The following is a 72,089-nucleotide window of genomic DNA, read 5'->3' as shown; positions in this document are numbered from 1 at the left end:
ACGACTGCTGTCTCTTGGCTGTGACAGCTGTCAGTGATGTAACTGAGTGACCCCTCCCCCTTATGATTTCATGTGATGTCACATGATGGCAGGGGGCAGGGTCACCTGTTTACATCATCAGGTGGCCCCACCGTTGCCTATATAACAGCTGTCAAACTAAAGACAGCCCATTCGGTGAGTCGCCTCTGAAAGAGGCAGATGCGTTTTCAATTACTTTTTCTTTTTTGGGCCGTCGGTTCCTTGATTGACGATAGATGTACATCACGGGACACTTTTGTTTTTCTTTTTTTTTTTAATAAAGGAATTATCAAAAACTGTCTTCTGTCATTTTTACTTTGACTCTTTTTTGGTGAATGGGTGGGGGGGGCATGGATCTGGGGGCCCCTTGTTAAAGGGGGCTTCCAGATTCCGGAAAGCCCCCTGTTCGCAGATCCCCACAACCACCGGGCAAGGGTTGTGGGGATGAGGCCCTTGTCCCCACCTTGACCTGAAGAGCCTGGTATGGATTTTGAGGGGGGGAAACCCCCATGCCAAGTTTTTTTTTAAATTTTGGCGAGTTCGCCTTAATATCCATACCAGACCCAAAGGGCCTGGTATGGACTGGGGGGGGGACCCACACTGTTTTTTTTCACTGATTTTTTTATGTATATTGCCAGGATCCAGCAATACATTACAGGCGAGAGCAATTTTAAATGACATTTTTTCTGTGGTACTGTTATAAACATGGGAAAGATGCGCTACTTTACAGGCAGACTAAGAGGACCCCCCCAGCACAATATTTAAAGGAATATATTCTATTTTATGGTTTCACTTTCAGCTATAATAAAATTACTGCTCCTGAAAAAAAATTGTTTATCTCCCCTGGGGAGTGTTCGGCTCATCCCTACTGGCAGTAAAGTATTTCTATTTAACAGCATCGACTCTGTATGGTTGGCACAATCTGATGATGGCCTTACTCTTGATCACCCCAGCATAGCAATGGTGACCTTGCATACCCTGGCTGCCTACAAGGTGGTGTTTCACTTATCTATGAGGGGGAGCCTACTATTTAACTCTAATGCCCCGTACACACGATCGCACATTCCGACAACAAAATCCATGGTTTTTTTTCCGATGGATGTTGGCTCAAATTTGTCTTGCATACACACGGTCACACAAAGTTAGTCGGAAATTCAGAACGTCAAGAATGCGGTGACGTACAACGAGCCGAGAAAAATGAATTTCAATAGCCAGTGCTGCTCTTATGCTTGATTCTGAGCATACGTGGCACTTTGTGCGTTGGAATTGTGTACACACCATCGGAATTTACGCGAAAGGATTTTGTTGTCGGAAAATTTGAGATCCAGATCTTAAATTTTGTGTCGGAAATTCCGATGGAAAAAGTCTGTTGGAGCCTACACACGGTTGGAATTTTCGACAACAAGCTCTGATCGCACATTTTTTCCGTCAGAAAGTCCGGCCATGTGTACGGGGCATTAGAGCAGTATTCCTGTCTGTGCTTCAACATGGATAACTGTCTGGAGTCAAGCAATTTCTGGTTGCCATTAGGGATGAGCCGAATACCCCCCGGTTCGGTTTGCACCAAAACCTGCGCACGGACCGAAAATTTGCATGAACGTTAGAACCCCATTGACGTCTATGGGACTCGAACGTTCGAAATCAAAAGTGCTCATTTTAAAGGCTAATTTGCATGGTATTGTCCTAAAAAGGGTTTGGGGACCCGGGTCCTACCCCAGGGGACATGTATCAATGCAAAAAAAACTTTTAAAAATGGCCGTTTTTTCGGGAGCATTGATTTTAATGATGCTTAAAGTAAAGAAAAAAAAGTGAAATATTCCTTTAAATATCGTACCTGGGGGGTGTCTATAGTATGCCTGTAAAGTGGTGCGTGTTTCCCGTGTTTAGAACAGTCCCTGCACCAAATGGCATTTTTAAAGGAAAAAATCTCATTTAAAACTGCTTGCGGGTTTAATGTAATGTCGGGTCCTAGCAATATGGATGAAAATCAGCGAGACAAACGGCATGGGTACCCCTAGTCCATTACCAGGCCCTTTGGGTCTTGTATGGATATTAAGGGGAACCCTGCACCCAAATTAAAATAAGGAAAGGTGTGGGGCCACCAGGCCCTATATACTCTGAACAGCAGTATACAGGCGGTGCAAACAAGACAGGGACTGTAGGTTTGTTGTTAAGTAGAATCTGTTTGTAATTTTGAACGGGTACATTTTTAACATGTTTAGCTCCAGCCAAAAAATCTTTTTTAAGCTTTTTGGAAAACATAGGGAAGGGTTATCACCCCTGTGACATTTGTTTTGCTGTCTTTCCTCCTCTTCAGAAGATTTCACCTCACTTTTGTCCCAATGACAAATGTTTTTTGAAAATTTGGAGTTTTTAGTGGAACAAGTATTGGAAAGCATCAGTGGAAAGGAGAAATGTTTTTCCCATATTAACTCTTACAGGAGAGAATTTCCCTTCCTAGGGGTAGATTTCATTTCACTTCCTGTTGTCTCCTTCCGTTTGCAAGTAGGAGTCGTTTGTAAGTTAGATGTTTGAAAGTAGGGGCCTGCCCTATATACTCAGCAGAAATTTGGGCCTTAGGTGTTGTGGCCACAACACTGTAAGCCCTCACAGGGCCCTGCTGTGAAATATTAGATCAAGAATTGTAATTACATGGCCCTGTTGAACAGGGGCAGAAAAACTGGGCCTTTGGTGGTGGTGGTGGTGCTGGTGCCACAACACTGTAAGTCCTCACTCGCTCTTGGTGGGTGCAGAAATGGGCCCTGCTGTGAAATATTAGATCAAGAATTGTAATTACATGCCCCTGTTGAACAGGAGCTGAAAAATTAGGCCTTAGGCACTGGTGCTGGTGCCACAACACTGCAACCCCTCACAGACACTCTAGTTGGAACGCAGGAACGAGCCCTGCTGCAAAGTATTGCATCACAAATTGTAATTACACGCCCCTGTTAAACAGGGGCAGAAAAATTGGGCCTTAAGCACTGGTGCTGGTGCCACAACACTGCAACCCCTCACAGACACTCTAGTTGGAACGCAGGAACGAGCCCTGCTGCAAAGTATTGCATCAAAAATTGTAATTACACGCCCCTGTTAAACAGGGGCTGAAAAATTGTGCCTTAGGCACTGGTGGTGGTGCCCAGAACCAAAAATGTTCTTACAAGCTATCAGTGTGATCATTGAGGAGGAAGAGGATAATTACTCAGGGATAGTCACTCAGCATCAGCATAGGCAGTGGTCGGTGGACAGACGCACCCTGTGATCGGTTACCACGCCTCCAGCAGCACTGAATGTGCGTTCCGAAAGAACGCTGGATGCAGGACAGGCCAGTAGCTCAATTGCATACTGTGCAAGCTCTGGCCAGTGATCCATCCTCAAGACCCAGTAACCCAGAGGATTTTCGGTGGGAAGGTGTCCAAATCTGATCTTGCCCCTAGGTATTCCTGCACCATGTAAAACAGACGCTGGCGATGGTTGCTGGAACCGATCATACCTTGGGGCTGCGGACCAAAAAATTGTCTGAACGCATCGGTCAGACGGCCTCCTTCTCCACCGCTCGTTCTTTGACTGACCGAAGCCTCAGCAACAGAAACAGGAGTTTGTAACCTCCCAGTCTCTGGGAACGCGTTGCACAGACCTTTCTGCAAGGCCTCCCGAAGATGTTTCATCCTCTGCTCCCTCTGCGATGGCAAGATAAGGTCCGCAACCTTACCCTTGTAACGTGGATCAAGGGGGGTTGCCAGTCAGTATTGGTCCTTCTCCTTGATACCACGAATACGAGGATCCTTCCGCAGGCTTTGCAGGATCAGGGAGGCCATGCAGCGTAGGTTTGCTGAGGCATTCGGTCCGGAGTCCTCTGGGTCACTAAGGACGACATGGTCCGCAGCCACCTCCTCCCAGCCATGTACAAGTCCATGTGTTTCTTGGGACTGATCCCTTAAAGACTGCTGCTGATGCTGAGTGCCAGGCTCCACCTCCATACTGACACAATCTTCCTCCTCCTCCTCCTCGTCCTGTGTGATCGGCGGGCATGCAGGAACACTGTCTGGATAAAGGGGGCCTTGAGAGCTAAGGAAGTCCTCTTCCTGCCTCTGTTCTGCCTCAAGTGCTCTGTCCATTATTCCACGCAGCGTGTGCTCCAACAGGTGGACAAGGGGGACAGTGTCACTGATGCATGCACTGTCACTGCTCACCATCCTCGTGGCCTCCTCAAATGGTGACAGGACAGTGCATGCATCCCTGATCATGGCCCACTGGCGTGGAAAAAAAAAAAAAACAAGCTCCCCTGACCCTGTCCTGGTGCCATAGTTGCACAGGTACTCATTGATGGCCCTCTGCTGCGTATGCAGCCACTGCAGCATGGCCAACGTTGAGTTCCACCTGGTGGGCATGTCACAGATTAGGCGGTTCTTGGGCAGGTTAAACTCCTTTTGGAGGTCCGTCAGCCGAGCACTGGCATTATATGACCGGCGGAAATGCACACAGACTTTCCTGGCCTGCCTCAGGACATCCTGTAAGCCCGGGTACCTGCCCAAGAACCGCTGCACCACCAAGTTAAGGACGTGAGCCAAACAGGGCACATGGGTCATTTGTCCCTGTCGGAGGGCAGAGAGGAGGTTGGTGCCATTGTCGCAAACCACCATTCCTGCCTTAAGTTGGCGTGGCATCAACAACCTCTGAACCTGCCCCTGCAGAGCTGACAGAACCTCTGCCCCAGTGTGGCTCCTGTCCCCCAAGCACACCAGCTCAAGCACTGCATGGCATCTTTTGGCCTGCGTACCGCTGGTTCCGAGGACAAAGCACAGGAAGAGGCCATGGAGGAAGAAGAAGAGGAGGGGGTGGAGGAGAGAGGTGTGTCACAATCATTAGCATTTTGGAGGCGTGGTGGCGGAACAACCTCCAACACTACTGCACCTTGTCCTGCATCCTTCCCAGCTGCCAGCAGAGTCACCCAATGCACTGTGAAATTTAGGTAACGTCCCTGTCCATGCCTGCTGGACCATGAGTCAGCGGTAATATGCACCTTACCGCCCTGTCCAGCGAGGCATGGACATTGCCTTCCACATGCCGGTAGAGAGCCGGAATCGTCTTCCGTGAGAAAAAGTGGCGTTTGGGTACCTGCCACTGAGGAACTGCACATTCCACAAACTCACGGCAGGGGGCAGAGTCTACCAACTGAAAAGGCAGCAGTTAAAGTGCTAGCAGTTTTGCCAAGCTAGCATTCAACCGCTGGGCATGTGGATGGCTGGGAGCAAACTTCTTTCGGCGGTGCAGTAGCTGGGGCAGGGAAATTTGCCTGGTACAATCTGACGTCGGTGTACCAAAAGCAGATTGCCCACAAGTACTTGGCTGTGACACACCTAATTCTACACCTTCATTCCTCTGTGGTACCCAAGCGGGAGATGTTTTGGCCACGCGAGATACGCTTAAGACATATGTTGCAAATAGCAGCGGTGCGATCTGATGCACTCATCTCAAAAAAGACCCACACCAAAGAACTTTTTGAATAACGCGCAGAGACTGCAGCGCCCTGCACATGTGGAGCTTTGGGGTGTGATGCAGTCAATGTGCTGCCCTTAGGCTGGCCCCTGGAGGGCATCCTGCCTCGTTGGTGATGTGCCGCCTCCTCCTCCTCCTCTCTCCTATCAGGCACCCATGTTGAGTCAGTGACCTCATCATCCCCTCCCTCATCACTGGAGCAAACCTGGCAGTATGCTGCAGCAGGGAGAACATGACTGCCAGATTGCTGTCCTTCTTGGGCACCCCCTCTGTCCGTACTCATGTTACTGCCTTCATCGAGCTCAGTATCATCATCAGAGCCTTCCAAACGCTGGGCATCCTCCTGGAGCATGTACCCAACACTGTGGTCAAACAGTTCAAGGGACTCCTCAGGAGGACATGGTGGGGCTAGGGAAGGAGTCACTGATGACATTGAGCCGAGGGAAGAGGCCGCTGCTTTGCCAGACAAAGTACCCTGGGCATGGATGAGAGAGGATGAGGACGGCTTGGTCATCCACTCGACCAAGTCTTCCGCATGTTGCAGCTGAACACGGCCAGCTGCTGAAAAAAAGGCCAAGCGTGTCCCACGGCCACGTGCTGATGAGGATGCACCATCTCCACGACCAGCACTAGACACAGAGCCTGCTTGCCCTCTCTTATTGGCTTGTGACTGTCTGCCTCTCCTTCTTGGCCTTCCAGACATACTAATGGCCTGTAGCTGCACTAAGCTGGGATATATATATATATATATGTACTGATACTGCAGCTAGCAAAATCAACTGCCTGCCTGTAGTATGAGAACACCACCAACCTTCTACAGGTAGCTTTAGCTGAACACTGTGAGGTGGACGCACCCCACTAACTTGTAGGTTTAGCTGAACACTGTGAGCAGGACGCACCCCACTAACTTGTAGGTTTAGCTGAACACTGTGAGCAGGATGCACTCCACTAACTTGTAGGTTTAGCTGAACACTGTGAGCAGGACGCACCCCACTAACTTGTAGGTTTAGCAGAACACTGTGAGCAGGACGCACTGCACTAACTGTAAATAGTCTAGCTGCCTGACTGTGGTACTAATAGGATCAAAAGAACACCAGTAATTTTCTTCAGGTAGCTGTATATACTGTAACAAGACAAGCCTGCCTGTCAGTAAGAAGATAACAGGAACGGATCTAGCTGAACACTGTGAGCAGGACGCACTCCACTAACTTGTAGGTTTAGCTGAACACTGTGAGGTGGACGCACCCCACTAACTTGTAGGTTTAGCTGAACACTGTGAGCACTGTGAGCAGGACGCACCCCACTAACTTGTAGGTTTAGCAGAACACTGTGAGCAGGACGCACTGCACTAACTGTAAATAGTCTAGCTGCCTGACTGTGGTACTAATAGGATCAAAAGAACACCAGTAATTTTCTTCAGGTAGCTGTATATACTGTAACAAGACAAGCCTGCCTGTCAATAAGAAGATAACAGGAACAGATCTAGCTGAACACTGTGAGCAGGACGCACTCCACTAACTTGTAGGTTTAGCTGAACACTGTGAGGTGGACGCACCCCACTAACTTGTAGGTTTAGCTGAACACTGTGAGCAGGACGCACCCCACTAACTTGTAGGTTTAGCTGAACACTGTGAGCAGGACGCACTCCACTAACTTGTAGGTTTAGCTGAACACTGTGAGCAGGACGCACCCCACTAGCTTGTAGGTTTAGCTGAACACTGTGAGCAGGACGCACCCCACTAACTTGTTGTTTTAGCTGAAAACTGTGAGCAGGACGCACTGCACTAACTGTAAATAGTCTAGCTGCCTGACTGTGGTACTAATAGGATCAAAAGAACACCAGTAATTTTCTTCAGGTAGCTGTATATACTGTAACAAGACAAGCCTGCCTGTCAGTAAGAAGATAACAGGAACGGATCTAGCTGAACACTGTGAGCAGGACGCACTGCACTAACTGTAAATAGTCTAGCTGCCTGACTGTGGTACTAATAGGATCAAAAGAACACCAGTAATTTTCTTCAGGTAGCTGTAAATACTGTAACAAGACAAGCCTGCCTGTCAGTAGGAAGATAACAGGAACGTATCTAGCTAAACTGAATACAGTGTATATATATATATATATATATATATATATATATATATATATGCAACACCTGGGATGCATATATATACACAATACACTGTAAGTGCAGCTAACTGACTGACTGTTCTGCCTAATCTTTCTAACTCAAATCAAATGTCACTGTCTGTCTCTCTCTCTCTCTCAATGAACACTGGAACACACACTACACAGGGCCGCCGTGCAGGCGGCCTTATATAGTGTGGGGCGTGTACTAAATCCCCTGAGCCATAATTGGCCAAAGCCTCCTTGGCTTTGGCCAATTACGGCTCTCTGTTCATGTGGTGCTGTGATTGGCCAAGCATGCGGGTCATAGTGCATGCTTGGCCAATCATCAGCCAGCAATGCACTGCGATGCCGCAGTGAATTATGGGCCGTGACGCGCCACTCGAACGGCCCATATCGTTCGCAATTCGGCGAATGACTGAACAGCCGATGGGTTCGACTCGAACACGAAGCTCATCCCTAGTTGCCAACTTCCATGAATCTGTCTGTTTAGTCTGTTCAGTTGAAGCTAGGTCTATCAATTTCCCACCTATGACAGTGTCACGAATGTCATGTCTACCTTAATGCAGGTGGTCAGACATTATAGCTAGCTACTGTGTGCTTCATCTATAGCAGCTCCCTTTCCCTTAAGACAAGCAGGCCTACCGGTACTTTCCCCCCAGGACTTATACACAATGCTATAGTGCCTGGCCACCACACTAGGGCAGGACGCGAACAGAGCAAACAGACTACTTGCAGTTTAGCAGACAAATAGCGTGGTTCTGAGACGGTCCAGGTAATAAGGTAGGCTGAATTCAGGAAATAGTCCAATATCCGATCCGGGTCACAGGGAACTCCAACAGCAAAGCAAGGCAGACAAACGGGAGGCTTTGAACAGGAACAATGCAGGTAACTGTGTCACTATCACAAGCATGGGATAGAGTGTTTGGTTTGCTTATATCAGGTGACTGATCAGATCAATCATCTTGCAGGTGAACACAGACAGGGGAAAAGCAACAGCCAACACCCGGGTGCTGGAAAGAGTAACAGGGGCAATAAGTGATCATGACATTACCCCCCCCTCTGAGGAGGGGCCCCCAGACCCTCAAAGACCAGTTGGACATCCAGCAAAGGACCATCAGACTGGGCAGAGGTCCATGAATCCACAAGGTCAGGCTGGTTAGCAGGGGACATGTCACATGGGTCAAGCCGGACAGCTGAAACACGAGCGGAATACAGAGAGCCCTGAAATAAGGATTAAAAGCCCCACCTGGTCGAATTTGGCAGTTTATCCAAAAGGTGGATTGAATCTCAGACTGGTTAGAGAAGTAGGGTGAGGCCAGGTTACAGAGAGCCCTGAATAAGAAAAAGCAGGAGGCACAATGGGCATGGGCTGGACCGGCACAATCAATGTAGTGGCCGACCAACCTGCATCGCCAAGTGCAGCCACTGTCTGAATCACATCACTAGAAGTTCCTGAGAAATAAAAAACAGGAAGTTCAATGAGCATGAGCTGAACTGGCGTAACTGATGCAGTGAGTGACTGGGCCGCATCACCAGGCGTAGCGACTGTCCGAGTCACATCACCAGAGAGTCCAGAATAAGAAAAAGCAGAAAGTTCAATGGGCATGGGTTGGACTGGCATGATTGATGCAGTGTCTGACTGGGCCACATCACCAGGTGTAACAACTGTGGAACTTGCGGACAAGTTAGCCTGGCTGTGCGACAGGCAAAATTAGGGGTAATCAAGGGGGCTTGACTTCTGAGGATTTAGAGGAAGTTTCCAAACAGGGCTCAAGGCTACGAGGCAACGGATAAGCTCAGTTTCTAGGAGGAGAGGGTTCAGGCTGTGGCCATTGTCTGGAGAGGTGGACTGTAGAGAATTGAATAGACTTGTCAGCGTCTTTTGTTATTATTGTCATATAAAAGGTACATGGTTATGTAAACTGTAGTCACATTTGGAAACATTGTCATGATCAGGATCTGAATAGGACTGTAATAAAGGCTGGTACTGGCCATACAATAGTTATACATGAGCAACTGGTCAGCGGTTTTAATGCAATTCTGGATGCAGATCTGTAACCAGGACCCAATCTCCTCTGCAGCCCAGTCTATGTGTGGATTGTGAAGTTTAAGCCAGGGATACCCTAGGATAAGTGGGTAAGCAGGAAATTAGTTCAAGTAAAAGCTGATTGTCTCCTTATGAAATTTCCCAGTCGTCAAGGCAATTGGTACAGTGCACAAGGCCCACCAGGCCCAAGGGAGAATTATCAACGGCTAAGACTGAGAAGGGTCTGTGCACCTTAGTCACCGGAATCTGTAGACGTTGTGCTAGGTCCCTATCAATGAAATTGCTAGCAGCGCCAGAATCAATGATAGCTGAGAGGTGGTGAAAAAGCTTGGCAGAACTAAGTTGTGCAGGAACAAATAAGCCATCTCTAAGGGAAACAGACACAGTATAATCTATAGAAGCATACCCCACCCGCACTAGACTCTTGGCGTTTCTCGGCTTATTAGGACAGCTAGTGACAAAGTGGCCATAGTTGCCACAATATAAGCAGAGACCGTGAGATCTCCTTCTAGCCTTTTCCCCAGAGGATAAATGGGTAGCTCCAATTTGCATGGGCTCATCCTCCTGGAGGGCCTGAGAGGGCTCAGGAAATGAAGAAAAGGTGGGCAGTGTACTAGGGGGCAAAAAAACAAACCGCTTTGTATGCCTTTCCCATAAACACCTGTCAATACGGATAGTTACTTGCACGGCTTCATTCAATGACTTCAGTTCAGGGTAGTGAACTAAGGAGTCTTTGATGGAGTCTAATAAGCCTAACCTGAACTGGCTTCTTCACTGTAAAAAATAGTGTGCTGGATCTACTCAAAAAAATTGAGGCAACTATTTGCATCAGCTTTTTAAGTACTGAACTTATTTTTTCTGACTCATTAGACTTTTCATGTTTTCAACTGATGCCGCGTACACACGACCGGACTTTCCGGCAAACTAGGTCCGACGGTCTTCCCGATGGACTTTTGGCAGAGGTCCGACGGACTTTCAGAACGAACGGACTTGGCAACACACAAACAGACTAAGTCCGGTCGAAAGTCCGTTCGTTTTGTAAGTGATGACGTAAACGGGACATTTGATGCTGCTTTAATAATATTACATTTGTAACACTTTATAAATAATAAATGTTAATTTGTTTTGAAAGTTTCATGAGACTATTCCTTTTTTTAAATACCATATTATTGTATTATTTTTATATAAAAACCTTCAAACATATATCAAATACAATTGGAAAATAAGTTTTACCAACTTAAAAAAACTGAGTAAGTTACAAGTTATTCTCACTTAAAACTAAGTAACTAAGTAACAGGGTAGCACAGTGGTGTAGTGGTTAGCACTTTCATCTAGCAGTAAAATGGTTGCTGGTTCAAATCCTGACCACAACCTGCCATTTGAATGTTCTGCCCTGTGCCTGCATAGGTTTCCTCCCACACTCCAAAGACATGCTGGCTGGGTAATTGGCTCTTGTGTAAATTAAACCTAGTATGTGTATGTATGAATGTGAGTTTAGGGATCTTAGATTGAAAGCTCCTTGAGGGCAGGGGCTGTTGTGAATGTGTACTTGAAATAAAGAAGTTGATGTATTTGTTCCTAACTTAAACTTTTCTAGAAACTGGAAACATTGAGTTGGCTTTACTTAATAATATAGTTCCAGACAAGTTAAGGTATGTATTCCTAACTTAAAACACCATGGTCTATAAATTGAAAAAATTTGAGTTGGCTTTACTTAAAACAACTAATGCCATGTTCACATGACCGGACTTTCCGGCAAACTAGGTCCGAAGGGATTAGTCCGTCGGACAATCCGATTGTGTGTGGGCTAGTCTGATCGTTTTTTGGGGGAAAAATCATACGGACCTAGAAATAGAACATGTTTCAAATCTGTCCGACGGACTAAAAATTGGGAAAACCGTTCGTCTGTGTGCTGGTCCGATGGACCAAATAGGACGCAAGGGAAGCTACTGGCTATTGAACTTACTTTTTTTGTCCCGTTTACGTAATTAAGGTCGAATCTGTCATTGAAGGCTTATGGTGTCTGTCGAATGTTCAAAGAAGATTTGACGGAGCAGCTAAACTGTACGACGCCGCAATCGTACATTTCCAGCCAAATTTTCTGCCTACAAGCTAGCTGTAGTAGAATTCTAATGTTGTATGACTAGTAATAATCAGAGCTTTTTTTCAGGGGGAACTTGGTGGAACTCAGTTCCACCACCTCTGGCTCAGACCCTTTGGTGCCTGCTCACCACAATCACTTGTAAACACAGAAGTCTGGTTTCTGTGTTTACAAGTGACAGCTCTGCACTCTGTATGTAATGCAATCCTGATATTTAATGCCCCTTTAAGACCTTCCTACTGTTTGTGAAATTTGAATGACCACACTCAAATTTGATGTGATTTGGAGTGTGTGTGTAGGGGGAGGGGTTTGTGGGGTCGTGGTTAAGTTCCAGCACCTATTGTTTGAGAAAAAAAGGCCTGGTAATAATTGTATTTATTAATTATTTTACTAGTCAACCAACATTAGAATTTTTATATAGCCTATGGGCGGATGCATTTAACCGGAAATGCACGATTGCAGCGTCGTACAGTTTAGCTGCTCCGTCTAATCTTCTTAGAACTTTTGACAGATACCATAAGCCAAAGATTCAACGTTTTTATGTTTTTCGTTGCTCTGTTGAATCTTTGTCGTTCATGTTGAATGGTCTACTCTACCCCAACAGTCAGCCAACTTTCACATTCCTTTCTCAATCTCCAAGTGCAATGGCAGTCGCGGCATCCAACGTTGTGTCAGATATTGATATGGCATTATAATATAGAATCTATAATAATAAATCCCCCCCAGCAGCCTCTGAGGCTATCACAACACTAGCAACACTAGTATCACTATCAAGTTCACAACACTAAAACAATAGCAGCAGATTATTATGAAAAAGTTAAGTTGAACTGTAGCTTCACTATTGTTCTGCTGCTGTGCTTATGCTTAATTGCTAAATAATTCAGGTTCTCTGACAAACGGACCAGCTAAGATTGACTGTCTTCTGAAATGATTCAGTGTGTGTGTCTCTCTCTGCTAGCAAATCGTAAGTGAAAGTAAGTTGGCTGTATGTGTGTACTTAGTTCTAGCTATTTTACTGCCCCTCCTCTTTGGTTACAATCGGCCAATAACATTCATCATCATTATTATTTTTATTTTACTTCCCCCACCCATTCCAGCAGCAATCTTTTCTCTCTATGTCGAATAATCTTGGACTAATAGAGTTAAGGTTAGGCACATTCGACCACAGGTTCAATAGACACAGATTGTTATTGTCAGCGCCATGTCGAATCTCCTATCTATATCGAACTGTTGTCGCAACGAAAACGAAAATAAAGCATTTGTTTATGTCGGATCTTTTGGTTTTTGTACTCTGCGTTTTCCTTATCGTTTGTTAAAACGATAACGAAAATACCCGAAATTCGGACGAAAATGCATTTGGACGAAAATAAATGCACATGTCTAGGTAATAAGGCAGGCTCAGTTAAGGGAATAGTCCAATATCAGATCCAATGACAGGACAGGTAATAAGGCAGGTTGAGTTCAGGGAATAGTCCAATATCCGATCCGGGTCATTCACAGGGAAATTCAACAGCAAAGCAAGGCAGACAAACGGGAGGCTTTGAACAGGAACAATGCAGGTAACTGTGTCTCTATCACAAGTAAGGGATAGAGTGTTTGTTTTGCTTATATCAGGTGACTTATCAGATCAATCATCTTGCAGGTGAACACAGACAGGAAAAGCAACAGCCAACACCCTGGTGCTGGAATGAGGAACAGCTATCATGACAGACAGGCATGGGTGCATATAAACCTGAATGTCTTTGCCCCTACATGTCAGCTTTTATTTTTAACAATTCATGGAACTTCAAATTGCAGTTGCTTCTATTTGTTTCTTGCAGGATTTCTCTGGCCTTGTTGAACATTTTTTTTTCAACTTTCCATCCACATTACCCCAGCCAGGGTCATTCTATTCAGCCCCCTTATCCTGTGGCATATCTCTGCTGCTATGTCATGCAGTCCTAGTACATTCTGCAGAATGGATTCTTTCGCTGTCTGTTTTCAGCTAACGAAGTGAGGGCCCTGAGGTCCCCTAATGTCACTGCTTCTAAGCAGTTAACTACCTTGTCAAGGGAGTCCTGATTTTGATCTGTAGGGGTAGGATAAACTTTCTTCTTTCCTTCTCTGGGTGTTAATGGCCAGTTCTGCCTAGTGAGTGAGGTGGATCACATATGACTAGATCAGGCCAAGCAGTCTCTTGACCACATCATCCAAGTCCTGATCATCCAGAATGTTTTACAATACCATGATATGTGATTTTAAATTGTGTACAAATAAAAAGACCTTTTATAGAGAATTATATTTGTATTATTAATTTTGACATACTGTACAACAATGATGATATTTAGAATTTTACATGGTCTATAGAAGAACATAAGGCAGAATTTAGGAGAATTCCTCTAAACAGACAAACAAGATATTTGGGGGGCACACCCTAAAAGATGCATTAAAGATGGTGCAGCCATAAGACCATACAGCAGAACAAAAAATATTACAGCGCACACATGCAAAAAAGACATTTACCTCCAGCAAGGCTAGTTTAAAACACCTAGACATTTTCAAAAAATGTGGGGATTTGGTCACACCATATTGCTATATGGTGCTTAAGCCCACTTACTGAGACAAAGTACCCCATGATTAGTGGGTAACACAATATCCATAGATTGGGAGATCCTGCTTCTCTGAACCATGAGAGCAATTCACTCTTCTATATGGCAGAACTTTGAGGTCTCCACCCATGACACAAGTGGACACTAATGAGAGGTACTTAATGAGGGAGTGGGGTGCTCCTCACCCAAAATGATTTGGTCAGAATCCATACAATAGACAAACAAGATATTTGGGGGGGACATCCTAAAAGATGCATTAAAGATGGTGCAGCCATTTTGTTCTGCTGTATGGTCTTATGGCTGCACCATCTTTAATGCATTTTTTAGGGTGTGCCCCCAAAATATCTTGTTTGTCTATTGTATGGATTCTGACCAAATCCTTTTGGGTGAGGAGCACCCCACTCCCTCATTAAGTACCTCTCATTAGTGTCCCCCTGTGTCATGGGTGGAGACCTCAAAGTTCTCCCATATAGAAGAGTGAATTGCTCTCATGGTTCAGAGAAGCAGGATCTCCCAATCTATGGATAGTGTAGGACCCACTAATCATGGGGTACTTTGTCGCAGTAAGTGGGCTTAATCATCATATAGCAATATGGTGTGACTGAATCCCAATATTTTTTGAAAATGTTTAGGTGTTTTAAACTAGCCTTGCTGGAGGTAAATGTCTTTTTTGCATGTGTGCGCTGTAATATTTTTTGTTCCTCTAAACAGAGACACAGGCAGAATATAATAGGTAAATATTAAGCCTGTGCTCACCTTCCCTACGTTGGAAGCAGGATTATGGCTATAATCTGATTGACTCTGATTTGTTTACTGTTCTTTAGTATAAGTCAAACAGATGTGACTAAATAAGAGGCATGTTTCAGTATGTCTTCATCGCACTATACTGGTATACTAGCAGGGCTTTTTTCAGCTGGAACTAGTGGAACTCAGTTCCACCACCTCTGGCTCAGGCCCTCTGCTCCCTGCTCACCACTATCATTTGTAAACACAGAAATCCGGCTTCTGTGTTTACAAGTGACAGCTTGTCTCCCAACGGCTCCCACAGATCTGATCTCCTGAGAGGCTCTCAATGAGTGCAGGATTGGTACAAGGGAGTTGCAGGTGCCCAGGGTGCAGTGCGGATGCCAACACCCACACTGGATGATCTTCCTGAAAGTGAGAGAGGTGGAGCCACCTACAGTGTGCAAGGAGGTACTGGAGCCAGATGGGTGCTTCAGCTTAACACAGCAACAAAAATAAGATATGTGGAATATGGTGGAGCTTTTAAGGAGGGGGGATGCAGAGGTTAGAGCTGAAGAGGGGTGAGATGTGAATGGGGGATGCAGAGGTAAATAGCTGTGGAAGAAGGCTAAACTCTGCACTATGTACATAGCGTACGCCTAAATTTCTCTATGCAACCCCCCAAACTCTGCACGCCATACCTAATTTACTCCTGTTATTTAATGCCCCTTTAAGACCCTCCCAGTGAAATTTGATGACACCCACTATTTCAAACGGTCTTAAGGGGTGTGTGTGTGTGTGTGGGGGGGGGGTTTAGGGGGTCGTGGTTGAGTTCCTGCACCTATTTTCTGAGAAAAAAGCCCTGTATACTAGAATTTGGTGTATAATATTGTATAGAAGATGGATTGCTGAGCTCTATTTTTTTGCTTTTCACTGTGTACAACTTGTATGCATCCTCTGCTTGTTTCAATAAAACAAGTTTAAAAAAACAGAGACATAGGCAGCATAAAAGTTTGAAAAGAATTGTAAGCCTTTTCCACAACATCCATAACAATAACAACGTTGTGGTTGGAGTGGGGTCTCCAGCATGAAGGTAATTCTAGTCTTTCTTATGAGAAAGTCCAGCATCCTTTGTAAACTGTCATGAATGCATTGTGTTAAAGTGACCCTATTATAGGTATGGTAGCTGCCATTATTGCTGCTCTTTAACCACTTGCTTACAGGGCACTTAAACCCCCCTCCTATCCAGACCAATTTTCATCTTTCAGCGCTGTCGCACTTTGAATGACAATTGCGCGGTCATACAACACTGTACCCAAATGAAATTTTTATCATTTTTTCCCCACAAATAGAGCTTTCTTTTGGTGGTATTTGATCACCTTTGCAGTTTTTATTTTTTGTTAAAAAAATGTAAAAAGACCGAATTTAAAAAAAAAAAAAAAAAAAATTTTAGTATTTTGATATAAAATTTTAAAAAGGGTAATTTTTCTCCTTCATTGATGTAGGCTGATGAGGCGTCACTGATGGGCACCAATAGGTGGCAGTGATGGGCACTGATGGGTGGCAGTGATGGGCACTGATGGGTAGCAATAATGGGCACTGATGGGTTACAGTGATAGGCAGCACTGCTAGGTGGCACTGATTGGCACCACTGGTGGGCACTGATAGGTGGCACTTGTGGGCATTGATAGGTGGCACTTGTAGGCATTGATAGGTGGCACTCATGGGCATTGATAGGTGGCACTGGTGGGCACTGTCAGGTGGCAATGGCAGGTGGCACTGGCAGGGGGTACTGGTGGCACATATGAGGCAGAATTGCCCTTTCCCTCTTCGGGACCGATGTCCCTTACTGATAAGCCGGTGATCGGCTTTTTTTTTCTCCTCGTGCTGCCAGCATGAGGAGAAAAAAAAAATGATCACAGAGCTTTTGTTTTGATCATGTGATCAGCTGTCATTGGCTGACAGCTGATCACATGGTAAGGGGCCGGGACAGGCCCCTTATTCGGATCAGTGATCACCCGAGTCTCAGTGACTCAGTGACCACAGCGCGCTCTGCGCGTGCCCTGCAGGGCGCGTGCACCAGGAAATTCAGGTCAGCGCTGTAGCCGTCATTTGGCTATAGCGCGGATGTCAAGTGGTTAAAATGCTAGTTGCTTGTGTGTGTCTTTCTTCAATAGGTTTTTAAGTTAAAGATCCAAGACAAGTGTAGCGCACCCACTTAAGGGCCGCAGATAAACTGTGATCCCCCACCCTGCACAGCCAGGCACACTGACTTTTCACAGGCACTCGAGAGTCAGAGAACAATTCATGACTTTGTTTTTTGTTGTTTTATTGAGAGATAATAACTTGGATAGGGATTGGAGCTTGTGGGTTGCCCACTTGACTTCAAAGCAACTTCAGGGACACCTCTTCCTATATACAGTCTATATATACACTCCACTCTTCCTCCAGCACACACTTGCTTGCAGAACCCAGTTGGGACACTGTGAAGATCTGACAAAGCACACAGTCAGATTTAAAAGCAATAACCCTTTGTAGGCAGGAACCCAAGACCCCTTAGTTGTTTAACAAAATTTCAGTGTCCAGCTTTTATCACTCCTGTGGCTACTGATACCAGCACCACCTCTTCAGGCACTGCCAACCCCTCTGATTGCAGCTGCCCATTTCTCTAGTCCTCCAGGCTAATCTTTCCCCACAGTCCTCCAGACTGACACTCATCAGCCCACCCAGTGGGCTCACAGGAGATCTCCCGGATGTGTTGGTCTGCTCCCGCTGTCCTCTTCCCTTACTCCCGTGCCTCCAGGAAGAGATTCCTCTGTGTGTTTTGGGGGGTCCTTTCAGCACAAGAGCCCCAGGCCTGAGGTCACCCCCCCATACTAAAGGGCACAATCAAGGGCCACCGACAGCCTCTTCAGCACTCTATTGCCATCTTTCACCCGACTGCTACTGCTGGCATTGCTCATGTCTATTTATCAGGTAAGCTCTGCCCCCCCTCCCACCCCCGAGGCCTCATAAATATACATGGCAGACCCTCCTTACTCCCACACCCTCCAGTTCTGGTTTCTACCAACTTCCAGACCAGGGGCAAGTGCCAGAGAAAAATGGGCAGATAATAGACATGTGCACAGCCAAAAAATTTGTTCATTTTCGTTTCATGAGTTTATTATTTTTTTGTTTTTCGGGTCATTCGTTATGATCGAGATTCGTAAATTCGTTCATTCGTAAATTCGTAAATGCGTTCATTCGTACTTTCGTAAATTCAAACATTCGTTCATTCGTACATTCGTTCATTCGTACATTTTTACATTTGTACATTCGTAAATTCATACATTCGTAAAATCGTACATTTGTAAATGAGAAAATTCGGAAATTTGTAAATTCGAAGTTTGAAAATCCAAAAACCCGAAAATTCAAAAATCTGAAATAGTAACTAACTAATAAATTATAGGTATTGTAATTTCCTTTCAAATTTGACTGTCAGTGAACGTAACAAATACGAATTTATCCGAAGTTACGAATTATCCAAAATGAATGCTGCATCTAAACAAATGGAACGGAACAAATTAATAATAAATAATAATAATAAAACGTTGTTATTATTATTATTGTTATTTATTAGTATTAATTCATTACATTCCATTCCGTTTTTTCGGATCATTCATAACTTTGGATAAATTTGTATGTGTTACGTTCACTAACAGCCAAATTTGAAAGGAAATTACAATACCTATAATTTAAAAGTTACTAGTAATTACCGTATTTATCGGCGTATAACACACGCCGGCGTATAACACGCACCCCAAGTTTAGGAGAGCATTTTAAGGAAAAAAACTTTTAGGAGGGAAGTTTAAGGAAAAAAAACTTACATTTAAATGCCCATCAATGCAGCCTCATCAGTGTTCATCTGTAGCCTTGTCCATCATTGCAGAGTGATCAGTGTCCATTTTCAGCCTTGCCCATTGTCATAAGCAGCCTTGCCCTTAGTCATATGCAGTCTTGCCCAGTGCAGCCTTGCCCAGTGCAGCCTTGCCCAGTGCAGTCTTGCCATGTGCAGCCTTGCCCAGTGCAGCCTTGCCCAATGCAGCCTTGCCCAGTGTAGTCTTGCCCAGTGCAGCCTTGCCCAATGCAGCCATGCCCAGTGCAGCCTTGCGCTGTTCGCGCCATTTAAATCTGCCGCCGATTGACAGAGCCTGTGTACTCGGCTCGTCATGCTGCCCCGCCTCCCTGCTGAGGATGAGAAGCGAGCGCTTCCGAAAAAGACCGAGCCGAGTATACTGTGTACTCGGCTCGGCTCCGATCGCAGTCCCGCCCAGTCCTGCCATTGGACGGAGTGTTATGTCCATCAAAGGACCTGGGCGGGACTGCGAGCCCAGCCGAGTACACAGTATACTCGGCTCGGTCTTTTTCGGAAGCGATCGCTTCTCATCCTCAGCAGGGAGGTGGGGCGGCGTGACTGCGAGTGGAGCCGAGCACTCAGCTCGGTCTTTTTCGGCAGCGCTCGTTTTTTTCCGTCGGCGCTCGTTTTTTTCGCGGCGCTCGTGGCTTTTATGGCACACAGAGAGTGGGGATCGGCGTATAACACGCACCCACGATCTTCCCCTGATTTTAAGGGGAAAAAAGTGCGTGTTATACGCCGATAAATACGGTACTAATAGTTAAGTTATTATTAGTTAACTATTATTTCAGATTTCCGAATTTTCGAATTTACAAATTTACAAATTTACGAATTCACTAATGTACGAATGCACGAATGTAAATTGCGAATGTATGAATGTACGAATGCCCGAATTTACGAATGTCCAATTTTATCGAATTTACGAATATTCGGAAAAAATTCGTTAAACGGGTTTTCGTTAATTCGGATATTCCCGAATTAACGAATTTGTCGAAATTTGTTAAAGAACGAATTCAGAACGAAACGAATTGCACATGCCTAGCTGATAAGTCATCCAGCCCCTGAGTTACTGAACCCTGAACAGATTCAGCAGCTCTGGCTTGGCCTTGAGCCAGAAATAAAGTTTCATACTCTAATGCCGTGTACACACGACCAAACTTTTTGACAGCAAAGGATCGATGGAAAGAATCCGCCAGACAATTCGATCGTGTGTGGGCTTCATCAGGCCTTTGCCGTCAAAAAATCAAACGGACTTTAGAAATGGAACATGTTTCAAATCTTTCCGACGGACTCGAGTCCTATCGAAAAATCTGTTCGTCTGTATGCTAGTCCGACGGACGAAAAAGGACGCTAGGGCAGCTATTGGCTACTGGCTATGAACTTCCTTATTCTAGTCCGGTCATACGACATCACGTTAGAAATGATCGGACTTTGGTGTGATCGTGTGTAGGCAAGTCCGTTTCCTTGGAAGTCCGTCGAAAAGTCCTTCAGGGTTGAGTCAGACGAAAAGTCCGGTCGTGTGTACACGGCATTACAACAACAGCCTATTTACGTCTAGCACACTAGAGGGTGCTGCACAAGCATTCTGTAAATAAGTGTCAGACTTCCCTATTTCCATACTTGATGCAGGTCAGACTCAGAAAGCATTGAACCAAGAGAATCAGAATGAGGAAAATACCATTCTTAAATCCCAGCCCCCATGCTCTTCTCATGACAAAATCACTTTATTGGAAATCTATTGTCACAGCATACATTTTCTTATTATTACATCAGCATTGTAATAACAACACAAACAATAGTTATTTTTGACAATCCAATCTTACTAGAAAAATCACCTTACTTCTCTTGAGTGTTGCCTTTCTGCTGACAATCTTTTTCTAGGACTTCCTGGATTCCCTGCATGCTTTCAAGCTTCTCCTCTGCTGCTTACTTTCTAGGGACTACATATCCCATGGTACCTTGCTGCCTTTTACTGGTGATTCCTGTACTGACTCCGCCTCCTGAAACTCCTCCTCTCAGCACCTCTGTAGTTCAGAAGGCAGAATCTGTGAAATGTGTGGCACAGCAGCGCCTACTCACAAGGCACGAGTGTGCACAATTTCAAAGCATGACATGTTATGTATCGATTTACTCTGCTTAACCTCATCTTTCACATTATACAAAATAATTGGGCTAACTTTACTGTTTAGTTTTTTTTTTTTAAATTCGTGAAAGTGTCTTTTTTCCCCAAAAAATGTGTTTGAAAGACCGCTGCGCAAATTCTGTGTGACATAAAATATTGCAACGATCACCATTTTATTCCCTAGGGTCTCTGCTAAATATATATATATATATATATATATATATAATGTTTGGGGGTTTTAAGTAGTTTTCTACCAAAAAATATGGATTTTAACTTGTAAGCAACAAATGTCAGAAATGGGCTTAGGTGTGAAAGGGTTAACCTCTTACGGATTGTATACTGTATATATACGCAAAGTGGCTCCTCTGCACAGGATCATATACGTGATCCTGCAGTTCCGGGTCTGGGATGCGCACGTACTCCGCCGGCAACCCACTACCGCTGTGATTGGACACTGCGGGAGAAAATCAGCATGTCTGGTGGACGCGATGTCCGCCGGGACCTGCCGATCATTACCGAGAGAAGCAGAATGGTGGTCTGCCTATGTAAACAAGGCAGATCGCTGTTCTGTCAGTAGAGAAGGTAGTGATCCTGTGCTAAGCAGGAACACGGATCTCTGCCTTCCCACAGTACAAGCATGCCTCACACAGTTAGCAAGCACTCACTAGGAACACATTTAACCCTTTGATTGCCCCTTATGTCAGCCTCTTCCCTGCCAGTGTCATTAGTACAGTGACAGTGCATATTTTTAGCACTGATCACTGTATTAGTGTCACTGGTCCCCAAAAAGTGTGCAATTTGTCTGCCACAATGTTGCAGCCCTGCTATAAGTCGCTGTTCGCTGCCATTACTAGTAAAAAAAACAAAACAAAAACAAATCTATCCCATAGTTTGTAGACACTATAATTTTTGCCCAAACCAGTCAATATACGCTTATTGGGCATAGGTGTGTGCAGCCTATTGCATTAGGGTGTGCACCCCAAAGTTCAAGCACACATGCACAGTAGAGTAGTGTTGGATGGTGTTAGGGATGCGCTTGGTGTGAGTAGTTTTTTGTTTTTAATATTTTATTTTGTCATTTTTTACAATTTAAAAAAAAAAATGTTTTCATAAAAAAATATTATGAACAAAATTATTTAAAAAAAAATATAACAAAATAAAATAATAAAATAAAAAAATATATATATTTTTTACAATGTGTTAGGAGCCCAATTGAAGGGCATTGGTGAAATAGCAGAGAAAGGGACAGAGGACAGAGATTTCCCAGTCCCTTTCTCTGTAGCCTCAGCTGCCATGGGGGTTAAGCAGGGGGAATCTGCATTGCACTGGGGGATTAGGGTGTGCCCAGGCACACCTGGCACACCCTGTGCGCACGCCTATGCTATTGGGATTTTTTTACTAAAAACATGTAGCAGAATACATATTGGCCTAAAATGATGAAGAAATTCGATTTTTTACTATTTTTTTATTGGATGTGTTTTATAGCAGAAAGTCAAAAATATTGTTTTTTGTTCAACATTGTCGCTCTTTTTTTGTTTATAGTGTAAAAAAAATAAAAACCGTAGAGGTGATCAAATACCACCAAAAGAAAGTTCTATTTGTGGGAAAAAAGGACATCAATTGTATTCAGGTACAGTGTCGCACGACCGACCACGCAATTATTAAAGTAACGCAGTGCAATATAGCAAAAAATGGCCTGGTCATTAAGGTGGGTAAACCTTCTGGAGGGCAAGTGGTTAAAACTTACAGCAGAGAGTACATTATTTTATGTTTTAGTATTAGTAGTAGTTTTAATGCCATGATTCTCAGGTTATATTTTTGTGCAGCCATAAGACCCCTTTCACACTGTGCCACCACCGGCGTCAGCAGTAAAGCGGCGCTATTTTTTACCGTCGTTTTAGTGGCGCTGTTCGGCCGATAGCGGGACGGTTTTAACTCCCCGCTAGCGGCAGAAAAAGGGTTAAATCTGCCCGCAAAACGCAGCCGGAGTGGCGTTTGGCCGGCGGTATCGCAGCGCTGCCCCATTGATTTCAATGGGGAGCAGCGGTGGAGGAGTGGTGAGTTCACCGCTCTTTCACCGCTCTAAAGAAGCTGCTGGCAGGACTTTTTCTGACGCCCTGCCAGCGCAACGCTCCAGTGTGAAAGCTCTCGGGCTCTCACACTGGAGTCAATGGAGCCACTTTTTTCAGGCGCTATGCAGGTGCTATTTTTAGCACTGTAGCGCCTGAAAAACGCCCGCAGTGTTAAAGGGTTCTAATAGTGCTCTACAGTGGGAGCTGGTGCTCCATATTTTTTTTTTTTTGGGAGGGCGGCAAACAAACCAATTCGCTATTTTCACACAACTGGGTGGGCTCAGGGTGCCCCATGCCCACCCTTTTTTGAAGCCAATTAGAGCTCTAATCATGTGCTTAAAAAAAAACCCCTTGAAATCCATGTGCCCTGCATGTAGATTAGGGGCCGGGCGCGTGGATTAGGGGTGCAGTGCCCCTGCGCCCCTAATGGAGTGGCTGCCACTAGACCGGCTGCCTTGTTTTCATATACCTATTTTTATCTTATTTTTAATAATTCAACGTATTGCTTTCATATATAAACAGTACAAATGCAGATAAAGGAAAAGGGTAACTTTTTAAAACAAGGTTATTACATCTATTCATCACTACACTTCACTTTATCTTTAAAACCCTCACTGGTAATTAATCTAGGGAGATCAGTTGCAGATTTATGGTCATTTACTTCAACTATTATCAATTAAAAGGCATGAACTTCACCATTCTTATTGCTGCCATTGGCAGTATTGAGAAAGTCAATCTGTTCTGTAAAGAGAAATAGAAGCTTTACCTAGTAACAGTGAGGAGTAATCTATTTTATTTGTGATTGGCTGGTGAAAAGTGTTTTTAGTTTCTACCCTCCCCTATGGTCATCAGAAAGAGAAAAATAGCGAGAGAAGTACGTCTCACTAACTGGATCGCTTTGGATGAGGAACGTTTGCTCTGTGACCATGATTGTCCTGTGTTTGTCCAGTTTGCTGTTGGTGATAAGAGTCTGTCAGTCTGTTAAAGGTATTGTACAATTTTATCTATATATATATATATATTTTTTTTTACAGCATTTAGCCAGATCTGGTACATATACTTTCATTTTAATATTTTTCAGGATGTAAACATTGTGTTTTTTTTTTTTGTTGTGTATAAAGTGATGAGAGGTTCAAACCCTTGTCAGATTTTTATTATGTCAGTGCCGTGCCGCAAATATTTACTATCTTATGGCCCGTACAAACGATCCGAATATCGTACGAAAACGGTCGCCCGAGGAAGGATCGTACGATTTTCGGATCGAGTGTACACTACTTTCGACAGCCGATCATCCGATCTTATTCGATCGGGCGTGCACGAAAATTTTCCTCGTACGATTCCAGATCGTACGATTTTCAGTTAGTCAATATAGTTGTCGTCCAAAAATTCAATACAAATACATTACAACACATGACATCACTTCCGATTTTTTTTTTTTCCTGTCGTACGAGAATTTCGTGACTTTATTTAGCTATTCAATTTCTACTTGCGACTATTAAGCGAAATCGGTCGTACCATCAGCCGTACGATATTTGGATCGTGTGTACGGGCCATAAGTTTGTCCTGGTGACCACTTCCATTGAAGGTGAAAGTGACAGAAATCAAAAATGATGTGTTGTGTGTTGCAATATAGCAACACACAATAGCAAACCACCCCGCTAGCGGCCGAATAGCGCCGCTAAAACGACGATAAAGCGGCGCTAAATATAGCGCCGCTTTACCGCCAGCCTGTCTCAGTGTGAAAGTAGCCTAAAACACAAAATAATGTACTCCCTGCTGTAAGTTTTAATCACTTGCCCTCCGGAAGGTTTACCCACCTTAACGACCAGGCCATTTTTGCTATATTGCAACCAGAACAGGAATAAAGGGGAAGTCTTCTATTTAGAACATTGTGGGGTGGATTTACTAAAACTGGAGCACTCAGAAACCGGTGCAACTGTGCATGGAAGCCAATCAACTTTTAACTGCAGGTTGTTTAATTGAGCTTTGACAATAAAACCTGGAGGCGGATTGTTTATTATGCAGAGTTGCACCAGATCCTGCACTCTTCAGTTTTAGTAAATAACCCCCTTAGTATCGTGACAACTGTTTAGAGATGATTTTCATAACTTCATGTAATTTTTTTGCAGGGTAGAATCATGGCTCCTCAACTCCTATATGACCACCCCACGCATACACTATATTACCAAAAGTATTGGGACGCCTGCTTTTACACGCCCATGAACTTTAATGGCATCCTAGTCTTAGTACGTAGGGTTCAATATTGAGTTGGCCCACCCTTTGCAGTTATAACAGCTTTAACTCTTCTGGGAAGGCCGTCCACAAGGAGGTTTAGGAGTGTGTCTATGGGAAGGTTTGACCATTTTTCCAGAAGCGCATTTGTGAGGTCAGGTACTGATGTTGGATGAGAAGGCCTGGTTTACAGTCTCCGCTCTAATTCATCTCAAAGGTGTTCTATCGGGTTGAGGTCAGGACTCTGTGCAGGCCAGTCAACTTCCTCCACCCCAAACTCGCTCATCCATGTCTTTATGGACTTTGCTTTGTGCACTGGTGCTCAGTCATGTTGGAACAGGAAGGGACCGTCCTCAAACTGTTCCCACAAAGTTGGGAGCATGAAATTGTCCAAAATGTCTTGGTATTAGCCCATCTATATAAAACTATACCAGCCCCTCTATTAGAGGCTTGCATAGCACACTATGTCAGTAGTTTTAAAAAACGAGCATTCTAAATACCTGATTTCAGCTGTCTTCAGGCCGGTCACATGACTTGTGGCAGCTTTACAGCTCCGATGTTTTGCTTCTGCGGGAGGGGCCGTGATCTCCCTCTGACATCAGACATGGCCGCTCGTCTCCTCCACAGAAGCGCTGTATCGGAGCTGTAAAGTGGCCGCAAGTCATGTGACCGGCCTGAAGACAGCTCAAATTAGGTATTTAGAACACTCATTTTTTAAAACTACTGACATAGTGTGCTATTCCAGCCTCTAATAGAGAGACTGGCAGTGATAATTTAAAGTTTTTATTTTACAAGAATAGCGGTGTGTGTGTGGGGGGGGGGGGGGGGGGGCGGAGACAGACACAGAGGGAGATGACAGGCAGGAAGGAGGGGGTGAGGGGGGGAGAGGATAGCAGAGGGGACAGATACGTATGATGGAGGGACGTACTTTGACCACGGTGATCAGGGAGGAGCAGCCCTGATTTTCGTGGTCTGTTTAGAGAGGGCATACAGGAAGTGCCAGGTTCAGGGGGGGGGTTTACAGTTTAGAGGGGGGCAGATTACACAGCACAAGCACTGTGCTGTGTAATCTGCTTTAAGGGACCAGGATATGTATATATTTTTTGGGGGATTACAAACACTTTAAGAGTTCCCTTCACTGGAACTAAGGGGCCAAGACCAACCCCACACCATAATCCCCCCTCCACCAAATGATTTGGACCAGTGCACAGAGCAAGGTCCATAAAGACATTACTGAAGAAAGTCCTGACATCAACCCAATAGAACACCTTTGGCATGAATTAGAGTAGAGACTGCGAGCCAGGCCTGGCCTCACAAATGCTCTTCTGGAAGAATGGTCAAACATTCCCATAGACACACTCCTAAACCTTGTGGACGGCCTTCCCAGAAGAGTTGAAGCTGTTATAGCTGCAAAGGATGGGCCAACTCAATATTGAACCCTACGGACTAATGCCCCGTACACACGATCGCACATTCCGACAACAAAATCCATGATTTTTTTCCGATGAATGTTGGCTCAAACTTGTCTTGCATACACACGGTCACACAAATGTTGTCGGAAATTCCGAACGTCAAGAATGCGGTGCCATACAACACGTACGACGAGCCGAGAAAAATGAAGTTCTATAGCCAGCTGCGGCTCTTCTGCTTGATTCCGAGCATGCGTGGGATTTTGTTGTTGGATTTTGTTGTCGGAAAATTTGAGATCCAGCTCTCAAATTTTGTTTGACGGAAATTCCAACGGAAAATGTCCGATGGAGCCTACACACGGTTGGAATTTCCGACAACAAGCTCACATCGAACATTTGTTGTCGGAAATTCCGACTGTGTGTGCGGCATAAGACTGGGATGACATTGAAGTTCAAGTTAAAGTGTGCGTGTAAAGACAGGCGTCCCAATACTTTTGGTAATATAGTGTATATGCAGCATCAAGGAAGTGGGCTTTCTTCCTGGGTGCTGCTTACATGCATAACTGATTGCACACTCTCAGCACTGATACCGAGCTGTCACTAATGATTGGGAGCCAGGAGAATCAGATCCTGACCATGTTCATGATTATGATCAAGTTCTCAATCATGTTTGTCTAGGAGGAGAACAACTGGAGGAGGGTCATTGGTGGAAAATAATTTGTTTTTTTTTTGGGAGATCATGGACCTTTTTCTTTTTTTTTTCTAAATTCCAGCTGTACCAATATATCATTAACTAGTTAACGACTGCTCACCGCACATATACTGCGTATCTAGTACGTGATCTGACACTTCTGGGTCTGGGGCACACGTGTCCGCCATCGGCAGCCCGTGATTATACACAGCGGCAGGTATCGCGGACTCGATGTCCGCCGGCACCCGCCAAGTGTACAGGGCACAGGCAGAACGACAATCTGCCCATGTTAACAAGGCATATTGTTGTTCTGTCAGAAGGGAAGGCACAGCACCTCCCCCACAGTGAATAAGCACAACCTAGGCATACATTTAACCCTTTGATCGCCCCTGATGTTAACCCCTTCTCAGACCGTGTCATTAGTACAGTGACAGTGCTTATTACCCCAACCAGGTTGGGGGCGGCTTCCCCACTGCTCCTCCTCGACAGCTTTTCAGGTGACTTCGGCTGCTTCCCAGCTGCTTCTCCTACCAGCCAATCTGGTCGCTTCTCCTCCCGGCTTTCTAGTTGGCCAGGAGACAATAAATATTCGCTAATGTCACACAAATGGGTGCGCTTGGGGCGCAGTGATCTGCTACGCAGTAGAAACTAGCCTAGTATCCCAATTTCAATAGTCTACTATGTAAAAGCAATATGTATTAAAAATTCCACTGGTAGACTTGCATAACAGTCTCTGGGAAGCACTACAGAGGTGAAATAGTGAAGCTGTGAACAGCATACACAAACCAGGGACCGCTGAGCTGGATGGTGGAATGCCACACCACTGAGGATCAGGAAGCTATCAGCATGCGCACAGAGCCCTCTGCCTGGCTTGGTGTGATCGATGCTAAAACTAGGGGGGCTGGTAGTGTGCTCCACTTGGAAATATTCTTTATCGGCCACCAGGGGCGTCACTAGGGGGTGGCTTTTGGGGCTATAGCCCTGAATCTGGGGCCAATAGCCCCGAGTCTCTGCAGGGGTCCCCAAGGGGAGGGGAGGCTATCAGGGGACCCTTATGTAAATAGGGGGCTCTCTGGGGACCCTGATGCAAGGGAGAGGCTCTCTGGGGACCCTGATTTTAAGGCAGAGGCTCTCTAGGGACCCAGATTTAAGGGGGAGGCTCTCTGGGAACCCTGATGTAAGTGGGGGGCCCTCTGGGTACCCTGATAAAAGGGGGAGGCTCTCTGAGGACTCTGATGTTAGGAGGAGGCTCTCTGGGGACCCTGATGTAAGGGGTTTTCTCTGGGGACCCTGATGTAAGGGGGCTCTCTGGGGACCCTGATGTAAGGGGGGTTCTCTGGGGACCCTGATGTAAGGGGGGTTCTCTGGGGAACCTGATGTAAGTGGGGGGCTCTCTGGGGATATATATACACATGCACGTATATTACTGTATATACATGTGTATGCCCGCCCAAGCGTATAACTTTCTTTACTACGCTGCTATGGGCTCTAGCCCCAGATCTTTTGTAGACCTAGCAATGCCCCTGTCGGCCACTAGATGGAGTGTCTGTAAGGAATAGTTTAGTATTGAGAAATGTCAAAGCAGTAACCATAAGAATAAGGCATAATAAATATCCAAGAGGGTCAGTGTGTAGGTCAGGCAGAGTGTGTGTGTGGGGGGGGGGATGCTATTAGAAAGTAGAATTCACAGAGTGAATTTACAGAGTTTGTGGCAGTGATATCAGTTTTTTTTTTTAACATACATAAAGTTTACCAACTTGAAGACCAGGCCTATTACACGTCTCACATATATGTAAAAATCTGCTTTCTTTGTTGCTAGAAAATTACTTAGAACCCTCAAATATTATATATTTTTTAAGCCGAGGCCCCAGAGAATAAAATGGTGGGTGTTGCAATTTTCTGTGTTACGCAGTATTTGGGCAACGGTTTTCCAAACACAAATTCTTTTGGAACAAAATACACTTTAACCTTTTCACTGCCAGGGCCGTTTTTGCGTTTTTTGCACACGTTTAAAAAAAAACATTTTAGGCTTGATTACACAAAACCCCCAAACATTATATATTTTCTGAAAATATACCACATCATAGTGGTATACCAAAAAATAGTGGTAGTTCTCATAGTTTAAGTCACACAATATTGCCGCAAAGGTAAAATTTCCATAAAAAATACGCTAAACTGAATTTTAGGTCAATCAAACGCAATAAACTACCCAGATGTTTGGTAAAATATAAAAGATGAGGTTACACCGAGTAAATAGATACCCAACATGTCAAATCTTAAATCTGTGCGCTTCACTGAAATGACAAAAAACTTCAGTACCATATATTTCCTATAGGCGGCGCTTCAAAAACCCCCATAGGTATCAGTTTAGTGTTACGGAAGAGGTCTTGTGTTAGAATTATTGTACTCACTCCGGGGTGTGCGGCAATATGTAACGTGTGTTGCAATCAACGTTTTCACGTGTAGGCGGCCCCCGACGCATGTGTTTTCGTTCGTACGTGTGTATATGTGGGGACAAAAAGCCCCCTATGTGATGATTTTTAGGTGACAGGTTCTCTTTAATGAGACGTTCAGGGTCTAAAAGACTCTGCATGTCCCCTTTGGGCTCCACTGAATGTTTTGCAATGCAGATCCTTTCCTGGCTAAGCTAGTCGAGGACACGGAGAGGCTGACCCGGAAGTGACATCATAGACGTCGCTTTCCTGGTCACAACAAGAAGGGGATCCTTCCCCCCCCAGCTGCTGGAACCCACCCTGTAGCTCCTGGGCCCGCAGATGAGCGAGCGGAGCCTGGAAAGCAGGGCGGGGCGCAGCGGTGCAAGGGGGGCGCCGGTACTGGGGGTGTATGGAGGCAATGGGGAGGAAAAATGTAAAATTTATGATAGATTTTCCTACACGGATTTAGTTTGTGCATTTAAGGAGGACAACCTTGACAATTTCAAAAACTACTTACACATGTCAGGTGAATGTTTTTATCTTTGATGGATTAACTTTGCCGAGTGATTCAGCTAGGCATGATGATTTTTATAGGTCTGGTACTCCTGAGGGGTGTAAACATGGGAGTATAGCTTGTTGGTGAATGTCTTACTTTTCGTGTCTCATTTATTTCTGTTGTTTCTCTTTCAGTGGATTACTTTGATTTTGGTGCATCCATGGTCCAGACTCAGAAGCCAACAGGGGAATTTCTATTTGATTACAATGGCAATGAGATGTTCCATGTGGATCTGGATAGTAAGCAGGTAGTATGGACTCTCCCTGGCTTAGGGGAAAAGACATCCTATGATGTACAGGGTGCTCTGCAAAATATGAATATAGGAAAACACAACTTAGGTGTATTGATGAAGCGGGCAAACAACACCCCAGCAACCATAGGTAAGGACCCAAATTCACAATATGCAGCACATTTCTGCTATACTCTTCTTCTGTATGTTGTTTCCCTGTAACTTGTGCATAATACTGTGTATGTCATTGTTTGCTTTGCGTGTATGTTTCACTTAGAAATTGTTACCAAATATTAGGCAAAAATAAATTGAATTGGGTTAGGGTTTTAATATCTTTACGGGTATGACTGTACAAGCTACATAAATAATGCGATCACCCCCCACAGGTAAGTAAATGTCTCAGAGCTAAATTGCAGTCCTAAGTGTGTTTTATGAAACATGACTATTTTTGTGCCCAAACAGAGGCTGGCCATACATGGTTCTTTTTTTTTTTTTTTTTTTTTTAATTTAACCAGAAGGTTGAAAAAAAAATAGCTGATTCTCCCATCCACAAACTCAATGTGGATGGGGAAATCACTCCCGCTGTGGTATTTTGTTTGACAGCAGGTAGCCTTCCCTGCCATCAGAATACAATGCTATTGCCTGCAACAATGATTGTTTGGAAAAACCTGACAGCCTGGTTGATGGATCGACTTGTATACAACCAGCCTGCCTATACATGAATCGGAATTTGGCTGGTCCTTGCTGAACCGGTCCTTGCTGAACTGGATGAATTTTTATCCATGCATGTCCAGCAGAAATGATCAGTAAGTTCTGTATATACAAACCCTACAGTTTATTTTATACAATCAGTATCATGAACAACCAATGTCTCTATGCAAATGCATTTAGAGCCCTTGCACACTGGGGCGGTTTGCAGGCGCTATTGCGCTAATAATAGCGCCTGCAAACCGCCCCGAAAGTGCCGCTGCATGTATTCCTGTGTGAAAGCCCCGAGGGCTTTCACACTGGAGCGATGCGCTGGCAGGACGGTAAAGTCCTGCTAGCAGCATCTTCGGAGCGGTGAAGGAGCGGTGTGTATACCGCTCCTTTACCGCTCCTGCCCATTGAAATCAATGGGACGGCGCGGCTATACCGCCGGCAATGCGCCTCTGCAGAGGCGCTTTGCGGTGGTTTTTAACCCTTTCTCGGCCGCTAGCGGGGGGTAAAACCGCCCCGCTAGCGGCCGCATACCGACGGTAAAACGCCGCTATTAATAGCGGCGTTTTACCGCCGACGCCGCCCCCGCCCCAGTGTGCAAGGGCTCTTATGGAAAGTTTTTACACATTTAAAAAATAATTTTATAATGTAATTATTTCTATACCATCCTAATTTTACAAATAAACATTTATTAGGATGTATTTGTTATGCCCATTTCTCAAAGCATAATGGGCTTTTTGGTAAAGAAGGTCAACACTGCCTGCATGTCTGTTGGCAACCTTTATACAGCCAGATCTCCTTTAGTAGAGAGGTTGGGGGCGTGTCCTATCTCTGTCTTTAAGCCTTTAGCCAATCGTACATTGTATGAAATGTTACTTCCGATCATCTTATAGTGCGTACGGGCCTTAAGTCTGCAATTAGTGTAATCTGATATCTCTTCCAATTCTGATCTGTTTCACAGCAAGGCTGTAACATGGATCTACAGAGTTTTTACCACATACTGGCTGGCACGTGCTAAACAGGGAATATCAATATACCTTTTATCTTATTAAAAATAAAATACACATTTCCTTTAAACTGTAATTTTAGAGGACAATCAGTAAAGCTACAAAGATACAAATAGATCCTTGGGTAATGGATATTTAACCACTTGGGCATGTAAACCCCCTTCCTGCCCAGGCCAATTTTCAGCTTTCAGTGCTGTCACTCTTTGAATGACAATTGCGTGGTCATGTAACACTGCACCCAAATGACATTTTTATCATTTTTTTTCACACAAATAGAGCTTTCTTTTGGTGGTATTTAATCACTAATGGGTTTTTTATTTTTTTTTTACATTTTGAAAAAAAAAAAAAAAAACAGTTTTATAGTTATAACATTTTGCAAACAGGTAATTTTTCTCCTTCATTGATATGCGCTGATGAGGCTGCACTGATAGGCTGCACTGATAGGTGGCACTGATGGGTGGCACTGAAGGGAATTGATAGGTGGCACTGATTGGCACTGCTAGGTGACAGTGATAGGCAGCACTGATAGGTGGCACTGATGAGGCACTGATGGGCATTGATAGGTAGCACAGGTGGGTGCTGGAAGGTGGCTCTGGTGAGCACTGGTTGGCGGCATTACTATGCACTGGCAGGCAGCGCTGGTGGGCACAGATGAGGTGGCTCTCCCTGTTCGGGACCTTTGACAGAAGCCGGTGATCGGCTTTTTTTTCTCCTCATGTTGTTAGCGTGAGGAGAAAAAAAGCCATTTACCGATTTTCTGTTTACATCACGTGATCAGCTGTCATTGGCTGACAGCTGATCACATAGTAAGGGGTAGGGCTGTTGAAATTAATCGCCGAATCGATGCATCGGCAATCGGCCGTCCACGATTCGGCATCGATGCTGTAGCCTTAAGGCATCGATTATGGAGGATGACGTCATCCTCGCGCCGTGCCCCAGCCTCCGAAAGCAGCCGAAGCTTTCGCGCCGTTTCCTCCCTCCTCCCGCTGACGTCATCCCCCTGTGTCGCGCGGCTCAGAGAGAGGAGACTGACTGCCGCAACAGCACAGCAAGTGTCCGTCTGACCTCCTCCGCGTCCCGGTCCCCCCAGAGCATTCCTCTCCTACCAGTGGGCTCCTAATTGTGTGCAGCTGAGCAGCACTCAGGCAGGCTCCAGGCTGTAGTGTAAGTGTTATGGTGGGGGGGAACGGACAATGGGGGGGGGACGGACGGTGGGGTGGGAGACCAGCCTCGTTCACCTCGGCGCTCAGGGGACACAGGAGGAGTAGGAGGACTGAGAGAGAGAGACCCGAGCTAGCCACCAGGCCGCACTGATTTTGTTTAACCTACTGACTGATTGTGTCCACTGTCCTGTCCTTACAGTCCAGGCACAGGCAGCAGCAGAAGAAGAGACCAGCACAGCAGTGAGAGTGCCAGTCGATGCCAGACAGACACACAGTACCAGAAGACTACCAGTCCAGTAGTACCACACTGCTCAGCAGCTCAGCCCAGTAGTACAGTAGTACCACCATCATCATAATTAATCAGGTAGGTAACTAACTGACTGTGTCAGTGGTGTCACTACTATCACACACACACAGTATGAAATTAAAGAAGAAGTACACTCACTAATTTGTTGTTATTCTGTCCAGTGTCCACTCCTCAGACTCCAGTCCTCCGCACTCACAGGCAGCGCAGCAGTAGGAAAGGAGAAGAGAGAGACCCGCTCCAGGACCAGCAGTGAGGGCCACTGCGCTCAGCTCATCATCATCATCACAGCACAGGTCAGGTAGGTAACCCACTGTATCTCTGAAGCATTGCATTGTGTGGAGTGTAAAATGTAAATAATAAATGTTAATAATGATGGTGCACTGCTTGCCAATGCCTGTATTCCTAAACGTTAACCCCTTTGCGCCGAGCGCCCCGCAGCAAAGAAAATGCATATATGATTGATTATGAAGTTGGCTCGGCAAGTTGAACCCGGCCCGCATAATACCGGTGCTCGAATCCCATGTGAGAGGTATCGCTGGGATTGTCAGAGCGAGAGCAATAATTATAATTCTAGCACCAGACCTCCTCTGTAACTCTAACCTGTGTGTTAAGTTAACCATTATTTTTTTAAAAAGTGTCGCCTTTGGATATTTTTAGATACCGTAGTTGTCGCCATTCTACGTGTGCGCAATTTTAAAACACGACAAGTTTGTTATTTATTTACTCGGCATAACATCATATTTCAAATTATACCAAAAAATTTAGGCTAAATTAAGCTTTGCTGTTTTGTTTTTTTAAAATTCATGAAATTATCTCCCCCCCCCCCCCAAAAAAAGTTTCATTTAAAAGACCGCTGCATATTGCATAATACATTAAATACAGTGTGACATAAAGTGCAACAATCGCCATTTTATTCTCTAGATTGATTCTCTGCTAAAAAATATATATAATGTTTGGGGGTTTTCTAAGTAATGTTCTATCAAAAAATATGGATTTTGACCTTTTAAAAAACACCAAATGTCAGACAAATAGGCTTAGTCATGAAAGGGTTAAAGAAAGTGAGTTTAAGTGACCATGACCAATGCATTTAATTAATTATGCTTTATGACTGTAGGTCTATCTCTAATCTATTGAATGTCCATTGTCCAATGTCTTGTCTTAGCGATTGCGATGCGAGTAGCTACTAGCTAGCTAGTGATGGCGTGTGGGGGCTGGGGGTAGAATAGAATAAGGATTTTGTGGCAGCTATTTGTTTAACATTATCAAATACAATTACATACACTTGTTACTTTTCTGATGATCTCGTGGCAGGCTTTAGGTTTAATCACTTAATTTTTTATTCCTCTTCTTTTAATACTGACAGAGTTTGCAGTAGACAACATTCTCGTCATCACCCCTGTCACAACAATTACATGGCATGCTATGCTACTGCTGCTAGACTAGTAAAAAAAATGGCAGAAGGAGACAAAAAAGACAGAGAGATAAAAAATGCACCTAGCTTTTTAAAAGCAAACATCTGGGCACATTTTGGCTTTTATGAACATGAACAAACAAGTGGGAAGCTTGAATTGGACAAGTCATACGCCGTGTGTAAAGCCTGTCACACAAAAATTAAATATCTAGGGAATACTACTAATATGAGAAACCACGCTAGCCGTTTTCACTCAGAGATGCTAACACCTGCCACCACCACCACCAATGCCGCCAAGTCAATAGACCGAGCTCAGCCAAGAATTGATGCAATACTCTCAACTTTGCCGCCCAACTCTGAAAAGGGGAAGAGAATAACAAAAGCTGTGGCAGCTTTCATAGCTAAGGACCTTCGCCCTTACTCTGTTGTGGAGAACACTGGGTTTCGCTACCTGTTGAAGACGATAGAGCCGCGTTACAAGATCCCATCACGAAGTCACTTTACAGAAAATGTTATACCTGCACTCTACCATGAAACTAAAGCTCAGATAATTGCGTCAATGAGCCAAGCAAGTCGAGTCGCAATAACGTGTGATTCATGGACTTCAGTCACGACAGAGTCTTATGTTACAATAACAGCACATTACGTTAAGGAGTGGAAGATCTTGTTGCATGTGCTGCAAACGAGAGCCATTTATGAGTCTCACACAGGTGCTCATCTGGCAGAGCTACTGTCTCGTGTTGTGGAAGAATGGCAACTGTCCGATAAATCTGTAGTGCTTGTGACCGACAACGCGTCAAACATGATTGTTGCAGCTCAAGTTGGCAAATTCCCCCATGTGAAATGCTTCGCCCATACACTAAACCTTGCATCCCAGCGAGCGCTGAAAGTGGCCACACTCTCCAGGCTTCTTGGCAGAGTGCGACGGATATCCACATTCTTTCACCGCAGCACTAGAGCAAGCCACTGTCTAAAAGAGAAACAGAAATGTCTTGGCCTGAAGAATCATAAGCTGATAACTGATGTGCCAACAAGATGGAACAGCGCATATGACATGGTCGAGAGGTTCTTAGAACAACAACCTGCAGTCTGTGCCACCTTGCTGTCTCCAGAAGTCAGAAGAGGAGAGTCCGATCTCTGCACTCTCAATGAAACAGATGTGTCAAATGCAGAGGATGCTGTGCGTGCATTAAAGCCAATGAAGGATGCAACCATGCTGATGTCAGAAGAGCGCAATCCAACAGTTTCTCTCATTGCCCCTCTAAATGCACAACTCCTCCAGAGCATGACAGACACCATGGGAGACACACCCATGATCCATGAGATCAAGAATGCCATCAGAACAGATCTTCAGAAGAGGTACAGCAGTGAGGCAGAGAAGATCCTACATACAGCCTCTGTACTGGATCCTCGCTTTAAGGGACTGCCTTTTATCCTCACAGAGGAGGAGAGATTGGAGATATACAAAGGAGTGACTGAGGAGGCTGCATCCTTGGAGGTAATTCAATTGATTTGAATTTCATCATGTTTCTTGAAACGAACTGTAACTAGTAGCTAGCTACAGCTTGCTACATAGTGTAAGCCACGCTTCTGAGTCTGATGCGGTGCAGGAACTGCACCGTCCGTTTCCTGTGCTCAAGTGCCACTGCCAAGAAGAAAAGAAACTCTGGAAGAAGAAGAAAGTTCACCCGTCGAGGACAACCATTCTCCATCTCCTCCCAAAAGAAAGGCCAGATCGCTGCTCATGAGTTTGCTGGGACAGTCTTTCACTGACACTGAAGGTACAATAGAACCCAAGACCCCTTATGCCAAGGCTGAAGAGGAAATGGAAAAATATTGTAAAGCCCCACCTCTGCCTCTCACTGAGGACCCCTTGAACTGGTGGTGTGAGCATGAGGTCATATTTCCCCTCCTTTCCCAGCTGTCAAAGCAATACTTGTGTATCCCAGGCACAAGCGTGTCTGCAGAGCGGGTTTTCTCCACTGCAGGAGATGTGGTAACTGCAAAAAAGAAGCGCACTAAAACCAGAGCATGTGGATCAACTAGTGTTCTTACAGAAAAATCTACACATTCCTAAATCCTGAGCAGCATTGCTTGCGCTTTGCAGTGACCCATTTTTTTTTATCCAGGAAGTGCTGATGTACTGTTGTGTCTGCCAGTGCCACTGCCACTGCCCCTGCCCTTGCCTAGCCCACTGTTAGTCTGCCACACCACTGAGTGACCACACACCACCAGTGTTGTTGTTAACTTTATATATTTTGTTTATAGCACAGCACTGTCACTGTCAGTGTCTGCCACTGAGATTTTGATTTTTGAAGATTGTCAAAAAAAGATTTAAAATTTTTTTTTTTTAAAAAAGTAGGGGTTACTTTAACCCTCAGCCAAATACTAAAAGTTCCAAACAACTGATGCCAATTGCCAACCAAGCCTCAGCCCAGTCTCTGTCTCCCCTGTCCCCTCCCAGTCTCGCCCTCTCCCCTAGTCCCTCTACTCCCCTTCCCTCTCCCCCTACCCTTTCCCTTTAAGGCCCTCTTCCCCTTTCCCTCTTCCCCTTTCCCTCTTCCCTCTTCCCCTTTCCCTCTTCCCCTTTCCCTCTTCCCCTTTCCCTCTTTCCTTCCTTCTTTCTCTCTCCCTCTTTCCTTCCTTCTTTCTCTCTCCCTCTTTCTTTCCTTCTTTCTCTCTCCCTCTTTCTTTCCTTCTTTCTCTCTCCCTCTTTCTTTCCTTCTTTCTCTCTCCCTCTTTCTTTCCTTCTTTCTCTCTCCCTCTTTCTTTCCTTCTTTCTCTCTCCCTCTTTCTTTCCTTCTCAGAGAGAAGGAAAGATGGAGAGAGAGAATGAAAGGAGGAGAACTTCTCTCCTCTCTCTCTTTCTCTCTCCTTCTTTCTTTCTTTCTTTCTTTCTTTCTTTCTTTCTTTCTTTCTTTCTTTCTTTCTTTCTTTCTTTCTTTCTTTCTTTCTTTCTCTCTGTCTCTGTCTCTTTCTCTCTCTCTTTCTCTCTGTCTCTGTCTCTTTCTCTCTTTCTTTCTCTCTGTCTCTTTCTTTCTCTCTGTCTCTTTCTGTCTCTGTCTCTTTCTTTCTCTCTCTTTCTTTCTCTCTGTCTCTGTCTCTTTCTGTCTCTGTCTCTTTCTTTCTCTCTGTCTCTTTCTGTCTCTTTCTTTCTCTCTGTCTCTTTCTGTCTCTGTCTCTCTCTGTCTTTCTTTCTCTCTGTCTCTTTCTTTCTCTCTGTCCCTTTTTTTCTCTCTGTCTCTTTCTTTCTCTCTGTCTCTTTCTTTCTCTCTGTCTCTTTCTGTCTCTCTTTCTCTCTGTCTCTTTCTTTCTCACTGTCTCTTTCTTTCTCACTGTCTCTTTCTTTCTCTCTGTCTCTTTCTTTCTCTCTGTCTCTTTCTGTCTCTTTCTTTCTCTCTGTCTCTTTCTGTCTCTGTCTCTTTCTTTCTCTCTCTTTCTTTCTCTCTGTCTCTGTCTCTTTCTGTCTCTGTCTCTTTCTTTCTCTCTGTCTCTTTCTGTCTCTGTCTCTCTCTGTCTTTCTTTCTCTCTGTCTCTTTCTTTCTCTCTGTCTCTTTCTGTCTCTTTCTTTCTCTCTGTCCCTTTTTTTCTCTCTGTCTCTTTCTTTCTCTCTGTCTCTTTCTTTCTCTCTGTCTCTTTCTGTCTCTCTTTCTCTCTGTCTCTTTCTTTCTCACTGTCTCTTTCTTTCTCACTGTCTCTTTCTTTCTCTCTGTCTCTTTCTTTCTCTCTGTTTCTTTCTTTCTTTCTTTCTTTCTTTCTTTCTTTCTTTCTTTCTTTTCCCCCTTTTCCCTTCCCCTTTTCCCTTCCCCTTTCCCCTTCCCCTTTCCCCTTCCCCTTTTCCCTCCGTCCCCTTTTCCCCCGTCCCCTTTTCCCCCCGTCCCCTTTTCCCCCCGTCCCCTTTCCCCCCCCTACCAAATACCAATGCCATACCCCTCTCTCCCCCCCACCCCCAACCATCCCCCTCTCCCCAGTCCCCACCATTCCCCTTCATCTACATCTCTTTTTCTTTTTTTTCCCACCAGAGTCCCTCCTATCTATTCATTCCCTATGTCATTGTCAACAAGACCTTATAACGCCAGTTATGCCACTCTAGTCTAGTCTAGCGTCAACTCAACGCAGTCACAGTCACACTGTTTTTGACTGACTTGGTGGCAGCAGGCCTGCAGGTGGCCGTGGCACTGGCAATTGCAAACAATCAATGATCATCACAGTGAACTGAACATGGAGTACTCAGTATGTATGTCATATAATATTATATTTGTTATGGCTTTTCTAGCACTGGAGGAGGAGATGGAGAATGGTTTTCTATTGTGTGTCCAACTGTCCATTTTGAATTTTTATACTAGTGTCGTCATGTCGTGTGACTGTGGCGTGTTGTTCAATGTCACAGTGTGTCTGTCATGCTCTGTTACTGCCTGTCTGTTTCTAGGGGTTTAACGTTCAACCAAATCAATTCTGTATTTAATTCCAGACAACTGACGCCCGCCAAGCCACCAGAGGAAGGCAAATCCTTGAAAGAATAAATTGAATCTTAAAACTTGGAGTAAATCTTTATTGGATCACACAAATATACACACACAAAAGAAAAATCACACACCGACCTGATGAGTAAGTGGCTGACTGACTGTGCCACTTGCCTGCGTTGTTCACACAGTGGCCTGCCCTTTCTCGTGATTCACAACTGACGTGACGTCACGTGTGTGTTTTTTGTTGGTATTGTGTGTGCATATTTCTGATCCCATAACAGTTTAACTCAAGGTTTTAAGCTTCAATTGATAATTTATTCTGTCATGGATTTTTGGGCTTCCTCTAATGGTGACTTGGCTTGGCTTCAGTTACGGGTGTATCGTGGTAGAGTGCAGGTAATGTTTTCTGTAAAGTGACTGAGTGACGACTTGAGTGACAACAAGCTTTGCTAGCACTGGGGGGAGATGGAGATAAATGGTTTATTTTTGAAGATTGTGTCGGACACAATCTTCAAAAATGAATGTGTCCATCGAATTTTCACACTTGATGTTATATTGTCAAATGTCAATGTTTGGGGGGGGGTCAACTCAACCCTCAGCCAAATAAAATTCTAAAATTGTATTTAAATCCAGACAACTGACGCCCGCCAAGCCACCAGAGGAAGGCAAATCTTTGAAAGAATAAATTAAATCTTAAAACCTGGAGTAAATCTTTATTGGATCACACAAATACACACACAAACAAAAACACACACCTACCTGACCTCATGTCTGACTGTGCCTGTGCCATTGCCGGCGCCTGACCTATGGCCTGCCCTTTACCATTATGATTCAGTGATGTGTGTGTTTTTTGGTATTGTGGTGTGTAACTGTATATTTGTGATCCCATAAAGATTTGTCCAAAGTTTTTAGATTTAGTTGACAATTTATTCTGTCAAGGATTTTCAGACTTCCTCTAATGGTGGCTTGGCTTGGCTTCAGTTACAGGTGTATTGTGGTAGAGTGCAGGTAACGTTTTCTGTAAAGTGACTGGGTGACACAACTCCGAGAGCTTATAACGCCGATCTAGCCATCTGTGTTGACTCACTGGCGCTGGTGGTGGTGGTGGTGGTGGTATTGGCAAACAATTATCACTGTGAACCAGGAAGTTCTGCAACACAGTGTGTGACTGTGTTACAGCTTACAGGTTCACTGTGATGTTTGCCAGTCAATAACTGGAAGTGCTCTGTGTTATATAGATGTAGGTGTTACTGTTTACAAGTTATAGTTTACTTTTTCATAAAAGAAAATATTAAAATGTAAACTACTGCTCCAGGCCAGCACTGTATGTATGTATTATACACAACAGTTTGATGTCACAGTACTCTTTTAAATAAATACTGTTGTTGTCTGCTGCATTGTTCATGTTTAGACTTGCTATATGCAGGGAACTTGGTGTAATTTGTTTAAATAGCAGATACAAATAAATATATTTAATATTTCTTCAATTTCTGACTGCTTGAATTAATTTTTTGAGGAAAAGTTGAAAACCATGGGCACTTGGGTATTAATCGTGATGCATCGTGATGCATCGCGGAATCGCATCGAATCGAATCGTGGATGGGATAATCGTAATCGAATCGAATCGTGAGGTGAGTGAAGATGCGCAGCTCTAGTAAGGGGCCGGGATCGGTCTCATTGACTTGGTGATCACAGAGCGTGCCATGTGTGCCCCGCAGGGGACTCAGGCAGCTCATGCATGGGAGAACGTCTATTGATGGCCTCCCGGGAATTAAGGGACATGCTATAGCCGTTATTCAGCTATAGTGCAAACGCAAAGCGGTTAAACTGTTTTGATGGTAATCTAAACCATCTTTCCAGTGTACCGAGCTCTGGAGCAATGCTAGCATTCACTGTATATACAATTCTATAATAAAATAGACTATTAAAATTGCATATTACCTTTTCTGTTTATTTAAGTGGTTGTAAACCTCAGACATGAAATATGAACAAAGCATTTCCCTCTATAGTGTGTACTTGTCTAAATCCAGAGCACCAAGTGTCATTTCTGCCTCATTCCTCTGCTAAAAGCATGAGTCACTTCTGACAAGTAGAGTTGGGCGAACGGTTCAGCACGAGCAGGAATTTGGGCCAAACATTGGCTGTTCATCCGAATGACCACAATGCACTGCACCGCTGCACATTGCATTAGAAGCCCTGATTGGCTGAAGCAATGAAAGCTTTGCCCAATCAGGGCACCGAGCACTATAAGAGCCATGATTGGACATTGTTATGATGACTATCCAATCACGGCTCATTGCTCTTAGTTCCACCCCACACTATAAGGCTGGGTTCACACTAGTGTAAATTGGATGCTGGTTCCCCGCATCCAATTCGCAGTAGCAGGAGATTGTGACCGGTTCTCTATGGAGCTAGTTCACATATCTCCGCAGCGGCTCCAGTGCGATATGCACAGGAACACTGTGCGTCTTTTGGTCCATTTCAGGTCTGAATTCAGCCAAAAATTTGGGCTGAAATCGGACCTGAAACGGTGAACGAGGACACACCAGACCCCTGCTGTGAACCACATGCGACTTAGATATGAACCCAGCCTTAAACTATTCTTTCAATAGCGGCTATTTGCAGTGTGATATCAGCAATTAGATGTTGAAGCTGACAGCCCTGGGCGCTGAGGACTAAATTTTTTTTAAATGCATCACTTAGACGCCCCCCTTCTCCACCACTCCTCTCTTGACCAACAGAAGTCTCACAACGACCTTTTCCATGAGACTGCAACCTACCAGAGTCAGGAAAGGCATTACATGAACTCCTCTTTAGGCTTCATGCACACTGGAACTGATAAACTGCAGTTTATTGGAGTTTGGGCGTTTTTTTCTAAAAGCCCATAAACTCCACTCTATGTTATCCTATGTGTCCATGCACACATGGACGTTTTTTAGCTTTAATGAGCAGTGGAGTTTATGGGCTTTTTTCTGAACACCAGCAATTCGCGTTCAAAGTAGCGTTTTTCACCGCCAAAAAATGCCAAACGCTGATAAACGCTCATAAACGCACGTTAATTAGCGTTCGGCGTTCTATTTTTTCAATGCATTGTGGGAGATTGGAATGCATTGTGGGATTTTTGGAGTGTCCTCTGTGTATTTTTATTAAAAACGCCCATAAACACTAACGCTCATAAACGCTATCACAAAACACTGTTTTCTCTTAGTCATCTTCCAGGACGGCACACCTGAGATGAGAGGCTCCTCCCTACAGGAAACACAATCAATCGACAGCTGTTTTAAGTCCCCACCCTTCCCCTTGATCCTCAGTTTTTGATTGTGTTTCTCCCTACACAGCGAAACCGTTTGTTTTTTTCCAAATGACCCGAAGCCTGGGGCTGGTGGTCCCCCCCTGGGAGCCGGACCAAATGCCTGGGAAGGCCTACGGCCACATCACCCTGAAAATGAAAGAGGGCGCTGCCTGCCCGATCTCGTATGATCTCGGAGGCTAAGCAGGGTCGGGCCTGGTTAGTACCTGATGGGCCTCTGGGTCTGGCCGGATATATTTATCCTTCCTGGGGGGTTCCCCTATCCTTTCCTCAGGGGGGGCAGCAGAAACTGGAAGAGCCCCCCTGGGAGCTGAAGACCCCTGGGTACAGTGGTGTCCCCAGAACTTCAGGGGCCTTTTTCCTGTCTCCCCCCCTTACCTGTCCGGGCGTCCAGTCAGACAGGGGTGCTGGCTGTCAGTTCTTTCCAGGGCCCCCGACTCCTGGGCCCCTGGTAGCTCACGTGGGCTGCTGGGGAGGGCGCCGCCTGAACGACCCGCGTTCTTACCCAGGAGGGAAGGCTGAGAGTCAGCAGGAGCAGGCGCCCACATCCTCCTTTCGAGGAGGCACCAGTTCACTACGGTGGATGTCTGCCTAAACCACCTCCAGAATGGAATGAGGAACGTACGGCATTGCCCCCCCAGGTGTATATACTGACTGGCAGGACACAGCCTAACCTTGCAGCTCCCTACGGGAACAGCAGTTGGGGGGGCACTTTGGCGGCTATCCTCCTTGCGTGTGGACCATAAGGATGGAAAAGCAAGCCCGGTGGCTGTGGAAAAAGGGGAAGACGACAACGGTGAGTACTTTCCTTTTACCTTGGGAATTTAGCTGCAAAATCCCCAATCCCAGCCAGATGGTTTCTGGGCATTTGAGATAATCTCCCCTGGGGTCTAGATTCAAATAGCCCAGAAGCTACTGCTAAAACCACCAGCCACAGCTCCCTCTTACAGCAGAGACACTGTGTTATCACAACAGTAGGTTGCCAGCCTCTCCCTACATGTCCGGTTGTGGGACATTAGTAGGGATGAATAGAGCGAAGGGGGGCCTGGTAGATACAAAGAGTTCCTTACAGGCCAAGTATACCACTGAACAATTTATGGATTGTGCAATGGTTGAAGGATTCAGGAGTAAGCTCCCCTGGTCAGCAGGTGCACTAGGTTATATGGCCCTATTAGCCCAGCTGCTAGGAATCTGAAGTCATAAGCTCCAACCTCCCACTCCACCTTTACATTGTGGTTATATTAAAGTGCAGGAGGTAAGAAAAACCTTTTTGTTGGTTTGGGCTACAGTCAACTCAGTGACAGATCTAAAGGCGATTTACCAAAAATCGCTTCCTATATCCTTTAATTAAGGATTTTCTGTGCAAACATATGCAAGAGCTAGATAGATACATGATTGCTTGTTTAACCACTTGACAACTGGGCACTTAAACCCCCCTCGTGACCCAGACCAATTTTCAGCTTTCGGTGCTCTCACACTTTGAATGACAATTACTCAGTCATGTAACACTGCACCCAAATGAATTTTTTGTCCTTTTTTTCATACAAATAGAGCTTTATTTTGGTGGTATTTGATCACCTCTGGGTTTTTTATTTTTTTGCGCTATAAATGAAAAAAGACCGAAAATTTGGAAAAAAAAACGCATTTTTCTTTGTTTCTGTGATAAAATTTTGCAAATTAGTAATTTTTCTTCATAAATTTTGGCCACAATTTATACTGCTACATATCTTTGGTAAAAATAACCCAAATTAGTGGATATTATTTGGTCTTTGTGAAAGTTAGAGAGTCTGCAAGTTATGGTGCAAATCATAAAAAAATGATCACATCTGAAGTACTGACTGATCTCATTTCTTGCCACCCGAACAAGTGAGGAAAGTACAAATACCCCCCAAATTACCCCTTTTTTGAAATTAGACATTCCAAGGTATTTAGTAAGATGCATGGTGAGGTTTTTGATGTTGTCATTTTTTCCCACAATTCTTTGCAAAATGAAGATTTTTTTTTTTTTTTTTTTCCCCCACAAAATTGTCATTGTAATAGGTTATTTCTCTTGCATGGCATGTGTATACCACAAATGACACCCCAAAATACATTCTGCTACTCCTCCTGAGTATTACGATACCACATGTGTGGGACTTTTTCACAGCCTGGCCACATAGAGAGGCCCAACAGGTGTTCTAGGAGCATAAATTACACATCTGACTTGTTGACTACCTATTACACTTTTGAAGGCCCTGGAGAACCAGGACAATGACATGTGACACTGATACGTGGCACTGATGTGGCACTGATGACAGATGGCACTGATACATGGCACTGACACTGATGTGGCACTGATGACAGATGGCACTAATACGTGACACTGATGACAGATGGCACTAATACGTGGCACTGACAGATGGCACTAATACGTGGCACTGATGACACGTGACACTGATGACAGATGGCACTAATATGTGGCACTGATGACATGTGGCGCTGATGACAAATGGCACTGATGACAGATGGCACTAATATGTGGCACTGATGACACGTGGCACTGATGAAAGATGGCACTAATACATGGCACTGATGACAGATGGCACTAATACGTGGCACTGATGACAGATGGCACTAATACGTGGCACTGATGACACTGATGACAGATGGCACTGATACGTGGCACTGATGACAGATAGCACTGATACGTGGCACTGATGACACGTGACACTGATGACAGATGGCACGTGACACTGACAGGTGGCACTGATGACAAATGGCACTATGTGGCACTGATGACAGATGGCACTTATACATGGCACTGGGGAGAGATGGCAGGGACAGATGGCACTGGGGACAGATGGCACTGGGGACAGTTGGCAGGGGCAGATGGTAGGACAGTTGGCAGGGGCAGATGGTAGGACAGTTGGCAGGGGCAGATGGCAGGGCAGATAACAGTGGGGACACTTTTTTATTTATTTTTTTATTTTTTTATTTTTTTACACTTACCGCCAAAGCGGTTCGCTCCCCCTCCTCACACGCTGTCTCTGTGTGAGGAGGGAGAGCCGGCGATGAGAGATGATCTCATATGTTTATATATGAGATCCTCTCTCATTGGTAGAGCGATCGCACTGTAAACGGCCGCTGTCATTGGCCGTTTACAGCGATCTGTGACTGGCTGTGTCCGAGGGACACGGCCAGCACAAAACTTCCGCGATGCGCGCCCGCGGGAGCGCGCAATGCGGAAGTAAACAGGAGGACGTCCAGGGACACCCTCCCGGCAATTGGAGTCCGCGCTGTAGCCGTCTTTCGGCTATAGCGCGGGCGCCTAGTGGTTACGGCCTGCAGGTGGCTATTTACCTCCAGGCTAAATTGGTGACCACCTTTTCTAGAGGCTGTCCTAAATTGGTCTCTAGGGCTGGGCTCATTGAGACTTTAGTTTCTGATCAACCCCACCTGTATGTGAGCTGGCCAGCGTTTGCTCAGTCTATGGAGGTAAGGTAGGACAACAGCTACTATAGTAAGGTGTCCAACCATTTTAGGATTTGTTCCTTCACTGGGGGTGAAGTGTTAGTATCTACAGCCCAGGCTATGCATAGGGATCAAATTGCTTTGTTTGGTTATTTCATAAAGGGATACACCATGACTCCTCCTTGGTTGCACACCAGTAGACCTCAGTAGTAAGGATGAGCTCCGGCGTGTTCGCATGCTGCACGTGCCGATCCCGCCAGGAAGTCGGCACGGCGCAGCGCTAATCACAGGCAGTGAGACATTACCCAATGTGCGGCTGCAGAGCTCTGGAAATGTCTCACTGCCTGTGATTAGCGCTGCGCCGTGCCGACTTCCTGGCGGGATCGGCACGTGCAGCATGCGAACACGCCGGAGCTCATCCTTACTCAGTAGTGAAGGTTTGTCCTTGCTGGGATGTTTTGTGGCACAACAGAAATACACATTGAGATTTGTGACATTTCTGCTCATAAGGGGTATATTGCTGTACATCAGAAATGCACTGCACTGAAGCTTGGTGGTTGTCTGTTATATGCTAAAGGTACTGCCTTATTTGGCTACAGATCAGAAAAATACAACAGGGAAGGTGGTCTGTACTTTCTGGTCTTGTGACGCATGGTGGAAATGCACATCATTGAGTCTTATGACATCTCTGCTCATATTTGTTATATTGCTGCACATCAGACATACACAAGGTTGAGTTCTGTCGGGGGTTTTTGTGTCCTGTATTACTGCCTTATTGGTTACTTATTAGAAAGGCAGTAGTGAAGATTGATGGTCCTGAATTGTTGAGAAATACAAATTGAACCTGTGCCAGGGGTAGTACTGGTACTGCCTTTGGTATTCGGTGCAGCCCTGCAAAGTGGCATCAGGCTGACAGTGCTATTAACGGCAAAGGTTGCTGATTTTAGGCATGCGATTTGACATGTTGAGTCGCATGCCAAATCCCTTCAATATGGATGTGCTATCTCTATTCAGATTGTTATATTGTTGATCAGATATATACAAGATTGAAGGTTGTCTGTCCTTTTATGTCTTACATTTACTGCCTTATTGGCTGCATATCAGAAGGGACACAGCAGTGGGGTTGCTTGTCCTTTTCTGATTTGTTTTTACTGCCTCAGCAGGGAGACACATTGAGGATGGTGGCGTCTCTGCTCAGTATTGGTATAGTACTACGCATCAGACATACACAAAGATTGAAGATTGTTTGTGTCCTGTATGTTCTATATTTACTGCCTTATTGGCTGCATATCAGAAAGGCACAGCAGTGAGGGGTGTCTTTTCTGTTTCTCATTGTTCTACCTTGCTGCTTCTTAAGGATACACAGCAGGGGGTTGTTGGCTGCACGCCTCCAGGGAGATACAGCATTAGGGACCCCTCGCTTGTTCAACCTGAAAATTGCAAGTTACCTGCGACCTGGGTAATCTTGAGGTCTGTGGATCCAGGAAGCAAGGTCTGCTTGGTGGCGCTGAGACCTGGAGTTGCACAGACACGAATGGTTCCCATTGGAAGCCATAGTGTATGACTTTTCTCTTGCGTTTTTGCGGTTGCAGGTTGGGTCGCACAGGTGTGGGAGCCCTAAATTTTATCTGTCCCTTCTGGTTGAGGTCTTGCTACACAACAAGAATAGACATCATGGAGTTATTGCCTTACTTTGCAATACACCAGAAATATCGCAGCTAGGAAGGTTGTCTGTTTTTATGTTGCTGCACAGCCGAAATACTCAACATTGAAGCTTGTTGGTGCTTTCTGTTTCAGATTCCCTTACCTTACTGCACTTCAGAAAAACACAATGCTGCAGGTTGCTTGGGTCCTTTCTGTGTTGGTTCTATGTGACTGCACTACAGAACTGCATAACAGAAAAGATATTGTCTTGTGTGCCATATTGATCTTATAACTGTATTTGGTGGTTCGTCAGAAATACGCAACATAGAAGTTTGGGTCTTTCTGTCTTATATTTATGGCCCTGTTTTGCTGTACATCAGTAAAACTCCACCGTAAACAGGACTCCCGTCCTTTATGTATTTATATCAGTTATGACCTAGCTAGCTGCACTTCAGAAACACGCAGCATTTAGGGTCGGTTCACACTGAGGCAGCACGACTTACAGTGCGACTGCCTCAGGCGACCCAGGACACGACTCAGCGGCGACTTGCGAAACGACTTCTGTATAGAAGTCAATGCAAGTCGCCCGCAAAGTCGTACAGGAACCTTTTTCTAAGTCGGAGCGATTTGCATCGCACCGATTAGAACGGTTCCATTGCACAGAACAGGACGCTACTTGTCAGGTGACTAGGTTGCCTGACAAGTCGTCCCAGTGTGAACCAAGGCTGAGGGTTTGCGTGTGTCTTAATGTTTTTACATATTGGCTGCACATCAGAAAACCAGACTGTGGGGACTGTTTGTCTACATTGAAGTTCAGATTTGGGGCTCTCCCATATTTGATATGTTGGTTTTGCTAGCCACACTCGGATACACATTATTGTCTATGCTTGTGTCCTTTCTGTCCAAATCTATTGTGCTGGGTCCACAATCTATGATCTTTTTTAATTTGTGATATTAATAATGCATGTATCACCTTTTTGTATTTCAGCCCTCTTTTCCGTGGAGGGGCCAGGAGTTCTGGCTGCAGACGTCACATGTCAGAAAGCCTCAGCCCCTTACATTCAGGAATGCTGGAACCATTTCCTAGGGTTGAAGCCCAGTAGGGTTATAGGACACTGGAGGAAGGCAATAAAGAATCGCCCTGCTTAGTAAGAACTTGAGAAGTTCTGTTCAGAGGAGTATTATGACCTGAAGATGAAGTATAAAGATGTATACCCGACCGAATAGGTTACGGCTCGGTGCATGGCCTTCATCTCACTGTTCTAGCAGAACTAGATGTAGTGGTATAAGTGTTATACTCCTGCTATGAACTTTATTCTCCTGAAGTAGGCACTCAGGCGTAAGTAAAGCCACAGAGTGGGCATGCCTTAAACCCAGGGATCAAGCCTCGGTTAATCTATTACCCTTAAGTAGGCTTCACTTTAGTCTTTGCTGATGTAAAGATAAAAATGAACAAAAAAGGTTGTCTGTTAGGGGCCCACCTTTTTTTGCAGTTTTAATTCCCTGAACAGGGTAGTGTTAAGACAGACCCTCTTAGTGATCAATGTAGTGTCCTTGTCTTACAACATAGGTCTCTGATTAATCTTTAGGGGTTCTAAGTAGCACCTACAGGCACAATAGGCCATGGTTGTTAGATGTGTGAGACAGGCAACATTGCTAAACTACAAGTTTAACATGTTTTCTGATTCCATCTTTAAGAGCCCACTCCACCTAGATCCTGCATCCGAAGTGGAGAAGGCAGGGACATCGGTGGAGTAGACCTGCAGACTAGCTGCATGATCCAGCTATAATACCTTCATCAAGCATATGGAGTGGAGGTAAAACTCACTGCAGAACCAAGGTCCGCCAAGAGGGTCTTGCAGTGGTCCCACCCTAAGGTAGGCCTGAGGTACTTGATTATCCTCTCAGGTGTGCCCTCCTGGAAGATGACTAAGAGAAAATTGACTGTTACTTACCGGTAACTGTTTTTCTGGGATATCTTCCAGGACGGCAGGCCTACTTCCCGCCCGTTGGAGGAGGGAAAATGGTAGAACACTAGAAGGTGAGTACCTATAAGGAATGATTTCCCTTCTGAACCAGGTTCAGGAGTTACTTCTCTACAAACTGAGGACCAAGGTGAAGGGTGGGGACTTAAAACAGCTGTCGATTGATTGTGTTTCCTGTAGGGAGGAGCCTCTCATCCCAGAAAAACAGTTACCGGTAAGTAACTGTCAATTTTTCAACCAGAGTTTTCTGCCAGCAATCTGGCGTCCAGAAAAAGCTTTTTTGAGCTTCAGTGTGCATGGAGCCTTAAGGTGTCCTCAAGAGATTTCATCTTCTGCTCCCTCTGTGGGGGTGGGAAGAGATCTGAGACTTACCCCTTGTAACGGTGGTCAAGGAAGGTTGCCAACCAATAGAGATCCTTCTCCTTGCTGCTATATATTCTTGAGTCCTTTCGCAGGCTTTGAAGCATGAGGGAGCCCATGCACCGCATGTTTGTGGAGGCATAAGAAGCATACTCCTCGGGGGGCACTGAGGATTACAGTATCTGGGACTGCCTCCTCCTAGCCACGTACTACTCGCAAGGGTTCTGGGGATGGAAAACCATCTGTTTAGGGTTGATGTATGTCTTGCTCTGCTTTAATGCCTCCCTATCCCTATGCCTCCCTATGTCTTACAGAAATCCTATATGGAACAGTCTCACCAGGCAGTTCAGATGTTGTTTCAAATGAAAAAGAATCAGGTTAATAATTGTGTCAGGGTCACTGATTAGAAGTAGCACCACGCTTACTAACCCGTTTCTGAGACAATGGTTTCCTCTGAGGAGGTAGTCATTGCAGGGGATATATTGAAAAATAGACTGCAGCCAGAATTTATTCAAGAAAAATAAAACTCAACTTTTGAAATTGCATCAGAATTTGAAAGCTTTTATGAGATTTTAGTGATGGGGTTTAGATTTATCTTACATATTGTTACTTAACCGCTTGCCACCAACTTACAAAAAATGTGCAGGCTCGGCTAACATAAAAATATGCCGCCTGACATCTTCCAGGTTTGGGGCGAGCATGCGCGTGACCTCTGCTGGCCCAAACTGTAATTGGACAGGGCGATTTTGTCAGCAGGTTTTAGCCAATGATTTATGGCTGAAACCAGCTGATCAGCTGTGTCCAATCACAGTACAGAGTCCTGTGTTTACAAACTCAGAGGACTCTGTACACAGAACAGAAATCTGGCTGTTTCTTCTCCATGAAAAACAAGGAGAAATAGCAGCCAGATCAGAAAGTAAAAGCAGCACACATTATACTTGTTAGACATACAGTTAACGCCTTAATTGCCCCTTAATGTTAACCCCTTCCCAGCCAGTGTCATTAGTACAGTGACAGTGTACAGTATTATCACTGTATTAGTGTCACTATTAATGTCAGTGTCAGGTAGTGTACCTCCCAGTGAAGGTCTGTTAGCGTCAGATTGCCCGCCACACTATCACAATCATACTATAAGATGCTGATCACCTCCATTACCAGTATAGAGTCATAGCTGTGTAAATTCCAGTATATATACCATAGCTTGTAGACGCTATAACTTTCACACAAACCATTTAATATACAATTTTTGGGATTTTTTTTTTTTTTTTTTACCAAAGACATGTAGCAGAATACATTTTGGCCTAGATTTATGAACAAAATTAGATATTTTTTTTTTATTGGGTATATTTTATAACAGACAGTAGAAAATATTGGGGGTTTTTTCGAAAATTTCGGCCTTTATTATTTATATACCATATTTGCCGGCATATAAGGCGGCTGGGCATATAAGGCGACGCCCTAATTTACGATTCAAAACCTTGGTTTTGTGCTGTACTCACTGTATAAGACGACCCCCTTGTGCGGTAATACTGTATGTTCAGAAACTACGTTGGTACCGGGTAACATGCTGTCTCACAGTATAAATACAGTATACCGCCCTGAGCCAATCACAGCGAGCTATGCATTCTATTATTGAATACAATGCCTGCTCGGATTGGAAGAGGCTGTAACAGAATCAGCCCGTGCCTCTGACTCTCACAGCCAATCTGAGCAGGCTACTGTATGTAGCCTGCTCGGATTGGCAGAGGTTGTTACTCCAATCTGAGCAGGCTCTGTATTCATTAATAGAATACATCGCTCGCCGGGATTGGCTCAGTGGTGTATACTGTATGTATACAGTATTACTGCACTCTCAGCGAGCATCCGGAGGGCTTAACATCCAGCAGGCGGCTGGCATATGACAACCCCAGCTTTATATCCAGCGTATAAGACGACCCCCGCTTTTTGCCCGTTTCTTTTTTTTTTTTTTACTGTAAAAGGTCGTCTTATAAGCCGGAAAATACGGTAATAAAAAATAAATACTAAATGAAAGCTCTATTTGTGTGAAAAAATGATATAACTTTAGTTTGGGTATAGCGTTGCATGACCGTACAATTACTAGTTAAAGTAGCACAGTCTTGAGTAGCAAAAAGTGCTCTGGTCATGAAGGGGGTAAAAGCTTCTGGAGATGAAGTAGTTAATTCATATTATTACAACCATTTTTGTACACTATTGTCATTAGCAAGCTCAATTAATCCAATATTGACATTGTTACTTTACACACAGCACAGTATTATTATTCCTCAGTCTCATCTATCTCCAGCCTGGTAACACTATTGCCTGCCCGTGGAAGACTTTTGTAGCACAAAGCACCTTATGCTCCCTCATTCTCCTCTGCAAAATAGATATGTAAATGTCAGACTTCATTTGCAGAAATTCTTAGCTATGTGCTGATCAGGCTGCCTACAGCTGAACATTGCTTCTTCCCAAAAGCTTGTAACCCTGGGGCAGTACCTGGCTCCAAAGTATAATGGCTTGCCAAGTTTCTTGAGTGAGGTCTCATTCACATGGGGCGTACTATAACGTACACCCTTGCAGGACTGTATTTACCTTCACAGGGATGCACAGGTGTTCTTTTCATCCCTGTGCAGGTAGTCCTATTGATGTCAATTGATGCACAGCAGCTGTACAGACACAGCTCCTGCTCCCAGTATGACATCCATGTGGGTGTAGGTGCTTGAGGGTATGTGTCCCCAAACTCACACTGTATTTGGGAACATGCATCCACACCTATATGGATGTCATATAGGTAGCAATGGCTGTGTCCATGCAGCCACTGAATCCCCGTTGCTATCAATGGGACTGCCTGCACAGGAATGCATGCAACACATGTACATCTCCATGTGGGTAAACACAGCCCTGCATGGGCATATACTGTAGTAAGCCCTATGTGAATGAGGCCTGACAGTAGTCACATTTGTTTACTTATCATGCATGTCGCAGATGTGTTTCTTAAAAAACATAACATACCTGTGTTTTCTACTGATGACCACAGAGTGACCAGGCCACAGATAACAATCCTCCTGTAATGATGGAAAACATGTAGGTAGGCCAGTGTGTAGCCAGTCGGCATCTGATGTATGCCCTACATGATGACTTTGTCTTATTCTTCTCAGTTATACCCAGAGTGAGAGTGTACCCAGAACATCCTGTAGTGCTCGGAGAGCCAAACATCTTGATCTGCTCCGTGACAAACATCTTTCCTCCGGTAATGAACATGACTTGGCTGAAGAATGGAGAGAAGATAGACCGGGGGGTTACTGAAACCCTCTTTCTACCATGGAAGGATCACTCTTTCTTCAAGTTTATCTATCTGGCCTTCATTTCAACTAAGAATGAAATTTACACATGTGAAGTGGAGCACTGGGGCCTGGATGAACCAAAAAGGATCTTCTGGGGTAAGTCTATGGACATAGATGCAAATATTGCGGATTTATTACGTGATTTCTATAAGAATTAGTCAAATTATATTATCAATCCACAAAATAATTAGAAAGTGTTTATATTAATACATTTGTATTTTTCCACTTTACCCAAAAATACTTTAAATACACCGTGGTCTTCAAGAAAGCACTGTTACAGCTGACAGTCTCTCCCCTTGTCTGTCCCTGCACTGTGCTGATCTTCTCACTGTCTTTGCATGCTCTCTCTGCTGCCTCTCCAGCATGAATCCATTCAACTGCCTCCTGTGGTGGGATCCTTCCAGGCCAGCTTTCCTGAGCTGCAGCCTGAGGTAAAACCCCTCCCTGGCAGGGGTCCCTTAAGGGCCACCAACAGCCTCTCCTCAGCACTGCTTCTCCATCTTCCTGTCAACTCCCTTGCTGGCATAGCCCGTGCCCTTTTATGGGTTTTTCAGTTCCCTGCCAGACCCACTCCTGGGGGTTGGCTGAGGGCTCACAAATGTTCCAGGCAGCCCCTCCTAGCCAGTGCCGATCCTGACCTCCCTGGGGCCCTAAGCAAAATTCTGCTAAGGGGCCCTCTACCTGACCCGTGATGCCGTGAGCAATGTAAAAGATTTGTACACCATTTGCCATTGTCACACCTGAAATTAACAAATATGCCACAAAGTTTACAAGAGAAGGTATAATCTCGTGAATAGGTACCATCATCCTGAATATGAATAGAGCCAAAAATGAGGTTGAAAGAGAAGCAAAAAGCAGGGACTTCTCCAACAGAGTCCTGCCTCTTTCAGGAAAAAAAAAAGGACTGTTGCGGTACCATAAGGAAAAGACTTGTTTTTATTAAAAAATATAAATTTATTCCATAATAATAATAAAAAGTCCTACAAGGGACATATATTGTACAAAATCAACATTTTTTACATTCACAAACAATAATGGTTATTTACAGCATTGTTGACACTCTATTGGTATAGCTAATGCCCACACAGATGCATAAGCGAGAGTTGACTAATGTAATACTTGCAGACGTGACCTCTACAGTTTCGCGGTCACAGCCGCTTCTTCAGGAGGCGTCTGATAGTATATAGTCTATGAAAGGGAGAAAACAGTACAGTATCAACATGACAGGTAACAATATATAAATAATTGTCAAAGAGAGTATACAGATTTAATATTGGAGAGCATACTTAGATTTAAAGATTGCACTCACCAAGCTGTAACCACAAAGGTTCTCTGGAGCAATACTGTGAGACGCCCTCAAGAGGCGTTCCCCCGGGGGCGGGCCAGGGAGGCAGATTAGGAAAATACTATTGTGGAAAATTTAATAGGATAAAATATTTTTAGCAAATTGATATAATGTATTTTCTTATGAAAGGGGACCACCCAGGAAGTGCCATGATTGAAGGAAAGAATTAGAACCAAAGGGAGAGAAAGGGGAAAGCAGGTAAAGGGGGAGGGGGGAAAAGAAGAAGAAGGAAGGGGGGGAAAGAGAGGGGAAAAACAGGGGTGGGGTAAGAGGGGAAAGGAAAAGGAGGAAGGGAAAGAAGGGAGAGGGCAAGGGAGAGAAGGGGAGGGAGAGGGAAAGGAGGAAGGGGGGGAAAGGGGGGAGAGAGAAGGGGGGGAGAGAGAGGGGAAGAAAAAGACAGAAGAGACGGGGAAGGAAGGATGGGGGGAAAAGGGGGGAGGGAAAAATATGGGGGGAAAAAAGGAGAGGGGAGGAGGACGAGGGTGGTGGATAAGGAGGGGATCAAGGGGAGGAAAGGAGGGGGGGGGGAAGGGGGGGGGGAGAATGGGGGAGGAAAGGGGGGAAGGAAAGGAGGGGGGGGAGAGAAGAAAAAAGGGGGGGGGGGAGGAGGGGAGGGGGAAAAAAGAGAAGTGCCAAAGAGGTGGAGAGAAGTCCCAATATGCCTGGTAAAGGAAATCAGAAGCACACAAAGCGTTTTGAAGAAGAAAGTTAATAATATCAGAAAAATTCTTTACCTATCATTGCTGTAATATAAAGTAAGTTAAACCCAGACGCTGCTAGTCAGTGGCACCCAGAATGGCGTGACTGATACAATTAGTAACCAGTGCGCCACACCACACTGTCAGGGGGAGTCACTGCAAGAAAGGTAAAACGACGATGGGGAGATGTTAAAGATAATCTGAAGATTAAACAGTAATCCCTAAGTATTCTGTACCAATAAGGAAGGGGGGATATCAAACAAAAAGGATGGATGTCCCCATCCTGCATGGGGGACATCAGCTAAGTACTTACAGGGGCTCCGGATGGCGTCAGTGGAGTGCTGGGTGTCCGTCTGGTGCAATAAGCAGCTGCGTCTGGGCATCTTAAATGCCTCCAACCCGGAAGTTCAACGGCGACAACAATCGCCGTGATTACTTCCGGGTCCGGTCCTCCACTGTTGTGCATGCGCGGGAGAATGCCCGGCGCAAGCGCACAGCTCAAAAGTGATCAGTGCCTGAGCATTGATCATACGAAGCAGCAGCTGGGCTCATTAGAGCCCAGCCTGCCGCCAGAGGAGCGCAAGCCCGCCGTGGGGGGAGAATTAACTCCTCACATTCCTCCAAAGCAGAGTGGTCAGTGCAAATGATTAATAAGGATTTCAATACACATTATGTAAAACAAGGAATAGACTGGGAAAGGGGAGGGAAAAAGGACGATGCATAATCTCAAACGGTGGGGGCATAAAGGAACCCACAGTTAAAGAAATAAGCATCATAACCCATCCCAGAACATATAAAATAACAATTCAATCTAGGTATACATAACTTTAATGAATAAAGCAAGCGATCTACTGAAAATTTGGAGTCAGCCACAGAGAAAAAACATCAAATTTATCAGAATTCACAAATTTTAATATAGTGCAAACCACTATATGTATAGAGTCCGATCATGTATAGTCAAGGGGAAGGGGGGACCTGAAATTCTGCAAAAGAAGCCCAAAAGTTTTTATTGTCACACCTGACACTTCAGAGAGCCTCCCCATACATCAGGGTCCCCAGAGAGCCCCCCTTCAATCAGTGTCCTCAGAGAGTCTCCCCCTACATCAGGGTCCCCAGAGAGCCTCCCCTTACATCAGGGTCCCCAGAGAGCCTCCCCTTACATCAGGGTCCCCAGAGAGCCTCCCCTTACATCAGGGTCCCCAGAGAGCCTCCCCTTACATCAGGGTCCCCAGAGAGCCTCCCCTTACATCAGGGTCTCCAGAGAGCCTCCCCTTACATCAGGGTCTCCAGAGAGCCTCCCCTTACATCAGGGTCTCCAGAGAGCCTCCCCTTACATCTGGGTCCCCAGAGAGCCTCCCCCTACACCAGGATCCCCAGAGAGCCTCCCCCTACACCAGGATCCCCAGAGAGCCTCCCCTTACACCAGGGTCCCCAGAGAGCCTCCCCTTACACCAGGGTCCCCAGAGAGCCTCCCCTTACACCAGGGTCCCCAGAGAGCCTCCCCTTACACCAGGGTCCCCAGAGAGCCTCCCCTTACACCAGGGTCCCCAGAGAGCCTCCCCTTACACCAGGGTCCCCAGAGAGCCTCCCCTTACACCAGGGTCCCAAGAGAGCCCCCCTTACATCAGGGTCCCCAGAGAGCTTCCCTACTTACATCAGGGTCCCCAGAGAGCTTCCCTACTTACATCAGGGCCCCCAGAGAGCCTCCCCTTACATCAGGGTCCCCAGAGAGCCTCCCCTTACATCAGGGTCCCCAGAGAGCCTCCCTTTACATCAGGGTCCCCAGAGAGCCTCCCCTTACATCAGGGTCCCCAGAGAGCCCCCCCTTACACCAGGATCCCCAGAGAGCCCCCCTTACATTAGTGTCCCCAGAGAGCCTTCCCTTTTACACTAGTGTCCCCAGAGAGCCCCTCCTTACACAGGGTCCCCAGAGAGCCCCCCCTCTTACATCAGTGTCCCCAGAGGGCCCCCTCTTACATCAGTGTCCCCAGAGGGCCCCCTCTTACATCAGTGTCCCCAGAGGGCCCCCTCTTACATCAGTGTCCCCAGAGGGCCCCCTCTTACATCAGTGTCCCCAGAGGGCCCCCTCTTACATCAGTGTCCCCAGAGGGCCCCCGGTCCTTATATTAGTGTCCCCAGAGGGCCCCCGGTCCTTATATTAGTGTCCCCAGAGAGCCCCCCCTTTTACATTAGTGTCCCCAGAGGCCCCCCTCTTACATTAGTGTCCCCAGAAAGCCCCCCTCTTACATCAGGGTCCCCAAACAGCTGACCCCCCCCCGTTGCAGAGGTTCCCCTGTACCTGGCTGGTGGAGGTGGGAGGCGGCGATCGGCAGCTCTATGGTGTCCACAGGCAGGGGGATCTCCCTGGGGCTAGTAGTTCTATCTCCGAATGTATACAGCGGAGAGGGGAGGGGCCTCTGACCCAGGCATCGGCAACAGTGTTCAAGCTGAGTGAAAGTGAAACTGATACCTGCCCGGGTCAGAGGCCCCTCCCTTCTCCTCTCCACTGTATACACTGACACTCGAGAGAGTACTACAAGCCCCAGTGAGATCCCGCCGCCCACACAGGCACCATAGAGCTGCTGATCGCCGCCTTCCACCTCCTCCCACCTCTCCCTACTGCACTCTAAACGGCCAGCCAGAGGTGCGGGGGGGATGCTGGGACTTGGGGGCCCCATGCAGCTTGCGGGGCCCTACGCAGCTTGCGTAGTGAGCGTATAGGGCGGATCGGCTTTGCTCCTAGCCTCCGCCCACTATTTTCTGGAACGTTCTCCAACCTTCTGGAAATGGGAAGGACGTCTGGAGGTTCCTCCAGTTTCTCCTATACTCCTTCCCAGATCTATAGGACTTTGCCTCCCTATACCTTTCTGGAAGATTACATCTAAATGGTGGTGGCTTTTGCTGTTTTGGTCTCCTGTCTGAGGGAATAAGCCCTGATTTTCCATCGGTAACTTTTGATATAGCTGTGTCCAGCTTTGTCCCAAAAAGGTTTGTTCCATCGTATGGAATTTTACACCAGTTAGTCTTAGAAGCGACATCTGCTGCCCAGGGTTTAAGCCATAGGGCTCTTCTGGTGATCACGGAATCCAGCATCGCTCTCAAGGAAGATCTGATTTTATCCACTGAAGCCTCTGCAACAAAATCTCTGGCGAGACTAAGTTCCTGAAGGGCTGTGATCCCTTTCTCTTGTTCTGCCCCTTCTATTATCGGCTTCTTAATATTGGATGTCCAGCTAGAGATGGCCTTTCCTACAGCTGCTTATGCAATGGCTGGTCTACAAGTGCCACCGGCAGCTGAATAAGCTCTGTTTAAATCGATTTTCCGGTCTAACACATCTCTGAATGTTACTGCATCCTCAATAGGTAGTGTTACGTGCCTGGCCAATCGCATTAGCGATGCGTCTACCACTGGAGCTGACAACAGATTTACGTTCGGTTCTTTAAGTGGGTATAGTTTTGGTAGTCTATTGTTGAGACTGGTCTTTTTCTCTGTTTTTTTGTCACTCCTCTTCTTTGATCAGGTCTTCCAATTCGTCAGTGAATGGAAATGATTCTGGGTCCTTTTTCAGATTTGGAAAGTATTTTTTCATTTTCTGTGGGGCTTCTTTAGGCTCCTCCCATCCGATTGCTTCCTTCACGGATTTTACAAATGGTTCAGAGCAAAGTCGAATCCTACTGAAACCTCCAATTCTTCGCAGTCTGATTTCTTCGATGCGTTGGTGCAACTGCCGAAGTACTCTGAATAGGTTTATCTGCTACAGGAACTGATACTTGCAGGATGGATTCTCTGACAGATTCTCTAATGATGTCTGTCACTTCCCTGGCATCTGTCTTTTTCCCTAGTAGCTTCCTCGAAGCACGTACGACAGGCCAATTTCTTTGGGATCGATATGGTGCCGCAGACGCAGCAAGTATTTGCAGTTGAACTGGAGTGATGGCTGGCCGATGATGTCCTGTGTGAGGAGGATCTTCTATGGTAGGAGTGATGATGTCATGAGCATTCGTTTGAGCGGCTTCTTCTGTGGCCCAAGTGGCTTCCTCTGCGATCTGAGCGGCTTCGTCTATGACCTGTGCGGCTTTTTCTGTGTGATCGTTCTCTGCGTCTTGAGTTTGATGACCTTGTGGACATGATAGGGCTATCCAATAAGGCAGCATTAGTGGCAGGCTCTCTTTTCCTATATCTTCACTATTTACCAATCCGTCCCCTTATCTATTAGGCTGTGGATGGTCTGCTGGGGCAGCGGCCTCCATGAGAACTGATAGAAACTTACACCTGAAAAGTGTATGGTGATTAGCAGGCAGATAGGGATAGTAATTTAGTACCCATAGATAGCTCCAGAAAGAGAGATTCCACTTACCTTAGTGGAGAAGAGCAATGTTAGGAAGTTTGCAGGCAGAAGAGGAGCCGATAGGTATAACCCTATAGAGATGAGAGTGCAGGTATGTACTCTCCAGTCACCGTATGCCAAAAAGGAATGTGAAGGGTCTTTAAATCTACAGCTGTCGCAGCGGAAATGATGTCATGGCCATGCATGCGCGCCGAGGAGTCCAGCGCCATCTTGAAGATTGGCATAACAGGCTCCCGGCGGCGTCACTACTGCCCACGCATGCGCAGACGTGCCTGGACGCTCAGGCGCCATTTTGAGCAAGGTAAATAGCTTCTGCGGGACTGCAGGGCTCAGAGGACGCTGAAAAGAAAAATAAATTAAAAACGAAGGCCGCTGTGGATAATCTAAGCCTGTTTAAGGCTTGTGTAATGTCAGGCAACATAGCCCTGAGACCACCAGAGTGGGTTTCTTTCCATTTAGCTCATTTAGAGACTGTACAGGCAAGGACTTCCATCCAGGAGAGGCTGAACCTGGCTGGGGCGAGAGCGGTAAGGGGTGCTGATCCATTCGGTCCTGGACAAGTGAAGGAAAAAAAGGAGAATACTGCGGTGGGGTCTCTTACAATTTATAGCTATTCAGTCCTATTATATTGTGGGGGCGGAGTCACAACCCAAAGTGTATGCTGCCATGATGTGCCTCATTTTTCTCTCACCAGGGGCAGCCAGTCCATTAAGGGCACACAGGTGCCGCCTCCCCTTCCCCAAGAGAAATGGGATGAACAGCACATAAAAGTAACATAGCGTGAAAGCGATAATCTAAACCATTTACAGTCATTTTTAATCAACAAGGGGGCATGATCCATTTTAAATACAGCTTCCAAGAAACTTGGTGGCAACATCCCTTACAAATAACCAAGATCTGCATGGAACAGAGAGATAGGTTTGGGTGTCATCAGTGTAGCTATAGTATTGGAAGCCGTTGAAGGTTATCAAGTGACCAAGGGAAGAGGTGTAGATAGAAAAGAGAAGGGGTCCAAGAACAGAGTTGTAGGTTGAAGGAGCGCTGTCATAGGTAGGAGGAGAACCAGGATAGAGCAGAATCTTGGAGGCCAAGGAAACTGAGTTTATTGAGAAGAGTAGGTGGTCAACAACAGGGCCGGCACTACCATAGAGCGGCAGAGGCGGCTCTCCATTGAGCTCTGAAACACTGTCTGCACCTTTGCCTTAGGGCACCAAGATGGGACATCCTCCAGTCCAATCTGATTCTCGCTCCATCCAGGCAGCAGGGCTGGCAATCTAAATGTATAATCCATCCACCTGGGGGCTAGGCTCCCCGCTGCTCAAACTAGGAGCGCTACTTTCGGGGACCAGCCTCCCCCTGCTCGCTGTGCCATTGCTCGGGTGTGCAGGGGGTAGGCCGGTCCCAGATAGGAGCAGAGCTCTCCTAGTTTGAGCAGCGGGGAGCCCAGCCCCCACGTGGATGGATGGATTTATACATTCAGATTGCCCGCCCTGCCGCCCAGACAGAGCGGGAGTCAGACAGAACTGGAGGCAGTGGGGAGGAGGAGGGGGAGCCGGCTTCGGAGGTGAGGTGTGAGGGCGGCATGATATGTCTCAGCTTTCTCACTGAGAGAAGATAGGCAGGAGGAGCTCAGCAGCTGTCAGAGATAGACACCTGCCTGAAACCCTCTGCCTGCTGACCACTGTACCCCTGGCCTATGAGCACCTCTTCACCTCCCCACACTCCCCTCCCTAACTGGGACTGCAAGGGCCCCACCACCCACCTCTGCCTGATGATCTGATGCTAGAGAAGTTCTCTTCTGTCCCTCTGCCCTCACCTGTCCCTCTGCCCCCCTCCTGTCCCTCTGCCCGCCTCATGTGACACATGCCCCCTCGTTTCCCTCTGCCCACCTCTTGTCCCTCTGCCCCTCTCCTGTGATGCTGCCCCCAACCTGTCCCTCTGCCCCTCTCCTGTGATGCATGCCTCCCTCATGTCCCTCTGCCCTCTTCTTGTGACACTGCCCCTACCTGTCCCTCTTCCCCACTCTTGTCCCTCTGCCCCCCTCCTGTGATAAGAGAAAAAAACAGCAACAGGCGCCTCTTAGTAAGATGTAACATTTAATTACAAATATAGCATTAAAACCACTCACATGTAATAACGTGTATGTCCAGTGCAGGGGATTCCAGTAAGATCCATGGTTGATCTCTGCAGTCCGAGATGAAGGGGAGCCTTGTTCCTCTATGCTGTCGGCTGTTTTCGTTGATCTGCAGCGGACTTCCAGGATTCTATAGAAATCCAGAACGAGGCTTGCAACTCAGCCAGGCAGTCACATGGAGGGCTAGAGTGCAGATTCAGGTATGGGCTGTACTGCCGTAAAGCAACGCGTTTCAGAGCATGCGCTGTAGGGCGCGCTCCTTTCTCAAGCTAGAGAAAGGAGCGCGCCCTACAGTGCGTGCTCTGAAACGCGTTGCTTTACGGCAGTACAGCCCATACCTGACTCTGCACTCGTTCTGGATTTCTATCGAATCCCGGAAGTCCGCTGCAGATCAACTAAACCAGCCGACAGCATAGAGGAACAAGCAACAACTAAGAGGCGCCTGTTTTTTTTTCTCTTTTCTACATATTGGAGTGGCTTCACCTCCCTTACAAGGCTGCCCTGCAAATAGACTGTTACTCTCACAAGGAGCTGTATTTTGCTCTAAAAGGTCTATTTGGAGTTTTTCATTGTGTATTGCTGCCCCCCACCTGTCCCTCTGTCCACCTCCTGTGAGTCCGCTTCCCACCTGTTCCTCTGTCCCGCTGTCCCCTCCTGTCCCTCTGCTCGCCTCCTGTGACTCTGCCCCCACCTGTCCCTCTGCCCACCTCCTGTGAAACTGCTCCTCACCTGTCCCTCTGCCCACTTCTTGTGACTCTGCCCCCATCTGCCCACCTCCTGTGATATTGCTCCCCACCTGTCCCTTTGCCCACCTCCTGTCCCTCTGCCCCATCCTGTCCCTCTGCTCCCTCCTGTCCCACTGCCCTCCTCCTGTGATGCTGCCCCCCACCTGTCCCTCTGCCCTCCTCCTCCTCCTGTGATGCTGCCCCCCTCCTGTCATGCTGCCCTCCCCCTGTCCCTCTGCCCACCGCCCCCCATGTGTCTTGTGTTTTCACCCTGGCCGTTCAGAGGCTGCTCAGGAGTCCAGGGATAGGGGAGGATCCATCTGCAGGAGAAGTCTGTGGATGCGGTAAGTCCGATTATGGGGAGGATCTGTCTGTCTGCACACATTACAATCTGCACAGGGACACATATTTTGGGTGTGGTTTTTTTTGGGGGGTGGGGGGCAGCATTCCATTTTTGGACCCAGGCAGCACAATGTCTTGGGCCAGCCCTGGTTAACAGTATCAAAGGCCGCAGAGAGGTCAAGTAGTTGGAGTATGGAGTAGTGGCCATTAGTTTTGGCAGTTAGTAAATCATTTGTGAGTTTTCGTATGACAGTTTCTGTGGAGTGCTGCGAGTGAAAGCCGGACTGAGGGGTTAAGCTTTGTTTTGACCACGGTTATTAAGGGGTTAAGCACTGTTTTAGTAGTATGAATCAATAAAAACAATGTAATTTAAAAATAGATGGCCAATAGAAGCAGGAGACATGCAGAGTGAGGAACAGGCCTAGGTTTTCAACAGGTGGGTAGGAGAAGTACCAGGCAGCAGATGGGTGCATGGGAATACAGACAAACATCAGCAGTTTCAGCCAAGAGACAGATGCAGGTTCAGGAACTCAGGTGGGCAGCATCAGTACCAGACAGGAGACAGGTGCAGGGTTGCAAAAGGATAAACCAATGGCAAAGTTAGTGACCGCAATCAAGACAAGCGAGTCAGTTCAAAGTAATAGTTGGAGCCTACTCATCAATGAGTTCAGGTGCAGTGGAGCCTTAAATATGACTGCAACTATGTTAGATTCCAGTATTGGGCAAGTTGGCATTTACTGTAATTTCCTTAACCATGGTGATGTTGGATCCTGACATCCCTGACAGAGGGTCAAGTACATGGCTGTGCTGTCTGGCAGGGGTGTCTGTATCGCAATATTGCCTGCAGAGAATTGCAAATTCTTTGACAGGTAAATACAGTTACAGATAAGTATTTTAACTTGTATGTAGCTGGCATTCACCTTAAAGGGTAACTCTACTTGCATGGAAAAATGCAATATCATATTTACTTGTTTTAAACTTTTTTTTTACATTTCCTTATTACTTCTTGGTTTCCATGCATAGGCAAACAATGTCATACATCCCAGGCATCTTCAGGAGGGGAGGAGGGGTTTCGCAGCGATGTACACCCTCCTGTCTACATGCCTGAACAAAGGGCAGATGGATTCCAGGAAGTAAATACTACATAAATCATCTGCCCTTACTCAAGATGTTCACAGCCAGAAATTCTAGGGAGTGTTTTTCTAATTGATCTCTCAGCAAAATAAAGCATGGAGAAATGGATGGATGGGCAAGTTTGCTTTGAATATGAAAAAAAAATGAATGAATGAAAAAAGGGACTAAATTGCACATTTAGCTTGCGGTGCTCAGATACAGTTTAGTTCCACTTTAATCTTATTAAAAATGACCTTTCCTTTTCAATCTGCTGCTGCTGTAAATTTCTTTAAAATTGAATGCAATATGGCAACTTAGAGGTATTCTGTACACAGATGGTGTATGTCCAAAAATGTAATTTCCTGCTTATATGATGGGCTCACTGATTTTCCCAGAAGATTACAAATCAGATTTTAGGCACCCACTACAGTAGAAACGTATGTTTCGGTGAGATGCTCTCTAAGGGTAATTACTTCTAAAGGGATGCAGACACTGCAGCTTTCGTCATTAGAACATGGCAAGTGCATCAGCTGATTGTAATAAACCAGACTCTTCCATTGAGAATGAGTGAAACAAACAGCTATTTGCTCACAGCAACAGAAGATAGAAATCTGCAATAAACAATTGTTAAAATCCCTGCTAAGTACTTTGGTTACTCACAGGATTTTTTTTCTCAGCAAAGGTGGAGTTACTCTTTAAGGTATAAGATTGACATGATATATTAACATCTATCTATCTATCTATCTATCTATCTATCTATCTATCTATCTATCTATCTATCTATCTATCTATCTATCTATCTATCTATCTATCTATCTATCTATCTATCTATCTATCTATCTATCTGTGTTTGGCTTTACAGAACCGGAAGTTCCACCAGCCCAATCAGAGACAACAGAGAACATAGTCTGTGCTCTTGGCTTGTCTGTTGGAATAATTGGGATCATAGCTGGAGTTGTCCTACTTATGAAGGGGATGAAACGCAATACCGAACAAAGGATGAGGGAAAACTACTGATTGAACTAAAGAGCAAAATTCAGTCAAAAGGATTTAGAAGTCCAGGAGTGGAAGACAAACAGTTAATATATGTGTGAATTCCCTTTCTAAGGTGCCTGTTTATCAAGATTTTCACACATGAGTTGCATATTTTTTACCTAAGGTTTTGTTAGAAAAATGTGTGAATCTTGGGTGAAATATTTGTCAATTGTGAAAATATGTATACATTTATGTGCCATTAATAAACACATCTCTGGACCACATTGTTTTCTTTAAAAAGAAGATTTTTACAAGGATAGATGAGATGACAGTGGTTCTGGAAATTTTATAGATAGGCAACTCCTATCCTCATATTGATTAGCGGTTCCAAATTAATAACAACTACTGCCTTATGCCACGTACACACGACCGGACTTTCCGTCAGAATAGACTTCAACGGTCTTTCCAACGGAGTTCCAACGAAACAGTCTTGCCTACACACGATCACACCAAAGTCTGATCATTTAGAACGCAATGACGTATGACGGGACTAGAAATGGGAAGTTCAATAGCCAGTAGCCAATAGCTGCCCTTGTGTCATTTTTGGTCCGTCGGAATAGCATACAGATGAGCGGTTTTCCCGATAGGCACTGATTCCGTCAGAAATTTCTGGGTCCATCAGAATTTTAGAAAGGAAAAAGTCTGATGAAGCCCACACACAATCGGAATGTCCGATGGAATGATTCCGCCTGACCTTTTCTGCCAGAAAGTCCGGTCATGTGTATGCGGCATTAGGGAACAGACACAAAAGATACACTCCACATTTTTCCAAAATAACTGTTCTGCTTTATTATGACACAATTGAAGGTTTTTATACACATGATTATGTAGGTATCACATTATTATTACAATTGTACTTTTATGGTAACAAGGGGCGTAACATAGGCAGGCTAATTCTAATCAGGACTTAAAACAGTGGGGGTCGAATTATGATTTGCCAGTAGTCACCAAATTCTGGGCTGTTCCTGAAGCCTGCACCGCTCTCCCAGCCTTTTTGCAGCCACCCAGCTGTGCTGTTCCTGGAGCCCACAGCCACCCACTCAGCCTCTTTGCAGTCGCCCATTCAGTTACGGCATGGTTGGGGGGCAGAGACTAAAGGTCAGCTGACTGGTGAGAAATGTGAAGTGGGAAGGGCTGAAGGAGACCCTATCTTCTGATTTCGGCATAGGTGTCACTGACACCACAGAGTTGGAGACACAGTGAGTAACATTACTTGTGATTATAGTTGCCTTTAAAAGTCCCCACTACAGTTTTCAGATCATCAGATGACTCTGATCAAGAGCACCTAAGTTAGCTGATCAAACTACCTCCAGCATTGCCACTGATCCCAACTCTCCCAGCACTACCACTCATCCCATTCCCCCCACCCCTCCACCAAGGTGTAAGAGAAAGAATAAAATTGGGGAAAACATGGAAGAGAGAGGAAAAGAAGGGGAGGAACAAAGAAAAAGGGAGAGAAAGAATAAGAGAAAGAACAAGAAAAAAGGCTTGAGAGAGGGGAAAAAATGGGGAAAAAAAACAAGAAATTAGGATAGAGAGAGATAAAAGGGAAAGAAAGGAGAACAAAGAGAAAGAGTGGTACATTCTAAAATGTACTATAAGGGGTTTTAATACTATATGAGTGGAACAGACTCAGGGAGCTCTAAACGTTTGTGGGTTAGGGACGCAAATAACACCCACTTGCCTTGGGTGCTGACAACCCACGCTATGAAAATAATTTTACTGTTAGGGGTCCTCACAACTTGGGAAATTTTATCAAGGGGTCACAGCGCTAGTAAGGTTGAGAACCACGGACTTAAAAGAATGCAAACATGTAATGAAAACATTATTAGTGCCGTGTGCACACAAAATAGAATACAATAATATACAGAACTTATAAATTTCCTTTAAATCTCTCTTTTGATCAATATTTTGATCACTAACCATACTTGCTATCCCCTTTAACCTGGAACCTCCACACCAGGGCCGGTACAAGGCAGGGGCGGAAGGGGCACGTACCATTTTGGAATAGGGGGGGGCGCAGCCTGCAGGTGAAGTTCTGCCACGCCAGTGTGTACAATAATACTGTCTTACAGTGCATGTACAGCGCCCAGCGGCACTGTACAAATTGCCTTTGTGCGCTCCTGCATGATCCTCCCTTCCCTTCCCTCAGCACACAACTACACTGTTTACTCCCCTACGGAGGAGTCCCGTAGTCTCTGCCAGCGCCGTGACGTCACTCACGGCTGGAGGCGAGGTGGGAGGACGCAGAGGAGTGCAGGGAGGCGGGAGCTGTGAGCTGTGTCGGCGCGCTGTCTGTTACCTCAAGCGGAGCCGAGCTGAGGAGCTGCTGCCTGGCTGGCTGGCTGGCTCAGGCTGCTGGATTCAATCTGGAAGGTAGAAGAGTGCAGTGCCAGTGTCATGTGTGCCAGTGTTCTGACTCAGATCTTCAGCAGTGGTGGTCACTGGTCATTAACCTCGCCTCAACCTCCTCCCCTCCCCCAATCCAGCCATTTATTAATCTGTTTTTTAGTGTTTACTTACACAAGTTCAGACTCATAACTTCTGAGTCTGAACTTGTGTAAGTAAACACTAAAAAACAGATTATTAAATGGCTGGATTGGGGGAGGGGAGGAGGCTGAGGCGAGGTTAATGACCAGTGACCACCACTGCTGAATACCCCACAATACTGTGCAATACTCTGCAATACCCCACAATACTCTGCAATACCCCGCAACACTGTGCAATACTCTGCAATACCCCACTATACTGTGCAATACCCCGCAATACTGTGCAATACCCCACAATACTCTGCAATACCCCCCAATACTGTGCAATACCCCACAATACTCTGCAATACCCCACAATACTGTGCAATACTCTGCAATACCCCACAATACTCTGCAATACCCCGCAACACTGTGCAATACTCTGCAATACCCCACTATACTGTGCAATACCCCGCAATACTGTGCAATACTCTGCAATACCCCACAATACTCTGCAATACCCCCTCAATACTGTGCAATACCCCACAATACTGTGCAATACTCTGCAATACCCCACAATACTCTGCAATACCCCGCAATACTGTGCAATACTCTGCAATACCCCGCAACACTGTGCAATACTCTGCAATACCCCACAATACTGTGCAATACTCTGCAATACCCCACAATACTCTGCAATACCCCGCAATACTGTGCAATACTCTGCAATACCCCGCAATACTGTGCAATACCTCACAATACTGTGCAATACCCCGCAATACTCTGCAATACCCCGCAACACTGTGCAATACTCTGCAATACCCCACAATACTCTGCAATACCCCGCAACACTGTGCAATACTCTGCAATACCCCACAATACTCTGCAATACCCCACAATACCCTGCAATACCCAGCCATACTCTGTGATACTCGGCGATACCCTGCCATACTCAGCCATGCTCAGCCATACCCAGCCATACTCGGCTGTACTCAGCCTCTGTATGTGGCCAGGCTGTGGAAGTCTCCCACATGTGGTATCGCCGTACTCAGGAGGAGGAGGAGAATCTATTTCGGGGTGTCATTTTTGGTATGTACATGCTATGTGTTAGAAATATTGTATAAATGGACAACTTTGTGTTAAAAAAAAATGCGTTTTAACCACTTCCTGCCCGCCGTCATACGACGTCCTTGACTTTGTGCAGGGATATCTGAATATCTACAGGTATCATTCAGATATCAGCTTTTTTAGCCGGCTATTCTCTACACCTTAGGAACAATCATAGCGGCTGTTCCACTGCTTGATATATTCTTGTTTTGAAACAACATTGATTCTTTATTAAAAATGGGGAGGGGGGGCGGCGCAGTTTGCCATCCTCGCCCTGGGCACCAAATGACCTTGTCCCAGCACTGCTCCACACGCTTAGGTGGAGGTAGTCCTGGCCAAAGAGGCAAACTCCATTGTCGAGTATATAATAGCTAAGAGCAGCTATATTATTACAAAGATGACTTTTCATTGTGAAAAACAAATGATTGATAAGAAATGTTTACAGAGTAATTGGCTGTACACTCTCTTGTGACCAGGATGGCCTTCTAGCTAAATTGTGGACATGCTGACTTATCAGCATAGGTAAACACAAGACAATTCTACATAAAATGGAAGACATATAATAGACAACATGACTTCAGAAATGGCTGAACTACTTTTCAAATCACAATAAATAAATATATTGATATCCCTTACAATTAAAGCATTTGAATAAATAGTACCGCAGAATGTGATTTCAAGAGGGAAACAAATCAAACAGAGATACTTTCATCTAATCATTTTTGCAATGTCCGGTGTGAATCCAGGGGACTTTCCCTTCAAGTTTTGTCAACTGTATGAAATAGACACTGTATTGTGTCTCCAAACATTTCCTTATATATAAATGTTTCTTAACCATCCACAAGTCCCCTTGCTTTAGTTTATGAGATCCTTCCAAACTGGTAGGATCCGGAATTGTGTAGAAAACACATAAATTAGTTTTTCAAAAACCTTTAGGCTGCATTCACACGTGACCGTTTTCAGCTCATAAAACGCTCATAAAACACCCAGGAAAAATGCCTGAAAAACGACCCAAAATGCAAAATCCCATTAATTTCATCTGAGCATTTTTTCACCTTAGGCAAAACGCCTGAAAAACGCCCTAAGCTCAAAAAAGAACATGAGCTTCTTTTGGGCAGATTACAGGCGTTTTCTGCCTTTTACATTGGTGACCTGAACAAAATTGCGGTAAAAATATGCGACTTTGAAATGCTCAGGTGTGAATGCAGCCTAAAAGATCAGCAACATTCTCTGTGAGATTTGAGTGGAGGACTTCAGCTGCTGAGAAAAAAATATAAGCAAGTGAGCAACACACTCCCAAACCAGATCTCATAGCGAGAGAGTCAAATATCCCCTCTTGGGGGCTTAATAAAATATAAGAAAACATTCAGGCAAAAGTTTTCTAGTTTCTGACATCCACTTAGTTACTCTACTTTTTCCACTACATTGTAGACAGTAGGGGTGTAAAATAAAACCTCAAAACTTCTTGTAAGAACGCTCCCTTAAAAATAGTTCCTCTGTTACTCTCTGTAGCTTCTGGGACTCTGTACTTACAAACAACTTCTAGAAAAACTTTTTCCTGCGGCATTTGCCACTGGCCAAACTTCTGGCTATCCAGGAAACATGTCCATTGAGACAAAATACATACTTGTAAAATCCTGATTTGGGCATCTGGATATCTTTTTGTAATCTCTAGAAGGGATGTTCAGCTTTTGGTAACACCTTTTGGTAACAGGTAAAACAAGAAACGGTCATTATAAAAACAACTGGGGTGAACCCTGGCACTATCTGATACTCATTTACTAAGATAGCCATAACCACCTTTGACTGATGACACGGTCCATGTGTCATGCTGGAGGGAAAAGAGTGACTGGCATACATAAAAGAATCACCTCTTTCCAAAGTCCTGTTTCATAAGAAGTTGCCCCCTGTGGACCACTTGTTCTACTCATTCTGGGGTCCTTAAAATGTAAATATTAATCCCAGCTCTACTGTGCCAGAACTAGGGTGGAATCTGTGGGTTGCACAGACCCAGCAAATGTCTGGGGCTGAAATGCAGCATCCTTAGTCACCTGGTCTGCTTCTATGTGTGAGTTTTAATGTTAGTATGGCTACCTCAGCAAGAAGCTGGAAGGCTGAAGACAGCCAATCAATTAACCTAGTGTAGCACCCTGATGTTTAGGCAGGGCTGCTATTAAATTTAGTTGCCAGGCGACAGGCAAATGTTAGGAGATCAATTGATTTTCCCCTAATTCTGGAATTGCTGCACTTCTCTCTTCTGTCACCAGGTGGCCTGGTAGCTGGTGACATTGGATAAGACAAGGGCATAATAAGGACAGATTATGGATGTATGGGGTATCCCAGCCAATGGACAGGGATTTTCTTGGGTCCCTTGGCCTGCTGGGAGAGCCTATTTATTTGGGTGGAGTCAGGTGATTGGGGTTCTGTGCCACCTTGATGGCTATCTGGGTGGACATGTGTCGTATTGCCCCGGGCTGCTAGGCCAGAAACCTAAGGCCTATCCAGGGGACATCTGACTGCTAGGCTGTCTGAGGGTCTATCCAGAAGCCGGAAAAGCAGCGTAGGCTTGGGACTACGGGCTTGTAGTCCAACCAGAAGTAACGGTTCTGCTGGCTGGGGAACCCATTGTGGTCTGAGGTAGAGGGGAAGCTGTCGCCACTAAGGGACCATCCACCTTGCTACCGGAAACTACTGTGAGTAAGCTGAGGCCTGTACCAGCAGACTTCTCGCCAGCCGGGGATGGTGAAGAAGTGGGAAAACTGGTCCTGGGTTTGTTTTGGAGCTTAAAAACGCCAATGCATGTTACAGCTCAAAAACAATGGTGTGTATGAGGCCATTGAATAACATGGAGTGGCGTTTTTAAGCTGCAAAAAAAGCTCAAAAACGCTG

At 45.5% G+C, this 72,089-nt stretch overlaps 2 protein-coding genes across 3 annotated transcripts; both read left to right on the top strand.

The window, feature by feature from the left end:
- Nucleotides 1–24,018: 24,018 nt before the first annotated feature.
- Nucleotides 24,019–65,844, top strand: LOC141107483 (H-2 class II histocompatibility antigen, A-Q alpha chain-like). Of its 2 annotated transcripts, XR_012235913.1 has the most exons (5): nucleotides 24,019–24,177; nucleotides 30,648–30,893; nucleotides 53,700–53,981; nucleotides 64,501–64,726; nucleotides 65,453–65,649. XR_012235913.1 is itself a non-coding variant. In XM_073598253.1 (4 exons), the coding sequence occupies exons 1-4, from the start codon at nucleotides 24,093–24,095 to the stop codon at nucleotides 65,605–65,607; spliced, it is 768 nt and encodes a 255-aa protein (XP_073454354.1). In that variant the 5' UTR covers nucleotides 24,019–24,092; the 3' UTR covers nucleotides 65,608–65,844. The 2 variants fall into 2 exon arrangements, 1 of the variants encoding a protein (XP_073454354.1); XM_073598253.1 differs by lacking the exon at nucleotides 64,501–64,726 and having other exon boundaries at nucleotides 65,453–65,844.
- LOC141107482 (E3 SUMO-protein ligase ZBED1-like) lies at nucleotides 33,673–41,282 on the top strand. Its single transcript, XM_073598252.1, has 3 exons — nucleotides 33,673–33,975; nucleotides 34,080–34,216; nucleotides 35,282–41,282. The coding sequence occupies exon 3, from the start codon at nucleotides 35,331–35,333 to the stop codon at nucleotides 36,843–36,845; it is 1,515 nt and encodes a 504-aa protein (XP_073454353.1). The 5' UTR covers nucleotides 33,673–33,975; nucleotides 34,080–34,216; nucleotides 35,282–35,330; the 3' UTR covers nucleotides 36,846–41,282.
- Nucleotides 65,845–72,089: the final 6,245 nt, after the last annotated feature.

This window comes from Aquarana catesbeiana, linkage group LG09, assembly GCF_042186555.1.
Source record: "Aquarana catesbeiana isolate 2022-GZ linkage group LG09, ASM4218655v1, whole genome shotgun sequence".
Taxonomy (NCBI): domain Eukaryota; kingdom Metazoa; phylum Chordata; class Amphibia; order Anura; family Ranidae; genus Aquarana; species Aquarana catesbeiana.
The sequence above is the reverse complement of the archived record's forward strand: the minus strand, read 5'-3'. Positions and strand labels throughout refer to the sequence as shown.

Coding starts and splice junctions, on each gene's coding strand:
- LOC141107483 (XM_073598253.1), top strand. CDS start 24,093: ATGAGGAACGTTTGCTCTGTGACCATGATTGTCCTGTGTTTGTCCAGT. Junction 24,178..30,647: donor AGTCTGTCAGTCTGTTAAAG/GTATTGTACAAT, acceptor TTTCTCTTTCAG/TGGATTACTTTGATTTTGGT. Junction 53,982..65,452: donor ACCAAAAAGGATCTTCTGGG/GTAAGTCTATGG, acceptor TTGGCTTTACAG/AACCGGAAGTTCCACCAGCC.
- LOC141107482 (XM_073598252.1), top strand. CDS start 35,331: ATGGCATGCTATGCTACTGCTGCTAGACTAGTAAAAAAAATGGCAGAA.